General features: G+C 36.4%; 1 protein-coding gene and 1 pseudogene across 1 annotated transcript; both read left to right on the plus strand.

Moving 5' to 3' along the window:
* Positions 1-5,892: 5,892 nt before the first annotated feature.
* LOC140329687 (large ribosomal subunit protein uL6 pseudogene) lies at positions 5,893-14,858 on the plus strand (annotated as a pseudogene).
* On the plus strand, positions 8,710-58,689 carry OPN5 (opsin 5). The gene is made up of 7 exons (XM_072407441.1): positions 8,710-9,030; positions 25,343-25,495; positions 43,495-43,614; positions 50,742-50,912; positions 53,362-53,696; positions 55,678-55,904; positions 56,494-58,689. Exons 2-7 carry the CDS (start codon positions 25,366-25,368, stop codon positions 56,540-56,542), a joined length of 1,032 nt encoding a protein of 343 aa, XP_072263542.1. The 5' UTR covers positions 8,710-9,030; positions 25,343-25,365; the 3' UTR covers positions 56,543-58,689.
* Positions 58,690-72,089: the final 13,400 nt, after the last annotated feature.

The raw sequence follows: 72,089 nt of genomic DNA on the forward strand, positions 1-72,089 counted from the left end.
GAGTAGGATAGCAGAGAGATTAACAGCTTTCCACATGTAAAACTAGGTGGGATATTTTTTTTACTACAGTACTAACTACAGGTTTAATTTAGATTGTTGTTATGAGATGCTCATCTGGCCGACGACTCCGTGCTGTGTGCCATCGCAATATAAAACACTGTTTGTTCTGTCCAGAGATGTCATTTGCAGCTGCTAGTAGAACTAAGGTAGAAGCAGCCCCTGCTTCCCTTTAGCCATGCATCCTGATGGATTTATGGCATCCCCAGCATCCCTTGTTAGGCTGTGCACAGCTGAGGGGGATTTCCACAGGGCTGATCAGCTCCTGACTCAGCCCTGCACTGTTACTGACTGCTGGGACTTTAAAGCCTCTCTGCTCCCAATCACCAGTGCCTGTTATAGCATTTACCTGGGCTTATCTGTGCTGGAGAGACTCTGAGAATTTTTTCCTGACAATCTGCTTGAACTCAGCCTGGACCGACCTTGCCAGTGACCCCGACTCTGCTTGTGCCTTTTCCTTTGTACCTCATTTGGTGGCCTGATCTTCTGTGTTTGACTTCAGCTTGTTTCTGGATTCCCTGGTAATTCTGTACAGTGTATCTGTGGGCTCCTGGTCGGCTGCCAGCCTATCCCCAGACACCATCCCTTGCGCAGACACCATCCCTTGCAAGTCCTGGGGACAACCAAGTGCTGGGAGTCTCCCTAGGCTGAGCGGGGGCTGCTATAGGTGAAGACTGCAGCGTTAGATTGGGGGACAGATGTCTGGAGAATACTGGTACTGACCAGGGCCTTACAATTGTGCTTTAAATTTTGCCTTCTTAAAAAAATCTATTTTTCTCGTAATTTTTCTGAGTTTTCGGTCAGTATGGTAAGGCTACTTCAGGCACCATGAAAGTGTTCCTTAGATGTTCCGAATATTTGATTAAGTTTCAGAATAATTCATTATATTTAATGTTTTGCATGATTAATGAATACAAATTCAGCAGCAGCATCAGACTTCAGAGATCTCTACCACTGTGTTAACCCCAATTAATCATAGGAAGCAGCAGTTTATTGCTTGATAATTGAGATGTTGCTGACAGTCACAGGCAGACCCGTGTATAATAAGATTTATCACGGGGAAATTGAGGAACAGTGATGGCTATGTATACTAAGTACTGCTAACCTTTTAACTCTTTTTATTATTCAAACAGCCAAATTAAATGAAAGAAAATGGAAATGGTAGTAAGCATTGATCTTTTTACCAAAATTGGTGACATTTCTTTCCTTTTTTTTTCTTTACAAATAAAAAAAAATCCTGTTTGCAGATCACTAAAGAATAATATGAGAGGAAGTGCTCACTTGAGATTGGGAGCTCTGAGGAAGGAGGCATTGCCCTTGAAACGTGTCAGCATCCAGAGACACAAACACTGGTCATGATTCCTGATATTTGCCAGTTAATCTGTTTGATACCTTAAGGGATCTTATATAAATATACAGTATATATGTGTATGTATTTATTTGTGCATACATACATGTAATATAAATGTATATATAATAAAGTGGAACTTTAAAAAAAATTCACTTGCCTTCACTAGTGAGAAAAGCCTTCAATTCCTGCCCAAACCGTCCTGGAACAGCAGGTGTCTCTTCTCTTCTTCCATATTTATTGATTCATTCCTTCCTCCAGGTTCTTCTCATGTCACCTGATTTGCACAGGCATGAGTTTGGTGATGTGTCTTGATGCAAATGTTAAAAAAAGAGCCAATATGCACATGAATATGAATGAGATCTCCGCTTTTTTAAATTTTACATTATGAAAAAGCCCCTGGTGATACATTTCTAATCTAAGGATGTGCATTAGAAGCTGCACAAAGCCTCCTGGGATATGTGGGGCAAGTATGCTAGGATTCTGCGGGTTTCCCCTTCAGTCTTATCAATGCAGCGGTAAAGACAGAAAAGGAGGGGTAAATCAACCCCAATATAGCATAATTTTTACAGACATGTGAACTGAGGCATAAACGTAGTTCTGCAGCAGTAGAGCTACAAGGCAAAAACAGGCTAAAAATTATTCATTTACATACGCTACATTTACACTAAGTAAAATCAAAGGGTTTCGAGGACTCAAGAAGAATACAGCCATCAGCCAATCATTTTTCTCATCAAACAATACCGTATAATCTAATTATAACGAACCTGCCTACAAAACAGTACTTTCAGATTATGAGAAATTTTTCCCCCAACAGCTACTGCATTTTTTTTTTAAATCTTTATGAAGCAAATGGTCTGAAAGTCTGCACTCTTGCAGTATTTTCACCTTCCCAGAAGCTACAAAGACCTGCATGTGCTTTTCTATAACTTATCTGCCACCTACAGGTCAGATCTGGCATTGAAAGTCACACACATGGGTTTATTGATCCTTTTTTTCGATCAAGATTTACCAAAACTTTTAGCTTAAATTCACATTTGATTCAGTTGGAAACATGTATAAATCATTAAAGAAAATCCACACATCCACACAACTCAGTGATAAATGTCTAAATTTTAGAGTGAAAGCAATGTATGTGTTTGTTTATTACATCTTTCATCATAATCTATGGTTTAACTTATGCTTCTATAATGCATTGCTATGTATTGTGTATATCATTTTCTTTTGTGGAACATTGCCATCCATCTATTACACCTACGGTGCCCTGCAACAAACCTGATGCCTGCACTGTGCATACAGGACCTAAATTTAATAAAGCTTTTCAAGACTGGAGAAGATAGACTATCATGAGTAAACGTGGGTGATCCAACAAACCTGGAATGGATTTCCTAAAATCATATTCTATGAGTTGGAAAATGTTTTCAACCCTGGACCAGGTCTATTCCAGGTTTGCTGAATCACCTAAGTTTATCTTCTCCAGTCTTGGAGAGCTTTTTTGTCATTATTTATTCAAAATCAATGGATGAGCTGCTTTTATTGTAATACACCAGAACACACAAATCCATTGTGCTGTGAACGGCCCATCAGACATACTTGACATACTACATTTTACCCCGGGCATAACTCCTGGCTCTTCTTATCTTTGCAGAGCAGGTTACCTTTGCAATTGTTGTTCAGGGAAAGCCTTTGCGCTCAAAGAGGAGACAGATTAAATTGAAATTTACATTTTAATTTCTATTCTAGTGCCATTAAAAATGTGCAGGTTGGATGCACCCTCATCTATGCATTTACAAAATGTCAGACTTCAATACTATATACAATAATATAATTTAAGTTCTATCAATGTGCATTCCATCATGATATAGAGTACACAAATCTGTATGTTTCTGCATGATCAAATACACTTTTCTATAATGGTTTGTGTTAAGTATTAAAGTAAATGCAGGATTTCCCAATCCATTCCATTTTACTGCTGTAACAGTAGTCAGAATTTGCAGGGACATATGAAATCCCATCTAATCTCAAATCTGGAAAAAGCTCTTTTTTTTATAAAGCTCAGAGCTCTGGGGAAATTACAGAATTAACAGACCAGCAATAAAAGTATATCTAACCATAAAATCAAATATAAAAATGCTTTGTCTACAAGAGCTTACACTCTAAGGTGAGGTTCAGCAACAGAATGATCATGATCAACCAGGATATTGTGGCAATGTGAATTTTAAATCACACATCCACTATGTTAATCCTTTCTCATTAATACCCCCCCCCCCATATGCAAAGTGACACAGGAAAGCACTAATGTCACATAACTACCTTTTGCTGAACTGGTTCAAACAATCCTCCTTTTGGGTCTGTTCCAGACGTCATTTTAATTTGTTCATGCCCCTTTAAAATGTGCCACCACCACAACCCCACCACCTTTTTTTTTCTTTTGTCTTGTTTTTTGGTGTAGATCTCCATCTTCTTATGTTTGCCTACCTCTGCTCTAAGGAACCTGACTCTGAGAAGCAAAAAAAGCACAAACCCTTGTACCAATATGGGGGGTACACGCATAAAAACTATCAAAAGACACTCCTATTAGGGATGAGGGAGAATGCCTTGAACTTCCGATGGTTCTGAGAAATTTGGGAAACCATCAGAAGATCGAGGAAATTATAACAGGAGGCAGGGGCACTAGAGGTTAATTAACGTCTTGTGCCGGGGATCGCACACTGTTCTCAATTAATTCGGCTACGGGCGCATTCATTGAGAAGATCCTCAGCACTAGAGGTTAAATTGGGAGACTTGTCCCCATTTAACCTCTAGTGCCAGGGATCACACACTGAGCTGATCGATGAATGCAGCCCGCGCTGCATTCATTGATCAGCATAGCCCACATTTTTTCTTTTTTCTTTTTTTTTTTAATTGAATTTTTTTAATACATTTTTTACGAATTTTTTAAAATGCGAGCTTGATCGGCAAATTTACACTGGCCATTCTCACTTACAATTTCGGTAAGCGAGAATGTCCGAATTTTTAATTAATTTTAAAAACTCGCTCACTCATCCCTAATATTGTAGTAGGAACGTTCATAAAACTCTCAAACAATAAAAAAACATAATTCTAAGAGCTCCATGGCTTATTCACACCATCATGGAATGCAGTAAGGCATGTTATATACTTTGGTGTACTACAGTTCTATTCATTGTGAATGGTATTGTCAATGCACCACCAAAGCAAATCTACATTCTAGTGCAATGTAACACTTGATGATGCACTACCAATGTTTTGCAATTTAGTTTCATACCAAAAATGTAGATTGCATTCATTTAGATCTGTTTGGGTGCAGTTCGCCAGCCTTTTCAAAGCAAAGGATGCAACACACATTAATGTACAAGTGTGAAATGTACTGCACCTGGTTAGAATAGCCTCAACCTTTTTAACACAGGAAAATCATTAAAGTAACTTTCAGGGTTTCATGAAATCCACATTACTATATCCACAGAACACAGTACATTAGCCTGGTGGTCAGTGGGAAGAATGTCTCTTACATTGTTGTCCATTGGGAAGAATGTCACCTTTACGGATAGCCAAAAAAAAATCATTAGTGTATTTAAACTGACCTGAGAGGCACAAACTGCTCATTGCTCATGGAACCCCTGATACCATCTGGAGGAATCTAAGGTTCATGGAAATCTGGTTAAGAAACACTGGATTAGACTGATTTGAACAGACCCTCAGTAAAAAAAAATATGCTGTATACTGTACTAAAAATTATGCTATTGGGAACTAATTTAATTTTGTAGTCACTTTTACTGCAAGTAAAGCAACAGACAAAGAGACTAATTTATGGGAGCCATAAACTTTCCCAAGGACAGTTCATCATCCTCTGGATATGCTGTATATATATATTGCACTCTATTGTATTAAAAATGAATGTGCACTGTCTAATTATACACTTACATCCTGAATCATGACAAGGTGAACATACATTCATTCAAACAGAGGCAGAATACCAGTTTCAGAAGGCCCTTCATAAATGTCCTGATGTCACACAAGCAGGTGAGCAAGCTATTATAGGTAAATACAATAATATTTTAATTGGATTTTGGGGGGGCTATAAAGAAGTCATTATGATTATTTAAAAAATATCCTTATATTATAGTGTGTGTATGTTTGTTAAATATGCACTACCAGGTCAAAAAAGTTACACATCCAGTAGTTCATTTCAATCGCCATTAGATTGATTACAGCACACATTCACCATTATATCCTTTCTTTAAGCATATGCAGTGTTAGAACATTTATTTTCATCAAGAGGTGCATTCATTTTTTTTTTCAACAGCATCTTTCTAATAATGATGGGGGAGTCGGACCTCTGTGTTAAGTCTTCTCCAACACATCTCAAAGATTCTCAATAGGGTTAAGATTTGGATTTGTGGAGGCTAATCCATGTGTGAAAATGATGTGTCATGCTGCCTGAAGCTCTCTTTCACAATTAGAGCCTGATGAATCCTGGCATTGTCATCTTGGAATATGCCTATGGCATTCGGTAAGAAAAAAAACTATTGGTGGAAAAACCTGGTTATTCAATATATTCAGGGATTCAGCTGGCCTAATTTTTTTGGGCACAGAACATTACTGAACCAAGACTTTACCAAGCAAAGCAACCCCAGATCATAGCATTGCCCACACAGGTACCCCAGATTATAACACTGCCTCCACAGGCACCCCAGATTATAACACTTCCCCCACAGGCACCCCAGATCATAACACTGCCCCCACAGGCAACCCCGATCATAACACTGCCCCCACAGGCACCCAAGATTATAACACTTCCCCCACAGGCACCCCAGATCATAACACTGCCCCAAGAACACAGGAACTTTTTTTTGGCCAAGCAGTGTATAGCCAAATGCTTGAAGCTATGTATGCTGACTTTTTTTCCCATTGCAATGAAATGTTAAATATACCAATCATTAATATTCATTAGCCTACTTTTAATTTATAAACTTATCTATAATTGCACGTTGATTTTCCTAAAGCCACCACTGACTTATAAAAAACTTTTTGTCCCACATATTATTGTTTTCATTTATAATTTAGATTCCATTGTGAGTCATCATCTAACATTAAGGGTTTGTTCAGACTGGTGGTTTTTGAAAAGTGGTTTTGAACAGTTTGCAAAAAATGACTAACAATCTTCCAAATAATTATCTTTTACTTAGCAGGCATTAGGAGATGGTAGCGTCTTTTTGGGCACTATATACAACACAGCTTTGTAGGTCAGTGTTAGACATGTGAGCTGAAGAAGTAATTGGCAATTAACAAAGAGAGCTGGTATAGTAGGAATGGGAAGAGAAGCAGATAAGTAAATCAGTGGAAGAAATCACTGAATGAAGGAAGTACCACGTTTAATGCTGAACTGAGGGTTTATATAAAAGTCACAAATTAAGTCAGCTATGTAATCATTAATGCATTATTAAAGGCATTTTATAAGTACTTGAAATTTGACTTGGTCTCAGCCTTTTGTAGCTGCTGGAAACAAGGTTGGTGTGTCAAAGCCTTAAAATTTCTCAAGCTTAAAATTCTACTTTAAATTGGAATTATAATTCAGCAAAAAAATGCAATAAGCCAGGTTCATTTTTGCAGAAGGGACAAAAGATGTCCTTTCCACAATAAAACATACTTCCCTGTCTGATTGGTATCTTCTTTGACATAAAAGGGCATCATTTTCCAAGACTGTCAGGATCAGTTGTACAGCCAATCAAGATAGATGAAGATCTAAATCTGAAGAGAAGAAGTACCAGCAACAATGGAACCCAGACAGGTGAGTGTATTCAAAAATTGTAGTCAGGCAGGTAAGGTTATTTTATTGCAGAACAGACATTGTATTATTTAATGGGTTTAGTTTAACTTTAAAAGAGGACAAAATTGGCATCAATTAATTTTTAACTGACCATATAGGAAAGAGCTTGTACACCCTTTGTTTTATTGTGCCTCAAATGTATTTACCTGATTAAACCTGAACATTCAGTTTTAAACAAATAAGAAGACACAAGGTAATGTACATATGTGTGGCTATTTTTTTTTTGCAAAATGGGCATGCACATAGCAAAAAGGATTGTACACCATAATATACATCGATAAGATTTAAAAACCTAAGCTGATTACTTTAACATACATATTTGAATAAAAATTGAATGTATTTTTGCATATAGTTGCATAAGTGTCTAAATCTGTTTTATATCCGCTTTTTATAGTCCACTTCACAGCAACACTCAGACTAGAAGAGCAGGAGAAAACATGAAGAGCCTATCAGGCTTTATTGTTGTGCAGAAATAGGGATTATTTATTAGATTTGTGAACAGAATTAGATACAGACAATCTTGTGTATAAAAGATCCATAAAAAACAAAGATAGTTTGCTAAATATTATACACACAACACTCAAAACTTATATAAAAAACAGGTATAGAAAATGTGATATGTGTTATTTCTGTACAATTACGGTGTTATTCTGTACATATGAAGAGCTTCTTATGTTAACCAAAAAGATGTTCTAAATTTCAACATTTTTAGGCAATATTCCTCTAAATATAGTTTCCAAAGTAAAGATTCATCTTAAATGGAAAAAAGAATAATGGCTGGGAACAACTAGGCTAAGCATTACCAGTAAATTCACCAATCAATATTCAGTTTTCATTATTTTAACTGCATGAACATGAATTACTTTGTTTTCATCAAGGTGCAACTTCAATGTTGCAGTAATTTATTAGGATGCATCTTAGTGATATTTGCATCCGTTACATGTCAATAAGCTTCGACTTTCCTGTTGCTACTCTTGTCTGATGCTCATTGTCCAAGTTTGCTGCAGGATCTGACATTTTGTAACACATCAAATAATTGCACTAAATTTTTAACTACACCAAATCAGGTGCCCTATGGCCTCTGGGGAACTCTTTTAGTTGTCTCATGTTGCTTAGAAATACTGCTTTGACAGCTGATACCTTTTTTCTTTTTTTTAATTGGTGATTATCCTATTCAGAAGTCCTTATCATGTGTTTCCACTATTTAGTCCCTTCTTTGTATTCTTACTATAAAACATCAATTCATCCCAGCATCCTGGTTTTCTAATTCTTCTGTATTTTCTTATTCTTCGCCTGGTTATGGAGCATCACCAGAATATTCTGTACATAGTGACGTGTATAGCAGTCAGCTTTGCTCCAGTCTGGGTGGCTGATGTGTGATTAGTGTGTATGTGTGTGTGTGTGTGTTTGTGTCCCTCCCAGCCTCACATCTGTGCAATGATTGGCCTGCACAGTGCTGAATACCCAGCGAACAATTACAAGTCTTCTTCCCTTAGGAGTCATTCTTCAGCACAGCTCTGGAGTGCTCACATCTATCTGGACTGAATACTATAAAAAGAGGCAGTGCTGCCTGTGTGAACATAGAGGGAATACAGAACTATTCCAGCTGTACAGAACTGCCTGATCACATCTACAACTTGGAACATCAGATAGCATAGTTGTGCTCTTCTCTACATGGAGGGAGGACAATTGAAAATCTTCTTGTGCTCTGATTAGCAGACCGGGAGCCACCAAGTGGAAGACCTCCGGGACCATGTAAAAGTTGTGCACCTTACAGGTAGAGTTCTTTAATTTTCTATTAAGCGTTAGTCACTAAAAACAATATTTTAGGTTTAGAACTGATGCTGAAAGGTTAGATTACCCCCAGCTTTTTTTATGGAGACTCCAGCGGTGAGATCTCTGCTTCTGTCCTCTGTACCCCATTTCAGAGTCCTTTTGAAATTCATTTCAGGTTATGGTGATGCAGCTGAAGAAAAGAGACTCCATTGACTTTTTAAAAGAAAAAGAGACAGGTCTTGATACTCATGCTGTCAATGTTGGTTGGTTGGATGGAGTGGTGGATACTGTGCACCTTTTTAATGGATAACGGACTTTGTTGTACTGACAGCCCGAGCAAAAAGTGCAGGTTGCAGCCAAAAAGGTTAACAAAAGTTTTTTTACACAAAAAAACAGGTTACAAGAAGCAAAAACAGTTATCGCCGTCATGGACATGTGGTTGAGACTTGTGTATAGACAGAATAATGATCCCTCAGGGTAGGGAGGCAGTTCTTGGCAGGAGGTAGACAGGGATCTTTGGTGTGGACATCTTACCTTTGATATCCTCAAGAGATAAAAAGCCTGGGGAGGTTCATTCCATGCACGTCAAGAGATTTAGGCTCAGAAAAAATTTGACCTTTAACATTCACCAGTATTCCAAAGTGTTCAAATTCCCAGATGCATCTTTTTTTGTGACATTGCTAAGTTTTAATATTTGTCGCTGGAAATTGCCCTACTATATAAACATATGTCCCAAAAAACTTTTTATGCAAATTGTAACAATTTCCATGTATTAATATTATTATTATTATTATTCCTTCTAATAATAATAATAAAAATAGACAGTATTTATATAGCGCCAACATATTACGCAGCGCTGTAATTATTTTTTACTTAAACATGTAAAGTGGTCAGCTTGATTAAATAATCTTATCAGTATGCAAATATGAGTGATGGGGACCCATAGCAAAACAACCCAAAACCCCCTTGAATTTTTCAAATTATATCAAATAATATTTTACTTTGTCTAATATTAATAATAATAATTGTCTAAATCAGCCTTTCTTTAACTTTTGAACACAGAGGAACACTTGAAAACAATTTGAGGTCTTTAGGAAACCCCTAATATAATTATTATATAAACAGTTCAGAGAACATTAACATGGTAGTCAGTGGGAAGAATTCTTCTTACCGATAACCAAAAAGAACATTAGTTTCAGATAAAATGAAGCAATGGTCTAAATGCTATAGCTTTATATGAAGTTTATGGTATTGCAGCCTTGTAACAGTCACATGGTGTGTCATGCCAATATTTGTAAATGATGTACATCGGGTATAGGTAATTATTATTGGCTCATCATTGGGTCTGATTCCTGTATTGTAGTGCCACACAATTGTCGCTAGCAAAAGCCAGAGTAGGTGCACAGAGACACAAAGAGCTCTCACACCTGGCTGATCTACACAGTAACAAAAATGTGGAACAGCAAGCATAAATAAAAAAGTCATATGGATTTAAGGTGCTTATTTGCTTTGCCCAAGCAGGACAAAGCAAAAAGAGCACTTTAAAGACCACAAAAAACTCATAATTCAATACTAAAATAAATTTACCATCTATGGTACCTTCTAAAGCTATGAGATGCACATACATATGGGTCGGCATATGTGACAATGTTGTCATACATGCAAATTGTCACACAGAGCGATTGGCTTAATCCTTCATATTTGGAAGTATCAGGTATATCCATTGGCAAACAGAATTGAACAGTACAATAAGAATAAAGGAAGGGTAATTACAACTATGAATATGCACTCGCTAAAAACATCCTGTACTGAAAAACGACAACTACATTTCAGAAGTACTGTATGTTATCATTGGATATACACTGTCATTATGCATTGTTCTCCAAGATGATATTTCTTTTGGCAAGCTTAATAAAACTGTCCTAATTATTTTTAAAAGCAGCCATTCATATTGTATATGTCATAGATTTGCTATGCACTGCTGCTGTACACTACACAATGCAATATTTGTAAAGAAAGCCAATGATTTGAGCGTCATTACCTATCACCATATACTATAGTAAAGGCACCACAACCAACCCCCAAGACGGCATGAATACATTCCTAGCTCGCTGAAAAATCTATAGTACCTAATATTCAGCTGAATATGGAAAGTCTGAGAATTGAAAAGCAGCAGGTGGATATATTGATTTATAGGGTTGTTTAGTTGCTTATAAGATCTATAACCAGAGTGGCCATATTTACCAATGTTTACCAGTCCCAGATTCAGGTGAGTTGTTCTATTACTGAATTTCTTCGTACTTCGCTGTAAAATCTACATTTATCTTAGGTTTGTTTAACATTTTATTTAATGAGCACTATTTATACACCGAATACAATGTGCAGTGTATTTGCAGGCTGTAAGTTGGGTTACACCATTATAGTGATACCGTATCTTGTTAACAATTTCAACAAAGCACCAGCTGACTCTTCATTCATGTGCTGCAAGGAAAAATTGGTTTTGTGTGATCACTTTTGCCTAATCAGCTAAAACATATGTTATAGACTGGTCCTCACTAATTATCCATCCCTGCCTTTGTTTCATGAACAGAGCTGTCTTGTGTAATTGTTTAGGGGAAGCGCTCTTGTATAAGGTTGTGTAACATGGATACAGCATCCAGCAGCAGAGAATTTCTGTCCACTTTAATCTCTGGAGATGATTTGGAGCTGAATATCAATGTGCTTATTACATATGTCATGACAAGAGTGTGTTCTGCTCTTGTCTTGTCTCCTAACATCTCCCAATTTCCCCAGAGATGTATGTTGATTGATTGATTGATGAAGTATTTAAAGTAATCTGACAGCAGAACATAAAGAACAAACTAGCATAAAGGGGTTATAAAAGGCACTGCACAGTGTTAGAATATACTTCTGCTTTATTCTTCTCTGGCCACCCCTGGAGACCCAAATCCAGAGAATGTACTTTTTCACCATTGCCAAATTTATTTTAAGACCTGGAGGCGCCCCTGGTAACTATAAAGGAAATGTTGTGCAGCTTTTATTATAACAATAAAAAGTAGCTGTTTGTCGCCAATTGTATCACTTATTTCCCCGTTTCCTTTTATTTTTTGCTGTATTCCATTTCTTGGATCTATTTCTTTTTTTTGCTGTAGCCTAACTCAAAGTACTCCCAGGCCAGGAAAACCAGAACGCCCCAAAAAATGTGCAATAGTTTTAGCTTGTCTGGTATATAAAAGTTTTTCTGTACAGTTCAATCTTTTTTCATATTCTGATTTCACAGCCCCATGGTATGAACCTAGTCTGCCACATTTCATATTGAAATGTCATAATATAGTTTAATCTCAATAATATATCCAAATGGTAAAGATATAGTAGATGTTGTGATTTCACCAATAGTTGTGTTTAGTGTTATAATAGTGGATATTGTAATGTTACATATGAAGTTTAGGGTTATGGTCAAAATTATAATAATAGAGAATGTATGGGGATGTCAGATATGGAACAGGCAGCAAGTTGGGTGAGATTATATCTCCTGATTTGCTAAAACAGAAAATACTGAAGCCAAACAGATAAATATGTTAGTGAGATAGCTAGGAGTTTTAGAAGGACAACCCAACAATCATATGCATTGAACTGAACATTAACACTATGTAGAGTAATACATAATTTGTGGTTATGGTGCAATGCTGTAGCGTTTGTTTTGAATGGCGCCCCAGGAAACTTTGCTAGTACACACCAATGCACATGCACGAAAACCATCAATCAGTACATTGTGATGCACTAGAAGCTCATTCTAAATCAATAGACTACTTTCATGCAATGCATGTTAATGTGTAACATACCACACCGCTGCATTTCAGGATCTATAAAGCATAGAATATGATGTTCTGCAGTGGTTCATTGGTGAATAATCTTCCAGATGCATACAGATGCAACACTTCCCATAAAAATAACAACATTAAGCCAATTCCTTGCAATGGATGTTGTCCGCTTGCTCTGTGCACTCCTTTGGCTGGTACCTGAAAGAGAATGGCTTTGGACTTTCAGCTCCAGGCCAGAAACTTTGCAACAGATTCACAAAAAAGGACTTGCTTAACAAACTGTACATAGTGGGCATGATGCCAAACTTGATGCAAAAAATATTTAGGGTTCCAAAAAGCTTTATGAAAAAAGGCACAACTGTCATGCTCTGCTACATACCTATTATTAATAAAATTTTTAATACATAGATCATCAATATTAGTGCATTATTTTTGTTCATTTCCAGACGCAATAACAATTAGCAGAAAATGGATACCACAAACACAAATCTTGTGTGTATGCATAAATCTAACAGTCCATTAGCAGCCACATTCTATGCTGTTTTCTGGAATTAGTTACAAAATAACCACATCCCCCTGGCTGGCTGCCATTGATCATCACCATCCTCCATATTGTACAATATAATTATAGCTAATTAGTATGTATTTAGTAATTACAACCATAATCTATTTTTAGGCGTTTGATGGATACTGGAGTTTTGTATGTTTTGTAAATACTCTGTTTTATTGTTGTTTTTTTAAATTGCTCTATTATATCCACCGACCCCCCAGCCCCCTCCAACCTGACCATAAAGTTTTTTATCCAAAATACTTTCTTTAACACATATTTTTTGGTCAAAAAGCCACTCCTTTTCAGTGAGCATTCTGGACTACCATGCTTCTGATTAGCCTGTGCTTGTTGGAACATGCAAAATATCAAAATCAGATTGTAGTTTCTTCAGGGTGGGTTAGGCTCCATGGAACCTGCCAGGTGATGTAGTCAGATGATACAGGGATGAAATTTTGGTCTGAAATGACAAAAAGGCAAACATCAAGGAAAACATCACACAGTGCACACAATGAACCACTCCACAGCTTTCTAGACCCTATAGGACTAGAATGTTGTGGGTATCCGATCATCATAGCTATATGGAAGATGTCTGTGAAAATGTTAGCCAAAAAAGCCTTTTTGGAGTTGGGTAATGATGTTGGATGTAAAAACCTGGCTAGCAAATATTGTTATAGTCCTTTTCAACAGTGTCCAATATAGTTGAGGTCAGTGCTTTGTGTGGTCCATTTAAGTAACTCTACCTCAATCAAACTATGCCTTTTCGAAGTTGTCTTTGCATTTAGTCATCCTGCAAAGAAAGGGGCTTCACCAAATTGTGAAGGTTAGAAGAACAGAGCCCGGTGATGACAAACAGGCCAACTAATTTTCCCGTCAGCAGCGAGAATTAAGACCATTCACAGTAACCAGACTGTTGACATCCCTGACAAGTTTGAGGTTACCTTGAAGGGCCGCACAGTAACTGAACGGTCCCAGAGGAACTCTGAAGAAGAACTTTAACCATATAAATGTGGAGTTGTCTCTACTGGGCAGACAGAAGAAGAGGCTCCGTGTGGACAAATGGTGGGGTAACAGAAAGTGTTACACACAGTGTGTACAATCTGCAGCCATCTGCAAAATATGATCAATTGGGTCACACTGGGTTTTCGTTACAAGATGAGATCAGTGTATTTTCACTTGGCCATTAACGTACTTATTCAGGAGAGTGGATCATTGGTGGAGATCAGAAACTTCTTGGTTAAAAAATACATCCACAGGGTACGCATGGGACTGTGTGTGGTCTGTGCCTTGTCCCAGGCTTCGAAAGATGAGTTGATCTTTGAAGGAAATGACATTAAGCTTGTTTCAAACTCTGCGGCATTGATCTAGCAAGCCACCAAATTCAAGAACTAGGATATCAGAAAGTTCTTGGATGGTATTTACGTGTCAGAGAGAGGAACAGTCCAGCAGTTTGAAGAGTAGAAAATTACTGTTCAAGTAATCTGGTTTCTGAGCTACATCCAAAAAAGTCTATTTATTAAAAAAAAAAAAGAAAAATAACAGAGCCTATCATTGGAAACACCTGAATTCAACAATTTAGTGAAGTGTCCACATACTTTACTTGTATGAAGGTGTGAAAGTCAGCCTTTTGCCCATATAGTGTACATGATGCAAATAAAATTTCTATTGCGTGTTCTGGAGAATGCAGCAAACAAAGGTTAGTGGTTAAATTCCAAACTGCCCATGGGGTGGCCAGATAGTTCTGATCTGTGCCACTTTTGATTTGTAATGGAAAAATTCCAACCTTGGATCAGCACTCAGAATTTGAGCAATCAAAGTCCTTAATCCAACATTACTTTACTTTGTCATTGTCAGGTAAAGTAAACTGCCATATGAACCAGCAATCTGGCCACTGGGTAATATTTTATATCGGACAGTTTATATTATCAAGCAGCTGGATTGGCTAAATCCTACTATAGCTGTCAGCCAAAAAAAAATCACTTTTGAAGTTAGACAGCTGTCACCACCCACCAGCTAAGTTGGCCGAGCCTTGCATTGCTTATCATCAATACCTTACTTAAAAAATGCTTTTTTGACTGTCATAGTCCAGCAGCTGGATTGGTTTAGCCCAGCTATATCTGTCATTGAAAAACTCTGGTGGGGAAAGGCTTTAATAATAAATATAAAAATCGGTAATGATAAACAAAAACATTTATTTGTGTCTTTTATATCTGCCTGGAATTAAACTTTAAACAACTAGGCTGTCTTTAGGCAAAGTTAAAAAAAACGCCATGGTGTTCTGGTTCACATGACCTAAACCCAGCCAAGTATAATATATGATCCAAAGAATTTTTTTCCCAGCAGTGCTTCAGAACATGGCTACTGTAATGGCCGTACATACCTCCAAACTACTTCTGATGTGCAGAGACTGTCCCTCTTTCATCCTCAGTTGTCCCTCTTTTTGGGTAGATATATATACTTGTAAATATATATATCTATATATAATAAATATAAAAATGTATTACTTAACTAATAAAGGAGTTAGGTTGCACTAAACCTATATTCTACGTGTTATTTTAAGATGTTAAAATAAAGAAGCATAGTTGTAAAAAGGCGCTTGTTGGTTTACTGTTTTTTTGTTTTTAATTTATATTATTTTTTGTAGTTTACAAAATGAGGGCATGGAAGGGACATCTCAGTTCCCTACATTAAATTATTTGTCTCTTTTTCCTATGTTTAAAAGTTAGGAGGTATGGTGAAATGACATAAGGTAAAAGCTCTGCTGAAGCTCATAATTATGTTGGGTAGGTAACTTTAAGCTCATTATAGATTACACACCTTCCTAATGGTTCTATTAAGGTAGACTTTAATTGTAGGATTAGGTTTACTTTAAGAAATATTCTCCATGTTTGCTGGAATGTTGAGCTAAACACCATCCCCTGTTTATCCATTATAAAGACACATACTTTTTGTTTCAAACATTGTAGGAAATGTTGCATGACTTGTGTAACGTTGGAAGTCATCTGCATGATGTGATGGAGTTCAGAAAGGGTCTAGGCTTTTAAGAATCCCTTTTTCATTGTATTGTATGAACGAAAGGCATATTCTTACATACTTACATTAACTATGCTGTAGGACAAAGCATGTTCTTTCCTTTAACATATGGGAGCCCTGAATCTGTATGGTAGGATTAGTCTATTATGTTTGGTTACTAAAGATGATTGACCTATTCTTATAGAGTTACTTTTGTGGTGCAAAGTATGTTTCTTCTTTAATGCAGAATTTCAACAAAAATGCCATTTTATTTAATCATGTGCCTTGTTTCTTTGGGAACCAGTCCAACACATTTCTACTGTTATTTTCTATCAGTTCCATCAATCTGTTGGGTGATGGTAGGTATTGTTTTGCTAGGTAGAAATAGCAGAAGGTATTATATATAAAAAGCTGCACCAGTCAATTATTACATAGCCATCTTCCTCTCTAAATAGGATACTGTTATCGTGAACAATATTATAACCCATGGTAACATGCTAACGTGCTTTGGTGTTTTTTTAATATTTATTTATTTTGAGTAGCATCCCACATGCCTTCTCAGTGCACTGGTGTCTGTTGCATTTGTTTGTCATGTTATTGCATGTTTTGTGTTAATTATTGCGTCAAATGGATGGACGCAATTAATGTATAATAATAAAAATGCAAATATTACCGTGGAATACAATGCATGTCAATGTGAATGCGTTTAACGCACTGTGTCAGGCAATGCCGAACAAGCCATTAAAGTAAAATGAATATGAAGTTTTCCCAATTACACAGTCCCCGCGGAAATTCAGGAGAAGGGGATTGAGGCAATTACACTCCTCCCTAGGGAATGCAAACATCAATTGTTCACACCTTGTGTGTTTGTGTGGGGGAATAGAGAAAGTTGAAAGTAAATTCCAACCTTACAACAACTCCATTGCCCCATAAATTATTTGGTACATCCAAGTATAGGGGAGCAAATGATCTCCTCCGGTGTTTGGGTCTGAGATGCCAATCGTCAGGCCCCAAGTATTGCAATGTGGGTAACCTAACTCTCTGTAAGCTCCAAAACTATACCACAAGTCACTAAAGTTGACCCAGCTTTGACTGACAATAGTTTTGCAGTTGTTACTTGTAGAGACTACTCATTTATTGGTTAACTGCACTCTGCTCACCTCTGAAGAACAGTGGTAGTAGGAAATATGAATAGATGGGTCCTTGCACAAGGGCAAAGCTTAGACGCTACAATAGGGTAAAATGGAGCTATGGTAAACATTCCACAGTGGTGGGACTCTTTTCATGTAGAACTGGAACAAGGGGATTAAATGTTAGAAAGAGTTAGAAAAGTGATAACAGTAAAAAACAATCAGATTTCAAATGTGATGCTATCAAATTCTATTATTTTGTTTGGATTACTGTGTTTTACCTTATTGAAAAACACAATTTTAAAACTAAAAATACAGTTACACTTCCATGATAGCTGTTAATGGCCACAACTGCATAGTTAAAATGTCAAATTATTTGTGGTACACTATATATATATATATATATATATATATATATATATATATATATATATATTTGTGTATATATATATATATATATATATATATATATATATATAAAACTTGTCTATAGCAATATTTGGATGATTCAGTTTTTTCCCCAGAAGGAAAAATATTGCTCTAAGCATTCAACATTCACAGCGTGACCTTCTCCAAAAGGAGGCCACTTTTGGTAATGACGTCTGTTGTGGATATAAATCTGTGTTTTTCTACTATAGTATGTGGTCTGCAGATAACAAGTTCTTAGCCATTCGGAAGCTGAAAGGGAGAGATGCTGATTTGTTTCATGCTGCTTCTTTTATGTAACGCTCTTCTGAAGCAGTTAGATGTGGATTGAAGTACTAAAAAAGTTATTTTTTCTTTCACAAATGTCTGTACCGTACTGTTAAAAATTGAGATTTCTGCATACTTCACAGACATTGAAGTGTAACTTCCTGTTTAGTAAGGATGTAATGAGAAATACAGTATACACTCAATATAAATAAGTTTATATTCAAATATAAAGGAGCCTCTCCTCCTCCTATGTAACTGTATCTGTCTGTCCTTTGCAACCCCTATTTAATGTACAGAGCTGCGTCATATATTGGCGTTATATAAATACTGTTTATTATTATTATTATTATTATTATTATTAATAATAATAATAATAATAACAATAATATTAATATTAATAATAATAACAATAATATAAAACAATTTCAATGTAAACGAAGGTACCTACTTTTACCTAAAAAAAAAGGAAAACTACAATGACTTTAATATAAACCTAGGGCACAAATTTGACCATCAATGCTTACATTCTAAACAGTATTCAACCGCAATGCCATTAAATTTAATGTCAATAAGTACGCCCATGGTGCGCTATTTTTAAACCATTTATTTGGAAGAAGAAAAATAATAATAATACATAGGCGCAGTCTATTTCTTTTTTTACTTTTAACAAGTATTTTTTACTTGTGAGTTGGTTAATATTGGTCTCTTTATCCTAAATGATGTTTTTTGTGTCATTATTGGCCACTAGTGGATGGTGTTTTGTTCTCATGTACAATATTAGCAAACCCTAATAAAGTGTCTGATAACAAAAGTTTTTTGTTTGTTTTTTTTTTATAAACATTACATAGGAAAATGTCATCTAGTGGTGTGACCCCAGTATAAACCCAGATTTTTTTTTTGTAATGAAGCGTTCAGAAAAAAAAAAAACTTGGTTTGTATTTGAGTATATACAGTAGGCAACCAGTAATGTAAATTTGTATTTGTGCCATGGTTTATGTGAAATATGAGTGATTAAAGAATTGGTTTTAAAATCCAGTTGATAACCCCTTGAGGGTTTAGGCCTTATCCTGGTAAAACAATTATTCCTTATGCGAAACAATGTACATTGTACATTGTACATGTACACGTACCAAAATTACATAAAAGATTTGTGTGCCTATTTCAGATGATTACAAAGCAAACAATGTGATGAGAAATCTAATAGAAATGTGGATTTCCTAATACAATTTGCCTAGTATAATGACTATATCCACAGCTCTCAGTATAATAATGTGGTGTTCAGTGGGAAAAATGCATTTTACATTGCTGGCAAATGGGAATAATTACAGATAGCCAAATTGGTGTCAGTTAAACTGAACTGAGAGACAGAAACTGCTCATTGCTCAAGGGATCCCTAGCAACCTCTGGAGGAACCCTGGTTGAGAAAACTGGTATAGAGCATTAGTTTGACCTAATTTAGAATAAAGTGGGTTATTTACTAAATTAGTACAGCATTTTCACTTTAAGTTAATTTTTACTTTTGACAAAGTGAATTTTTACTTAGCCTAATGAATAAAGTGAAGCAAAAGTATAATTCACTTTTCAAGAATTACAAAAATATAATGCAAGGAAACATTTCAAAACATGTTTCACAAAACTGGATGACTAAGGTCAGCATTGCTTCATTTACATACTAAGGTAAGAAAAAAGAGGGATAAAATATATCACATAATAACTAAAATATACTAATATAACTAAAATAAAACACACAATAACTAAACATTTTGGCAGCATGGGGGAGATTTTTTTTTTTTTTTTTGCTAAATGAGACTTGCATGTTTCCTTTGCTAAAATTTAAAAATAGGATTATAATATAGTACTAAAAAAAATAGCAAATGTTTAAAATGTCTTTAAAAAAACCAACCACCTCTCTGAAGGTGCAGACATGATGACCACTTGACATTTTATTGCTGTAACTCTTTCTTTTTGTTAAATTGATTTTTTTTTTGCCTTGTCCCAATTCTAATTTCTGATTGCATTAACCACAATTAGAACCCCCCTAATGATGTTTTAATAAATTCTGTAAATTACTTTCCCTTTTCTTTTTCCTTGGCTTGTCACCATTGTAATACAGATCATATATAAAACAATGTAGATTGTGCATTGAATGGCTGTAGTCAAACAGAAGAATTGATTTAAATCAATTATAATTATGATCATCCTACTGCGGGTAAAATACCATCCCGAGAAAGTTGCATAATGTATGCCTGTAATAATAAAGTAGAACTCTTTTCATATATGAGCCCCTGTGCATCAAAGAGTTATAATGGTGCAGGTTTAGTATCCTTCCCTCTACTGTACACAAGGAAATGGAAGAGATTCTCCCTAATTTCACCGCTTGCTGTGTTTGTATCTTTCATATTATTTATTGACATTTTGTTTCCATCAACCTGTTGCTTTATGGTTTACTCAGTCTGTTATTGCAGGCAGTTTATTCACACAATCTAAAATCACTTTCACATCTCTTACATCTTAGACACTGGTGTGTCTGTTAAGTGGTTTCAGAAACCACCTGCTATGTGACTTTACATTAAATTTTGATAACAGCATGTTTACTTCTACAATAAAAAAGGATACTGACAAATATTAAAAAGGTATCAGCGGGGTGTAACTAGAACTAGATAGATATTCAAAAACCTGTGCTGAGTCAACAAGGGAAAGATTGCTTTGTTTAAAATTTTAGCCTGGGGATGAACTGAATACTGTAAATATTAAAAGAGTTTCTTGCAGTGTTTTATCAAAGTGTCAGATTCACACAACAAAAATCTAGTATATAAAGCAGCATTTCTCAACCAGCATTCCACCAGGGGTTGTTAGGGATTTATTGGGCAATGAGCAGTTTGTGACTCTTAGGTCAGGTTAACTGACACCAATGATATTGCTATCTGTAATGATGACATTATTCTCAATGTCCAGCAATGTAGTGGCATTTATCCCACTGATCACTACACTAATGTATTGTGAGCTGTGGACTCCTTTCCTTTCCCCACTGCATTTGCATTACCTTTCAAATACCCCCCAACCCATTTTGCACTGGCCGGAGCTGAAGTTATGCAAGTAAGGGAAGATTCATGAAAATACCATGTTAAAAAAGTTAATACTTGCATACATTTCTCAGATGGGCTCAAGGCAGTGCTGCAGTGACAGATCGTAAAGCAAACTGTGTAAAGTACATACAATGAAAAGTTGTGTTGTGCTGTCAACACAAAGTTGTGCTATCAGCTATCTGCTGCGTGCATTTCATCACTTTAATTTTGCACATGGGTTCACTTTAAAGTGTATTTTAAATAATTGCTTTTCAAAAAGTGCCTGATCTGAAATACACACAAATAAAAGTTCTGTTCTTTATCTAAACATTTCTCTGTTGTAGCACCCCACCTCAATCCATGTCTGCTGAGAATCTTAGGCTTCTAACCTAACATAAAGATTGACTACATTGACCCTTAATGATTTATTAAAGACTTATTTAAAATCTAAAAGGCAGATTTTTGACTATAAATAAAAAATAACCATTTTGTTAATAAACTATAACAACAGATAACTCCAAGAACTAACACATGTCAGTCAAACAATCTGAAGGCACAAAAAACAGCCTGTCCTACCTATCCCTCAGTTCAGGTGGCCATTAAGCTAACCCATTCCACAGAAAGCATAATTAGAATTGTTTTGTTTGCAGGCATGGTATATACCAGTAATAAAGCAGTGACTACATATAAGGAGGGTGGAAGGGTGAGGAGGGTAGAGATTTTTCTTAATTGTGAAGTCCAAAGAAGTAAAACCCTCACACCAATGTTTTAAATTGACCACCCTTGACCCTACCCAAATGTGTAATGTGGAAACATAATGTAGTAATATAATTTTATTCTCTAAACATGACTAAAATACATGACCATGGTTCCACCAGCCAATGGTTCCAACACAATGGCTCTAGGGGCTATTCATTCTGATTGTAATCTGGAGAGGGGTGATCCTTACTTAACATACTTGTTAGTGTAACAAATATTAAATTGTACCAGGGTATTATATATATATGGATATAAAACATGCATATAGTTTCATATAGCAATCATATGGATATTTACATGTATATATAGATTGATGATAATAGCATGTAATAGCATGTTGATGATAATAAATAGTAAATAGGGAATAATGTACTTTTATTAATCTCTTGAATGTTATGTAATCCCAAATGCCAAAATTCAAACAAAGACAACATAAGAAAGCCTAATTGTCATAAATATTACCATGATATGTGTTACAAATCAGTGCATCAGAAATGGTATGATTTTCAAATTTTCACAGCAGCCAGGTTACTTGTATTAATAGAATTAAAATTCAATACTAGTTTAGTCCATATGTTCCTAAAAAAGTTTTTTTTTCAATTTTCTACATATACCTATTGCTTGCTTGCTTGACATGCTTGCTTTTGTGTTTGAGAAGTGATGACATCCAAAAGCCATGCTGAAATACGTAGGCGAGAAGAGAATTAGGAAATACCAACAAAAGAACCAATAAAATATCTTTGTTCTTCTGTCCTTGAAAAAAAAATATTGAACTTCGAATTCTTTGAACAATTAAATTAACAGCCCAAAGGCAGACTTTGTAAGGTAATTGGAATTCTAGATTGGCTATTCCCAAATAGACCATGTTAACACACCAAATGAATTGAAACATCAGAAAATACATTGCTTGAATGCTGAAAGATAGAGAATGCATTGTTGAAGTAACTTGTTATGAATTGTAGCATCCTTCAAAAGACATGTCATCGTATTTATTAAGATGGTGCAGAGTGATGATGGCACTGTAACATCCAAGAGGGAATCTCATACATATATATATATGTGTGTGTGTGTGTTTTATCTGAATTTTATTTTAGAAAGGCACCATTAGGCTTAACTAATTCGACACTAACAAGTCTTATTCCTCCCCCATTGTCCAATGATTTGCTTTCTTGGGAGCAGTCAGGAGCAGTTTCCATAATGCAGAGACTGGTCACTAAAGGTACATGCATATATATTGGAAATCTTAATAGTGAACATGTGGTTTGAACAACAATCCACCCAATGACTTATTACAATCAGCATTAACACTAAATAGCATAAGGTATATATGGCCCCAAGGTTTGCCACAGTACTCACAAAGATACAACACAACAGTGTGTGTTTACATACAGTGTGTTTCTAAAAGAGTTTACCCAAAACCTCTATTTTATCTAATCATTAGAAACAGCTTTCTGTGCCAAATCTTTTTGTTATTCATCTTAGTTCAAAGAAATTCAAGTTTATGTTTCTATGAAGGCTAGGAAGGCTTTCCTCAAGATTCCGGAGGGAAATAGTGGGCATTTGTGCCAACTGGGTGTGTTCAACTTGAACCTAAACACAGAAACCCAAGATGAATTAAAAACAACCAGGTTACTCCATCTTATTATCCTGATGGCCCAGATCTTCTACACCTCCTCCTTGATCCTGAAGCTTTTTCATCCCCATCTGTTTCTAAGCCTGAGAGATTTTCCTTAAAGGCCATGGAATATAGTAAATACCAAGCATGATTGTGTTCTAATCTTCTCTGTAAATTTACTTATCTCTGATGGTGTTTCCTGGGGCATCCAAGGCATCCATGTAACAGCACTGTGCCAAGTCCTAAAATGATAAAGTTTTGGGAATCAATCTTCTATTTCTGGTATATTACTACCATTGGAGAAACAATTATTGTGTTTATGGTTGGCAGACATATAAATTAGAAATGAAAGGAATGGCTTTTTAAAGCAACACTCATTCTTTAAAAATAATTGTATTTCAACAGCAAGTCACTACACGTCTATACAGAGCTCATCAAGTAATTCCAGCAACATAGATTTTGATCTATACAGAGCTCAACTATGTTGTGAAAAAGTACATTTGTGAAGCATATAATAATATCTCAATGAATGATGTGAAACATGGATTGTCTTTGTTCCTGATGCATTTCGCCCTTTGGCTTCTTCTGGGGACTAAGAGACTTTGGACTAAGTTTAGAAATACAGTAGAGAGAAATATTTATATTTTGGTATAGAGATAATGAACTATATATAAATATGACAGTATAAAATATATAAATGTGATAATAATATAAATGATCATATACAAATGTGATTGTGTGTTCAAAACTAAGGGTAATAGACTGGGATATGTATATTCTGTAATAATAGTTGTTAGTATGTTCATTGAGTTAAAAAGAAAGAAATTAGATTTACTTGGCAGTGTATAATTGCTGGTTTGGATGAAAATGAAGTTGGTTGTTGGTTAGGGTAGTTATTTTAGGAAGCTTGGAAAAGCTGGTAAGTATTTACAATTAGAGTAGCCTATGAGGATGAGATGAGTTATGAGCATATATGAGGATAAATCCGAGGCTAAATTAATTATTGAAACATAGAAAGATACCCTTATTTAGAAGGTGCCTTGTATGAAAGTCAGAGAAGTTTCTGCCTTTGGAATACAAATGGTAACTTTAGTTGGTAAGTTCTGAGTCAAAGAGTGGCTTATTAATTAATGAAGTTTAAGCATGACAGGGGAAAGTTAATTAATGGATATTCGAATATTCATTATGTCCTAAAGTAGGATTTGTAAACATAAAAAAGAAAAACATTTTTTTAGTTTAAATTGATTGCTCACAAGGGAGGGGGAATTGGATACAATATTACTTACATTGTAATAGTACAGCAGCAAGAGTAGACGAATGTTCCAAAACTAATACAAAAACAAAAGGTAGTATTGGTGATCTTATGCTCCATGTCTGGAAATGCAGGTGAAAAAAGAAAAATGTTATTTCGTAATAAAGGACATTAACATACCAGTAATATACTAGTAACATAAACATCTCCCGACCAGTAATATGGTTGGCAGACGTTTGCTTTAAGGGTTCCAACAATAAACGAAACCTGTTAGTTTGCTTAGTACTTTTCTCTTTTAACACTAGATCCTCCTGTAATAAAAAGGCAAAGTAATACTTTTTCTAAATTTATATCATAAACTTGCCAGCAGTACATATTTTTTTAGATACAGTATTTACTAACTTTGTTTTTCTCTTCAGGCATAAATGACATCTGAAACAAGATGGCAACAAATAAAAGCTTCTCTGGATATGATGGCATTATTCCAATGTTTGAAAGAGAAGGAGATCTATTTGAATCAAAACTTTCAAAAGAAGCTGATATCTGTGCTGGAATATACCTGTTATTTATTGGTAAGTTAGCACGTAAATAATATGATTAGATGGCATGAATAAAAAAAATGGATGGCATTGCTCTTGCAAACATTTGTGAAGTTATTTTAAAATAAGAAATAATCATATCATTAAAACAAAATTGGTTAAACAAGAAAAAAAAAACATTTTTTAAAATTAAATACATTACTAAACAGCTTGTAAGTCGTTTTCATTTTTAATGAACATGGGCAGGTACAAGTGGACCAGTTGCTTTTAAGATAAAGGGAGCTGGAGTATTGAACTTTGGACATTGCAATTTTTATTTATTCGTACATAGCACAGGTTAAAGCATTTTGCTGAGAATAGTTTGTACTAATCCTTTTTGCTTAGTACATCCATTAGGCCTTGAACATCAGAGCATGCTTGATGGGTAATATATAGTGGAGAGGGGTCTTCAGTCTTAAATCCCAAATTTAGGATTCTCAACTATCCTCTTTGTGGATTTAAGCACAAGAACAAAAATAAAATGTTGGATTTCCATCAGTTGTGGATTGATGGGTTTCCAGTTCTTAGACGTGCACGCCATATTCATTTTCTTAGTTAGAAATGTAAACTTGCAAACATTGCGCTGCCTTTCCTCCTTTCTCCAGCTAGCTGCATTACGGGCCACTATCAAAAATGTTTAGGACCCAATATTGGTAAATTTCCTTTCCTCAACCATGTCTAAAAGTTCCACCACTGCAAAAGTAAAGTCCTTGTGATCAAGGCCCAGTACAGAAGTACCCCTTTAGTGATGGAAATTTAGTCTTTTAATATACATTTTTTGTTGATAACACAAAGACAAGACAGAAAATATTGGTTTCCATCAAATGCAAGGAGCTGCCTGAAAATTCACTTTTGATTTCACTTTTCAACAAACCATAATGAAGCTTTCAATTTATTGTCCACATCTAACTTCACAATCAACCAAGTTCTGGTGGTTGTCTGAACTTGTATATAGTATATAGTGGGTTTTCTAGTCATTACTTGTGATTGTTTCGCTCTTCCCGTGAGATGAAACGTGGTTAAATGGTAGTAAAAATTGCTAAGTGTAAAGCCGATTAAAGCCCTGGAAGATGTTAGAAGTAAAAATAATTGCTCTCCACATGCGTGACAATTTTACTGACGATTTTGAATACTCTCAGCTGCTGGTAAATGACTGAAGATATGTATACAACTAACTAACCAGTTTCCATGAGATTCTTTTCTGCAGTTTGAAGTGGTTACAATTGCCTATTAACTGTCTTTAGTTTTAGATTGCGTGTCAAAAATTCTGGAAATTGTAAACACTTTCAAACAACTTTGTATTGCTAATGTCATTAAAAAATGAAGACAAATGTAAGTAGTGTTATGAAATGAAATAGATTTATTACATTTGGTCTGATTTAATAATGCTTTCCAAGGCTGGAGAAGATACACTTTTATCAGGGTAACTGGGTAACCTAGCAAAACAATGTCATTTGCTACTTGTTAGCCAATGTTTTTTATCCGGGATCAGATCCATTTCAGGTCTGCTGGATCACTTAGGTTCACTGATGAAAGTGTATCTTCTCTAGCCTTGGAGAGCTTTAATGAATCAGGGCCATTGAAAGAATAGTTGCGGTCAAAAAGAAATCAATCAAACAGTTGAACACTTGAAGCAATTTGATGAAAAGCAATTTTCCAGCTGAGTTGGATCAGGGTTTCTTAAACTCAGCTATCCAGTAGTTGATAGACAAAAAGGAATTTATGTATGGAAAATGAAATACATGGTAGCATAGGTAGTCGCACTGAAAAAGACACAAGTCCATCAATTTCAACCCCAAGATAAATAAATAGCATACAAGAAAATCTTTGTGTTCTGAAGCTTATATTCACAGTTTATTCAGGAAGGCAAAAAAGCCTGAAAAAGAATGGTCCAAACTACTCAAAAACAGATTAAGATTTTCAGTTATGGGATTTCTAAAAGTATAGCCAATTTAGGAGTAAGATGTCACAATAGACAATCATTAAATCTGAACTTAAGGCAGATATCAACAGCAGATTTAAGGAGTTCTGTATTAATTAAACATATATTTTTAGGCTTCTTTCAGACTTGCTCACCATGTTCCCTACTGATCCCATTTACATAATAGGAGCAGTTGGGCATTTTGTGCACAAGTTTGCATGGGAATGTATTTAGGTTGTGGAACTGTTGTGGCTGGAGAAAGAACCAAACTGCCAACACAAAGGCAATGGGCCTGATTTATTAAAACTCTCCAAGGCTAGCGAGGATACACTTTAATCAGTGAAGATGGGTGATCCAGCATACTTAGAATGGATCTGGTCAAGGATTCAAAACATTTGCTAGCAAACAGCTAATGACTTTGAAGAAATCCATTCCAGGTTTGCTGGATCACCCAGCTTCACTGACGAATGTGTATATTCTCTAGCCTTGGAGAGCTTTAGTAAATCAGGCCCAATGCCTGCAAGATCATTGACTTGGTGGTACAGTTTGCAGTTCATGCGCGCATAGCTAAAGTTTGCTATGCTCCCAGGAGTAGTTGCATGGTTTTAGATGACAAGTCTGAACGAGCCCTTAAACGCAATCTTTAAACAGTGATGCACTTTACTGGTCATAGTCACAGAATAGCAGCTTTCAATGCACCCAAAAGCAGCTAAAAACTCAGTTTAAATCACAAGTCTGAAATAACCCTTAAACGCGAGGAAATCAGGAGAGAAAGAATCAACATTAGGAGCCAGTCATTATTTATTAATATTATTATTAATATTAATATTATTATTATTAACAATTGATATAGTGTAGCGCTGTCATCTACACATCTGCACTGTAGTACTTTTAATGTTCATTGGTAGGTATGGCAAAAGACCCGTAAGTGTTATTTACCTGCAGATGTGAAAAACAGGTCTTCCATGCTGCCAGACAGCCACGTTCGATGTGGCAGAGCTGGATTTAAGGATTAGATGGACAGCAGTACAAATCTTTTAGCAGGTAAAACAACATCTATGTATTAAGCTGTTTGTCTGGAGTTTAGCTTCCTGAAGCTTACAGCTACTAAAAAGTGAAATGTAAGTTTGTGTGGACAGACCTATTAGTAGATCTCTAGGCCTGCGTTTGGGTTCTTCATGCTCTAGCAGAGACAATGATTTTCAGCCATAATTGCCTCTATTAGAGGCACTCAGATTTCAACTTCGATTTCAGGCTTAATCTCAGCAGGATATCACTATTTTTGGCAGTCCGTGGTCAACAGAGAATAATATCATGATGAAAATTGGAAAGTACATTTCTTCTTGTGTGATAAGATATGAACGGACAGATTATTTTTTTTTTAATGATTAAAGATTTCAGCATGAATGATGTTTAAATGAGAAGGAAAGTAACAGGTGTTATAGCCGGCCAAGAGAAACATTGGGAAGATTTCAGGCTGCGCTTTTTTAGATATCCAATGTAATAGACATTTTACAAACAACATTTTATATTAACATGTAATAAAAGCACAAACCATCTCTGTCCCTATATCATCAACCCACAGGCAGAATCCCTGCATGATTAAGGTAGCAGCGATGTACCAACATCTCGCTGGTTCAACATTGTCAGAGCATTCAAATCCCGTCCTTGATGATTTGTTATCAGTGATAAGATTTTTTTTTAAGCCATGTCTTTACTTAAAATCTATGTTCAACCAGAATAGTTTTTAGTTTTGTATTGAGTATTGAAGTTTATTGTATTATTTTTTTTATTGTATTCATTTTTTCTGTGTTCACCCCACAACAGGAAACTAGAGGAAATCTCTCCAAAACATATTATTTATCCTGTCACCCTTTTTCTCATCTATTGATCTGATGACAAATCAAAATGTTTGACCAGACGCAATAGCAATAGCCTTTACTATTGGGTAGGAGGTATCTGGGTGTTTCCTAGTAATTTCTAGCATCCCCTCTATATAGAACAGATCAGCAGTGTATGCACAGTGATCATTAGTTGTACTGTTACTGAAAATGATAACTAATATTTGTTTCCAGGGTCTACAATTGTGTACAGAGCTTCAGGGCTTGAACTAAAATAATCTAGAGTGTGGTACAGATGCCAGAGAGGTGTGAAGGAGATATGTAGGTATCTCTTATTCTGGCAGCTTACTCATTGGACATCCAACAATCCTTGGTGGGTTGCACAATTTTACTGCATAGCTTATACAGGACCAACTGAAAAGGAGCAAGGTACAAAGTCACTTAAGCCAACATCATCAAGAAACAGCTAAGCCTTATTGGGCTATAATAGATAGGTCCCTCTATAGATGGGAAAATATACCTGACCTACATAATTTTTTTTCAACACAGGTAAGATTCAGGTCAACTATAAAGTAACCTATGTATAAAAAAAATGATTTTTCTGGATAAATAGTTTCAGAGATGAGGAAAAGTAGGGCTTTACAGGGCATTTAATTGACCATGTTTTATTATACATAAAGGTACTAGCAATATTTACAATACATACAGATACTACATATAGTATATAAACAATGGTTACAAGGCCCCCTTTTTTCCATTTAACATTTGGTGATTTCAATACTAGTAACTTAAGAGTGCAGGCTATTGGGATATTAGTCTATTCATAGTGGAAAGATGATGTATTGCTCCTATGTTATGGTATAGTGCAAGTGACAAGGTCTTTTAAATGGAGACATTAGTTGCCTGTTAGACCCTTAATGTCACCCCTATACTCTGCTGAAGCCAAAAAAACACAAACTGTGCTCCATCAAGATGAACCCCTCTTCTAAATTACCTGCTGTTTGTCAACTCTGAACCTGAAAAAATTCTCAGAGCTGAGCACTTCTAGGTCATATTATTATTTTTATTAATAAACAGTATTTATATAGCACCAACATATTATGTAGCACTGTCCATTAAATAGGTTAAGATCTAGAAAAGATCAGCAAACTAGCAAGCACATTTCTGTGTACAAAAAAAATTTTCTGTGTGGTTGAAAGTGTAAATGGCTTTAACAGGCTCCTGAGTATTAAGGGAACTTCTTCCAACTATTTTATATATGTTCTTGTGCCAAAAATGCCTTATTAGCTTCACAGATTTACTTTTTACTCCCAGAAAAAAAAGTAAAATAATCAAATGTACAAAAAAAAATAAAATAACGCTAAATGAAGTAAACTAAATTAGCTTTTTTCCCTTGGTTGTAATGTTCATTAAAATGCAAATTCAAAGTGTTTTTTTTTTGGATTTGATATAGCCAAGGAACTCTACAAAACAAGGCTTTCCAACAAAAAGTTATACAATTGTGAGTTTGAGTAAAATTGTTATATTTAATCTTTTTAGTGGCCATGAAGCTTAGCCAAGATTTTAAAAGAGTTACCACCATGACATGCAGTTCCCATTCCGAGTACTTGCCTCCCTTGAGTCTTTTATGGACTGGATGTTGCTGACAATCAACCAACATGCGTGGGAAGAAGAAATTGCAGGCATGGTAAACAAATTAATAGTCACAGCCAAGCCCCTGTGACACTTCCTGTCAATCTGTTGGGAAAAATGTAATATTAGTTCTTTTCAGTTAACCCACCTTTCCCTTGAAAAGCCATTGAGCTCTGTGCATGTGCACTTAAACTTTGCACTAAAACAAAAAAGTTCATTTTTTGTATATATTTACCTGGCTACCATACTGCAGGAGGTGGAATCATCACCTTGTTCATAGGATTCCAGAGAATTCTGTAGTCCAAATCTTCTGCTCGGTGGGATCTCATCATCTGGGTTTTTTTTTTTTGTAGCCCACTAATAATAAATTCACCTTACTATTTTAGTGCAAAGACCCTTACCAATAGCACCATTTAAAAATGGATTAGTTTAGCCACAAAATGTCTAATTTTGCTGCATCCAATAACTTGCTAAATGTCTTTTTTCCTTTTAGAGCTTGAGTATAAAGGCATTTGTTTGCATCAAAACTTTTTTCTCATATAAATCAAGAAAAATGAAAATTAACCTGAATCAATTTGAAAAACATTCCATTCAAATCATAAAGAAAAAGATACATAATTGCACAGCAACATATATAATAACCCATGACCCATAAAACATACAAATCTAAAACATGGGTAAATTGCTTGTTTTACTAGGTGGTAATAGAAGCAGAGTAAAGCTTATTGTACTCCTCACTCTTGCAGCTGCTAGTGTCTTCTAAAGGAATCCTTCCTACTCATCTTGTTTTATCAGCTGCATGTGCAGTATGGATGCATACATGATCAGTGCTAATTAATTGCAATATTATTCTCCGTACAGAGCATTCTTTTCCTGAATGGCAGGTAAGGGATGGTAGGGCAGAGTGTAAAAGTGTTATATAATGCTCTGCAGACTGGAGCATTATGGAATTAGGCAGTTTACTGATCAAAGTGAAAGGTCACACTGTAATGGATAATTCACCTAGTTTAGGGAATGAGATCATAGTTCACTTTGCAAAAAAAAAACCTGATCAAGTGCAGGATATTTTAAAATACAGGATTTTTTCTTGCCCATGATGATTAAAGTCAATGTAGCTTCATCTCCATTTACTAAGTTAGGTGAAATTTCTCTTGCAACTAGGTAATGTGCCATATAAGCAGCACATATTGCTTTAGTAAATCAACTCCATTGGCTTTAGAAAAAAAGCACATGCCTATGTCCCTACCTTAGCAGAGCATTGCACACTATTACCTTGACCCCTGGATAGAAGACTTTTGACAATGCAGAGCATTGCACACAGTTATCCTGTACCGTGCAGGCTTGTAGACTTTCATTGAAGGAGATGATGTCAGTGGAGGGGCAGCTAGGCTTCTGGCATGGCTGCATGGGGTCAGTCTGCTGAAATAAAAGGTAAAATAAGTTTTTTTGTGTGTAGTAGTGGAGTGGTATTACATAAAATAAAAAATAGTGGGATATTGCCAACCCCTAATCATCATAGAACAAAAACAAATATATATGTGGGTTTTTTTAGGCAAATGTAAATACCGTATTCAGTGATACTTCTCATAGTATACATTTACACAATAATTCATATGACACAATAGCAATATTGAAATGGACCTTTACAACAGAGATCCAGTCACAACAGGGATCCAGCCACAAAAAAGCCAGTCAATGGAAACGGGCGGGTCTCCAGCATCCTCCCAGGAGAAAGTGAGAGCTGCAGCCGCAGCTCCCCAGTAACAAACACAGCTGTCTGCTACTGGAGAGCTGTGGCTGCAGCTCACACTCTTTCCTCTGTGATCCAGAACAACTCTATTCCTGGGACCAGATATCTACTTACCTGTAATATTCTCCTGTCTTATGACACTGGTAACCTACTTGGAAAGATCCTCCATTTGGGCTCATACTGCATGCAATATTTGTGACTGCCTTGCTAGCACACAACTACCCCTGAAGAAGCCCTCGTCAGGCAAAACGCACCGGATCTTCTGGCTGCACATAAACTCCTCTGCGGCCCTGTAACACGCTTTAACTGTTTATGTAAAAGTAGGTAACTGATGTCTAGTACCAACCTTATTGGTTGATCACTGGATCTCTGTTGTAAAGGTCCATATCAATATTTCTATAGTGTACTATGATTTATTGTGTAAATGTATTCTATGTGAAGTATCACTGAATACAGTATTCACATTTGCCTAAAAAAAACACGTCTATTTGTTGTTTATTTCTATAAAATAGAAGGTAAGTTATATTTCGGTTCCACCATCTGCTAGACAAAATGAGCTATTTACCCTTGAAGTAGGCAGAGGGTCCCATTGTTAGCAATAAAAATCTTTTGGCCCCAAGTTTAGTTTTAAAACCAATTATTCTCGATACAAATAGAGTTGAACGACAGAATAGTTAGGGACAGGTCTGAAGAACGGCAGAGGTGAATCTTCCATAATGATTAAGTATGGTATGAATAGTTATCTGTTATGGCAAAGGATGTTGCAGTATAGTTATGCTTCAATACAAACCTGGCATTACATTTTTTTCAAGCTAAATGTTACATGTTCTAGAACAGTAACACAACATAGCACAACATAGCAGCCTACAGCCAGTATGGGCAACGCAAAGCCAGCACGAGCCAAAACTTTTTCCCCTGCCTAGGGCATTTGGGTAACGCTGATAATCCCAAACAAATGAAAAAGGAGCCAACAAAAGCCACAAAGAAGCCAGTGAATGGAACCAGGCAGCTCTCCAGCATCCCCCCAAACTATAAATGCCGGTTTTACGCAGAAGTCCTGATTTTAAATAGATATATTTGTTTTGCCTGAATTCCAGCAGGTTGAATTAACTGGCCAGGGGCCAGACAAATGGAATGGGGTGATGTTCAGTGCAAACTGAAGAAATGGCCCAAGGAGACTGCAGTCAGTACATGAAGGTTCAGTGGTAGAAGATTCTAGTCTAGACTAATCACTTAGCAAACAGAATTATCACTCTGCGAAGGATAATTCATCAAACTTGATGAATGAGGTTAAGCTGTGCTAACTCTGGGTATCAAGCAACAGTCAGGTTTTTTTTTTTTTAATTTTTCCTTTGAACATGGCTGGATATTACTTTCGAGTAAATTTTTATAAAGCAGTATACCTTACAGAGTAAATATTTACTTTGTAAAGTGAGCAGCCTACACTTGTTTAGTAAATCTATCACATTGTAGGTTGATGTGACTTTCGGGGAATGGCGATAATGTAATCAATTAAGTAATCGTAATAAAAGGAAGCCAAGGTCTCTGACACATCTGATGGCTACAAGACCTTTTTTTCATTTCAACCATATCCATGTCTGTTTACTCTAAACTCAGGGAGTCAGACTGTTTTTACCTCTTCCTTCCTGCAAGATATACAAATCTCCCATAATTCTTCTCCTTCACCTGAGAACTGACCCTCTTACCTGCAGAAGTGCCAAATGATGTGTATTTTTCATGACCGGTCCATATATGTTTATATGTTTAAAATGTTGAAAATATCAATGTTGCTGGCGTGGTTAGCTTGCAAACCTTACAATGTTTACATTCACACTCTGCATAGTACTTTATTAATACACATTAATGTAATTCTCAGTATTTATTTTTCTATTTTTGGAGGTTGCACAATATCACTTCTCTCGTCCTGTATGCTGGGTGATTTTCTCTGTATTTATCTTTATATTGTATGTATGGACTCTGCACAGTACCACTCTTGTTCTGTATGCTACATGTAATTCCTAATGTCTGCCTATGTGTATGCAAACTGCATAGTAGATTCTTTTATATTATCTTGTCCTGCATTCTAGGCATAATATTCAAAACCCTTTTTATATTGTTCTCTGTACAACTTCTATATGTATAGATATTGCATGAATATCTTCTGTTGTTCTATATGTGTGTAAATCAGAGTATCGGTTGGTTATTCTGAACCTGGGAATCCAACTCTGTAATACTGCTATGATTTTGCATGCTGGGTAATTGGCAGTATGTTATTAGGTCTGTATGGGCACCACTTTTTTTGTGAGCATTTTTGGCTTCAGTTCTTTATTAAGTGCTCACCATTTTTTGTCTTCCCAATATGTCTCCTTCAGTATGTTATGAGTTTATTCCCCTTTTTATTATTATTATTATTATAATTAATAAACAGGATTTATATAGCGCCAACATATTACGCAGCGCTGTACATTAAATAGGGACTGCAAATGACAGACTAATACAGACAGTGATACAGGAGGAGAGGACCCTGCCGCGAAGAGCTTACAATCTAGTAGGTGGGGGAATTTCACACACAATAGGATGGGAGATGTTTTTAAGTCACATCTCCTTTAACAATGTAGCCACAGTAATTCCCTCTATATATCACTCTAAATCTGTGTATGTGCGCTTATTTTTTCGTGTATATAGGGAGAATAGAGCAAGTCATCAGGTCTAGCCGTGCGGAAAAGTAGTGACCGTCTTGTGATTTGCCTTACAGGCAGAAAATCCGAACAAAAGGCAGCACACAGGCTCCCTTTGTCCTAACTTTTTTTTGCAATAACGTTTCCTATTTTCCTAATTAATGTTTGATTTACATTCTGACTTAGCCTGAGAAGTATAACATCTATTGAGTGCACTTTTTTGTATTTAAAAGATTTTATTGAAATTTTTCAGAAGTAATATACAGCAGTTGTGTTGTACATGTATAAAGATATAACAGAACAAATATTCCGCACATTTATAAATTAACACTTCTTACATACGGTAACAACAAATACAGAGAAAATGTTCTCTTCAGTCGAATATGAATTAAAATAACAAAGCCTCAATAAAACTGGAATGGCATGTAAACCGTTATATATGAGGGCAATAAACCACAATACCAAATTTGGCATAAAAAACACATAACAAGAAAGGAATGGTGTTACAACTATTTAAACAAAAAGGAGACATTAATTATAGCAATGTCAAGTGTGCAGAAATTTCCTCAATAAAAAGTCAAAATAGTCAAACTATAAATAATGTGTAGAAAATAAAAGTGAATACCTCACATGGGTACCACATGAGGGAGGGGGTGGGGGAGGGAAACAAGAACAAGGAAGGGTGGAGGACTGGAAAGTAGTTAAAGGTTCTCATTGAAAAATTAGTGATAAGTGTAGGCTATCCATGGATCCCAAGCTTTATAGTTTTTATCCTTGTTGTTTTGTAATGTGTGCACTTTTTTAACAAACCAACAAACATAAAAAAAAATGAATTAGCTATAAAATCTAATACTTATTTACCTAGTTATTTTTAAGAAAAAAAAATTACTGTGAATACAAAGTACATTTTTTCCATATAACCCATTTTTTATTAATATTAATATTATGAATATGACTTGAACATATTGTTTCTGGTATAAATCATGGCAAATGTATTCTACATTTTGCGCATTTTTAATGTAACTGTAGCAGGTACCCCCGTAGAGCTGCTAATGTGGGTTCTCGTGGGCCTCTTAAAATCTAGGACTTTCATTTATGTATCATTGCAGGATCCCAAAAAGTACCGCCTCATGATCTGTAGGACTGGGTAACTTTCTTTCTCTTCCGAGCATCATTTGATTCTGTAGGGTTTACAAATCCCGATGCCCCAAAAGATTCCTCACCTTAAAATGTTTAAGCATTTATTAATATCAGAGTGCCTCTTGGGGTGGTCTGATTTCAAGCCTTTCAAAGACTGTTTTCCAATTTTTGTGGCCAAACCCCAACACCACAATTTTGGATATTCGAAAAATGCATGTTCCCAAGCCTAGTGGGGTACAGGGTCTCAAAGCCCTAGCTAGGCTAAGTCTCAACCACACAGGTCTCCCTGTTACTCTCACATGACTAGATTCCCTTGTCTTAGATGGTGCCTGGATATTTTTCTATTCTAGTGAGCAATACCCTCAGGGATTGGATGAGGCAAACAATCTTCCCTAATTTAGAATTTTCTCTTTCCATCTCTGTCTGCTGCAAGATAATTCTAACAAATAAGAAAAATCAATCACAAGAAAAGGAGTCTCAATCTGAAGAAACAGAACATGATCAAACCCTTGGCTGGCTGACTACAGCAATTGGTAAGTTAAAAAATGTAGGTGTAAAAAAAAAAACCTAGGAGTGGAAGGACTTAATTAGGACTGATACAGGGTATTCTTGTACTCTATTCTTGTACCTGTGCCTTAAGTAACGTCTCAACTTAAATAAACTTAGTTGAAAAATTGTAAAATTTTTTTAATACCTGCACTGATATATTTAGCACTTTTGTAAGCTTTTAGCACACATTACTGCCGGGCATTTGCACCGATTGGGAATAGTGGAGGTGTAGGATAAAGCTGAGCTTAAACTAAACTCGAAAACCCCCAAAACCCAAAAAATACACTTACCTTCAATCCTGCAGGGCAGTCTGATCCATTCTGAGGGCTCTTCCATCGGGTCCCATGTCGTCCCGGCGTTCGTCTTTGGGCCGGCCCTCCGGGCGTCGCCATCTTCGCCTTTTCTTTCAGGTTCTTCTTCTTATGTCACCTAACCCAGGCATGAGATCAGGTGACATAGATGGGAAAAAAACTTGCCCACCTCATTTCCTATTTGTGAAATCGGCAATTTTTTTCCCTTATCAGGAAAAGGCTCTGAGCATCTCGGGCATGCGCAGAAGGAGCACCCAAGAGCCCCCCGGAATGCGTGACGTAGGTATCCCAGGAGGCTTTGCGCTCCCATTCATTCTCGATCACCTAGAAGTGTTGCACTTAAAAAAAAAAAAAAAAAAACCTTTTACTTTACAATAAAGGGTTGTCTACTGTTTTATGTAAAGTGAAAATTCTGAGTTTAGGTACGCTTTAAGGTAAAAAAAATGCAAAACTGCTGCATTATTCAGAACAATTGGACTGAAATTGAAAGTCCACCTTACAGTGCATCACAATATGCTCTTAAGGTGCCTGGGTATAACTTTAAGAATAAATAATACCACATAACGCAATGTTATCACACACATTTCCACAGCACATATACACTGTAGCTGTAGGAGGTAACAGTCTGGTCCAGTTTGCTATCCAGTTCCAAAACTTCTTTCTTACTTCTTACATCTGGGTAAATTGATCTTCTCTCATCTTTTGGAATAAGCAGTTAATCAATATGCTCCATGTACAGCAGAGAAAATGGATTTATGAATGCATGCTTTGTTATTTGAGCAATGCTTGTATTTTACTGTCCCAGATTATGTCCCAGGTTAAGTGTACACAGGTGCAATAATTGTCGTTGGAAAGGATCTTTCAGGATCCTTTCCAACAACTAACAACTGCACGATGCATGACTGAGTGTTGTACATACACCAATGTTCTGTTCAATGGAGAGGGAAAATGACGGAGCAGCAACCCACTGCGCTCTCCCCCCTCACTTCCATTAAGATTGTTCGTCGTTCATCGTCCATGGATCTGCCAGGACAGTTGTTTGGATGATGGACAACGAGCGCTGTACACATGCCAGATTCTCGTCCGACATTGGCCCTGAGCCGATTATCAGACAAGAACTATTGCACAAGTGTACATAGCCTAACACATCTAAACTAAACTAATCTAATCTATTGTAAATAAATTCAATCTAACCCAATTAAGAAAACAGCAGGTTGTTTAGGGTAACACAGTAGTGGGGAAAAGGGTATGAGCTAACTAAGTATGCTACTTCTTAGAGCTTATTCCCACTATGGGCCTGATTTGTTAAAGCTCTCTAAAACTGGAAAAGAAAGACTCTCATGGGAGAGAACCTGGGTGAGCCAGCAACCTGGGAATGAATTTTTTAAAACTATTTGCTTTTAGTTGGACTAGAACCATTCCAGATTTGCTGGATCACCCAGATTCTCCAAATCTTCTCCAGTCTTCTCCCAGAGCATTGGGATTTATCTTTCTTCTAGCTGACAAAATCATCCACTGAATGGTGCATTTATCAGTGAACACCTTATCAAAGCCTCCAGGGCACGTAAGCTTTTGGAAGCCACTTGGGTTTGGCGGTCATAAATATACTGGTAGATGAGAGAGGTGTGTCTGGGAGCTCTGCTGTCAATGATCTGGGCATGTTTTATGGCTCTGATGGATGATTTAGAGATAGGTCATGGGTTAAGGTGGTTGAAAAATAATAAAATCCAATCAATAGTAGCTTTTTTGACTCACTACATTACATTGTACGTTACAACAGAAATACTAGATAACATTCTTTATCATAAAAACAGCAAAACTGTAAAAAAAAAAAAGTTCATGTTTTTTAACAACAGATTTATTGAGCAGGCATCTGCAATGGCCTACAGCAATGTGAGGTTTTGTGAGGATAGAGATAACTGTTATATCTTCCCTTTACTTAGTGGAAGAGAATCGTGTTTTGTTTGGAGTTTTGTAGATGCTATTCCATTTAAGAGCGTTAAGGGCTAAACTGCACAATGTACTTCAAAGGGGTTCTATTTTGAATTCTTTAGATATGTTTACAAATGTGATGAATTTGTGGGTAATATTGGTATTAATGTCTGTAAATGATTGGATTTTTTGCTGTTTGTGGTTTTTAATTGTAGATGTGCATAGAAGTATAATAGGTATACAGGCTGTGTCTTCCAAATATGTAGTTTTTCAATAAGGCAGCAGGCACATGTTCAATTTTTGTCGCTGGAAACAATCTTTTGTGATTGTTGCAAGTGACAAAAGAGTAACACATGAACAAACAAGAGCTTTACACACAGCACTATTCTGTTCTATAGAGAGGGAAGTGGGGAGAACAATCCAGAGGCACCCTGCTGTGCTCTTCTCCACTGACTTGTAACGTGATCCCTCACTGTCAGTTGTTTATAGATTCATCAAGATGGATCCATGAATGACATCGGGCGACTGCTGTATACATGTCAGATCCTCGCTGAACCCTTCGTATCGGGCGAAACCAATCTGATGTGTGTACATAGCCAAGAGTTTTGGCATTAGAATGCTTCCTTTACGTGCTGTTGACACCTGATGAAGTGACAATGCCATAGTTCCCAACTGCCCTTCATTTGGAAGACCTGTTCCTTTCTGGGATGCATTTTCACTCTGTCTCTCACCTCTCTTGTCCCTTTTTTGTTTGCTGTAGACCTCTATGAAATTTACTGTTTGAATACCAAAACATGCAACTTTCAACTTTCACCATGAAAAATCTTTCATCAAGTCTTGTAACATTGTTTTTCAATTTGTGTATCTATTCATTCATTCAACCCTGCGTTAACATTATACATCACATTAACAAGTTGCATAGGCGAGCCAATGTATTGTAGCTCTCTAGTGCTAGTGTGTTGCATGGTACTGTTGGGCTGCCATTCAAAATGATGGACATTGCAAAACACTGGTACAATGATATACATGTTACAGTCTTTCATTGTATGGCAAACTATGGCCCACAGGCAATATACGGCCAGTTGGGCTTTTCAATCTTGCCCGTCAAATATTGGTAGAAATATGTCCACTGGAAAAAAGGGTCACCAACAAGACTGTTACTGCTGGAATTAAATGTAATTTGAATGTAAGATTTTTTTTTTACTTTTAGGTAATGGCTTTTACACATACTTTATATCAGTTCATACGAACCCTCTCCATCCATCTGATACTGGCCTGGCCCGTCTGTCTAATTTTAAATCTCATTGCAGCCCCTGAGCCACAAAGTTTGCCCACCCCTGAGGCAACTCACAGTAACATTTACATTTTATGATGTGTTACTACAACATATGCATGTATTCCCTATGAAGAGTTTCATTTAATAGACATCTGTCACTAGTAGTGGTAAGAGATGCCCAGTAGGGCTGAAATTCAGATTTATCTGCAAATGAATTTGCTGTAAAATTCAAGGATTTTAATTTGTTGTGCATTTATAAAGCACTACCTACAGTACGCATTCTAGTCACTCAAGGAGATGTACTCATAAAAGCCCAGAGGGCGCATAAAACTTTAAAAGCCAATGGAAAAGCGGGAAATAAACATACTGTTGGAGGTTGTAGGTGTGCTGCTGGGAACTCTGTTGTCGTTGATCCGAGCATGCTTTACTACCCTGAGGTCAGTGGTAAACCAGGAGTAGCAAATGAAAAAATGCTATTGCTTTGGGAACTGGCACTTTATTGTTACACCCATGTATGCAAGAGCTACCAAAAAGCATTATCATTAAACAGCAAATCTGTTAAAAAGAAATTTTCCTATTTTCCAACAAGGGAAGCTTTATTAAGCTAGCATCTTCATTTGCCTACAGCAATGTAAGGTTTTGTAAGCATAAAGATAGCATTTATATCTTTCAAAATTCCAGAGGACTTCTAGCGGAAGGATAGTTGTGTTATGTTTACAGTTTTCTATTTTGAAGGAGTTCTTTATATTTGTTTATTAGTGTGTTCCATAAAATTAGGATAATCTTATTAATGTTGATCTTTAGGCATAAGGGCACCCTGCCCTTCCACCTCCCTCTTCAGGGTGTCCACATCACTTCACTGTCTTTAGTGATGTCAAGGAATAGGCAGGTGCCAGACAGTATAGGCATTATTGTGCAGTAAATAAGTGGTCAAGGAACCAGGGTGGTGGATTTATCTTGACAAACTTGAAGCTGATTCTGAATCTGATTGGATTGTAGCTATTCCATCCTTGGAACTTGGAACTCCATATGAGCAATCCAAGCTCCACCTAAAATTTTGTCTTTTCTGCACATATACCATCATTTTCAATCTAGTGGACAAGCAATGACAGCTGTTAATGGCACTGGCTAGCAAAGCTGAGCTGTATATCTATCATTAACAAATATAGCATTGGTTCAGCCAACCAACCCAGCCTGGTAGATGTTAACAACTTTCCTAGCTGGTTTGGCTGAACAATGACAGGATGTTCATGGGATTTCTTGTTTTGACATATCAGTTTTATATACCCCTGTACTCCTACCCCTTACCCTAAGGAATGAGTGAAGGGTTTATAAAACTGATATGTCCGAAAAGGAATAATGCTTCTAGATGAACGCATTAATAAATGTTTCCAGATACCATTAAGCTCCTCATCTGCAGACCCCCATAATACAGGAGTTATATTGTGGAGTCGAAGTCCTCTTCCTGTGAATGGCCCTTGACTGAAGACAGAGGCCCTATTTTGCTACAAGAAAGTATTTTTATGCTCCTTAGTTCTTATCCAGGAAGGACCCAAGCCTATAAAAAGGTTCTGCATACTTAAGGGGAGAGAAAATGCAGGCTGTCATTGATAGGTAACGTTTAATATTTTTGGGGTTGAAAATAGTTTTTGGGTTTAAACACTACATCACTACAAACAATACACTACACTGCTGCAGAGAAAGACCAGCTAGATGGTATAGCTGAAGAAATCTCAGGATTGTATGGTGAGAAATACAATTTAGATAAGACCTAAAAATCCTCCATATATGTATTTTATCTGTCATTTAATTTTAAGTTATTAAAACACAAAAATGAGTTGTTTATACTTCTCCTAACAATCAGTATAATGGGTTTCCCTTTCTTTGTCCTGTTTCCAGCTATGGTGCCTGCAGCCTCCTGAGTGCATCCTACTTACATACATCTGGTTCAGGGGGACAGATTCCTCATTGAATATACAGCAAAGATTGATGCAAATACAGTACTAGGCAATGCTGCTGGAAGCAGGATTTATGCTCAGAAAAGATAACCCATCACACTGACTTTATTCATAGGCTTCAGGGACAAGTACAAACATGTTCTGCATGGTATAGGACATTGTACTAATTCATTGTTCTTCTCTAGATGCATCTTAGACCCTCAATAGAAAATACTATAGTGGGTTCACAGATAGACCTGCTATCCTGCCCAGTGCTACTGAATGTACTTACCTAATCCCCCTCCCTCTGTATCCCAACAGATCCCCCTCCCTCTGTATCCCATCCTAATTACATAGTAAGACTGAACTCCAGGCAAATATGAAAGATACACAATATTGCAGCTTTGTAATAGCAAATTCATTATTACATTCATTTTTAAATGCAAGCAGGTATATGAATATGACCTGGTATAATAGTAAAGAAGACAAAAAAGCAGAAGAAGCAGAAGTAGACTGTCCTGCATGCAAGAAGCATGCAAGCAGATATTAGGTATACAAAATTCGAACTTTCTGCTCCACTGAAAATTTGGCAAAGGATTTTTACATTTCACTAGGTACTAAGTTTCCCTTGCAATGCCGCCAAATTAGAAATTAGAATTAAAACCTGAATAGTAAAATTAATCATTTTGTAGTAAAATTGGCTATTCATATTTTATACATTTTACTTAAGGCTTCAAACCTGAACATTTATTAATAATGTGATTTTAGATATTAATTAGTCCCTGTAATCTCCCCCTCTGCATTCATCCATCCACTACTCATCTTTATGTTCCAGCAAGCACCACTTATCTGAATCTCTTGTAATGTCTGGTTGTTTAGATGTTTCTGACTGTAGGCATTGCCTACCAGTGGCTCATATTCTGGCATTATCCGTAGCATGCTAAATTATTAAAAACAAAAACACATTCTAGTTTGCTGGGTATTATATTTATATTATTTTTAATACAACGTTCTTTCTCATTTCAGGTGTTCTCTCCACACTAGGAAATGGCTATGTATTATTGATGGCATGTAGAAGGAAAAAGAAGCTCAGACCAGCTGAGATAATGACCATGAATTTAGCATTTTGTGACTTGGGAATATCAGGTAAATGGAAGAGCCATTAAAACACAAGAAGATTATTTACATTTGAATTCCATGTGCAGGTTTTAAAGATTGCAATGAAAAAGACATTACTGTAATCCAATTGTAATCCTCCAACCTTGTAATTTGTACTCCCACTATCAAATTCCAGTCCACAGCAGATAGTTAGGTCCATAAATATTTGGACGGAGACAACTTTTTTCTAATTTTGGTTCTGTATTTTACCACAATCAATTTTAAATGAAACAACTCTGCAGTGACTCAACGGCTATTTCATGGGCTGGTGTGGGCAATTCCTTTGTTATGTCATTATCAATTAAGCAGATAAAAGGCCTGGAGTTGATTTGAGTGGGGGAAAGGGGGGGGGGGGGGTGCTTGTATTTGGAAGATTTTGCTGTGAACAGACAACATGCAGTCAGAGGAGCTCTCCATGCAGGTGAAACAAGCCATCCTTAAGCTGCAAAAACAGAAAAAAACCATCTGAGAAATTGCTACAATATTAGGAGTGGCAACAGTTTTGTAAATCATGAGAAAGAAACAAATCACTGGTGAATCAGCAACGTCAAAAGACCTGGACGTCCACGGAAGACAACAGTGGTGGATGATCGCAGAATCATTTCCATGGTGAAGAGAAACCCCTTCACAACGCCAACCAAGTGAACAACACTCTCCAGGAGGTAGGCGTATCGATATCCAAGTCTACCATAAAGAGAAGACTGCATGAAAGTGAATACAGAGGGTGCACTGCAAGGTGCAAGCCACCCATATGCCGCAAGAATAGAAAGCCTAGATTGGACTTTGCTAAAAAAACATCCATAAAAGCTAGCACAGTTCTGGGAAAACATTATTTGGACAGTTAAAACCAAGATCCACCTTTACCAGAATGATGGCAAGAATAAAGTATGGAGAAGGCGTAGAACAGCTCATGATGCAAAGCATAGCACATAATCTGTAAAACATGGCGGAGGCAGTGTGATGGATTGGGCGTGCATGGCTGCCATGGCACTGGGACACTAGTGTTTATCCATAATGTGACACAGGATAGAAGCAGCCGAATGAATTCTGAGGTGTTCAGAGATATACTGTCTGCTCAAATCCAGCAAAATGCAGTCCCATTGATTGGGAGGCGTTTCATAATACAGATGGACAATGACCCAAAACATACAGCCAATGCAACCCAGGAGTTTATTAAAGCAAAGAAGTGGAATATTCTTGAATGGCCAAGTCAGTCGCCTGATCTGAACCCAATTGAGCATTTCACTTGTTGAAGACTAAACTTCGGACAGAAAGGCCCCCAAACAAATAGCAACTGAAAGCCGCTTCAGTAAAGGCCTGGCAGATCAGGCAGATGAAGGGAGGAAACCCAGCATCTGGTGATGTCCATGAGTTCAAGACTACAGGCTGTCATTGCCAGCAAAGAGTTTTCAACCAAGTAATAGAAATGAATGTTTTATTTTCAGCTTTTTAATTGGTCCAATTACTTTTGAGCCCCTGAAATGAAGTGACTGTGTTAAAAAAGGCTTTAGTTCCCCACATTTTTATGCTTTTTGTTCAACCCACTAAGTTAAAGCTGAAAGTCTGAAGTTTTTTTTTTAATTAATTGTGGCAATGTACAGAACCAAAATTAGAAAAAAGTTGTCTTTGTCCCAATATTAATGGATGATTAAACCTTTGGTGATTTTATCTTTAATAAAGACCTCCAACCCCTGACTTCAGGCAACCTGGGCTTTTGCTTATCATTGGTTCCGATCTGCCGTCAGGCCACCATAGCCTTTATTCCTATCAAAAGTGCCATCCATTGAGCAACTGCTGGAGGCTTCCACAAGTATAGCTACCCCAAAAAAAAAAATAATAAAGTTCTTGTGCACATGGAAAGAATGAAGAGGACCCATCTGGGTTGATGACACTGGTAAAATCACAGATGAGAAGTGATTTTTCATATAAGCCATATTCTTCAATCCAGCATGCGATGACATTGAAATTTCACTCAAGCTTAAGACAAGTTTTCAAATCAGGAAATTAGGATTTCTTGCACATCAACAAGCAACTTTTTGTGCTTGCAGTGTTTTTAAATGATTCCAACACAGAAAAATGTATTGCATTGCAGGAATGTAATTGTTTTTTGTTTTTTTTTACTACACATGACACACATATGAACATGAAAGTTTAACTAACGGAACCATTAGATTGTGCATTTGTGTTTCATACTCAGCTTTATATGTTTGGATTTATGACAGGTTTACTTTAAGGTGACTGAACTATAGAATCTTTGTACATAAGTACATCATGTTTTCACATTTTTAATACAGATTTATTCAGAAGTAAATGTGTACATTTTAGTCTGTTAATAATACAATTGCCTCTAGTGGTATACAAATGGGACAATAAACTTAATGACTTTGCCTCCTTAAAATCCACTTGTATCTATCATTGCATAATTCATTACAATTACATAAATGCACAGAGCTTGCTATATTTGTAATGCTGCAGGTCTTAAATAGTCATTAAAATTAAAGATAATACTCAGACAAAGATAGCTGATAAAATCACTGGTGTGTATACCACACAGGTCCATGTATTGATTCAGGTTTGCCTTTTGATGGCTAAACAATTCTTTACCCAAGGGCCAGGTAAGTAAGTGAGGATTCCTATCAATAGGCCATTATTCTGAAATCTTACAGATTTATCATGGTAGAATAAAACTGCTTTGTTCCCATGAGCATTGATACTAGATCTATTCACCTTCTCAACCAGTCTTATTATTTTTGTCAGAACTATCCAAGAACAATTACAATGATTGGTATACAGGAAAAGAAATATTGATATGTCTCCAGTGATTACAGTGTGATAAAAACGTATCTATGTAGTATAAAATATACATGGTCAATAGTAGAAAAATGAGAAATACGAAGAAAGTAGAGCAGCAGTCAGAACATAGAAGTTTAGTGGGGTTTCATGGGATTAAGTGTTTTTTTTTTTTGCTCTCATTATATTTTGCAGACGGTGATTGCATTGTGAATGAGATTACATTGTGCCCATAAACTAAAACAATAGATCTGAATTATTAAATCAATATCCTTATTGTGAAGACACAGAAAAAATAAATATCATATATATAATAAAAATAGAGAAATAATAATAATATACAGCAAAAGATATATATGTGCAGAAATGTTACTCAGAACTGTCCATGAATAAAGATAAATATCCAAACATTCCCACATCATACACAGTGTGATTACTTAACTCTACAATAACTATTTGTACATTTTTCTTTCTGTGATTCAACTGTGCTACCCCCCTTTCTTTATTCATCTCAAAATTCACCTGTAGAGATTATTTGACACCCAGATTCCATGGGATTAACTTTAGAGGGATTTTGCTCCTTTCAATTCACCTAATATTTGTTTTGGATCAGAAAGATGCTTTTTGTATTCTTCCCTTTTTAGTCATCCAGATTCTAGAGAACCTTTTATGGATAGAGAAGGGGCTGTACATACTCGTTGCCAAATTTCCTATGCAGGAAAGTTCTAATCCCTTTAAAGGAACTGGATTTTACTAGTAGGGGGTACTCCCCACATTCTTAAAACATTTTGTTTTTTTGCCTTTGTTCAATGACATTAAAAATGCAAACACATTACTATAAACACCTTCACAGGAATTTGCAAACGCCAGCAAAAACCAAGTACAGGTAGTCCCCCGTTTCATACGCGATAGGGACTGTAGGTTTGTTCTTAAGTTGAATTTGTATGTAAGTCGGAACAGGTACATTATTATAATAAATACAATTAGTACAGATGTTTGTCTCAACATATTATTAGGCAGCATGGTGTCAGTTACTGTATAAAATCCTCACTGTTAGTAAATCACAAACAAACTAAAAAAAAATTTTTTGGAGCCTAGACATTCATTAACTTCTAGAGCAAGCTGTGCTTTGATATGCAAAAAGAAACAACTGCAGAGTTTGTCTTGGTCATTAAGGAGTTACAAGAGGTTGCAGAAAGGGCTCATTCCTTAAGATCACCCACAATCTCAGCTGTGTTTAGAAATAGCTTTCTTCTGCAAGTCATGCAAACCTTTCCCTGATCCAGCCCTGTTCGGAGTCATCTGTATGTTGGATGTCATTAACTTGGGGACTGTATTTTTGCCCGAAACTGCTCTTCTGCACAGCTGTAGAAAGTAGGCACCAAATAATAGAATATCATATTTCTGAGAGTGAAGGCTGACAAGATTCCCTCAATATGAAGAACAGACCCACTAACAAAATACCAAGTTATCTGATGCTGTAAATGCAAATACATCATGAAATTCACTCAAAAAGCAAAATTTGCTTTTAGATTACCCACATTTTTCAGGGAATCTGATCTAATAGGAAAAGTCAAACATGTGAATCCCACTGGGCAAACTGTGTGAAGCAGATAAGCCCAGTGAATGTGGAGGCCAAAAAATGTTTAAATAGACCTCTATGTGCACCTCCACAGTGATGATTGGCTGAGAACTCACTTGGGAGCCCTTAGAAAGACCTGTAGTGATATGTATAGGGATTTTGTAACATGCTGAGTAATATGTCTTCAAATAATAAACCAGTTTGTCACATACAATCTTTTCAAGAGATCGGACTGCAAACACTATCGATCAACATTCATTTGTTACTCCCAAACAAATCACCAGGAAAAGATTTGGGTCACTTATAAAGTAAGCTCTGCCATAAAAGAAGAGTATATATAATTATCTTTCCAATGCTGCTTGTCATTAAACTGCAGTTATCAGATGCTTCTTAGAAGCAGGTTGATGTTAGTTCTTCTCATGCCCTGCAAAGATTTTCTTGGGCGGAGAGGGAACGGGCAGCCAATAAGGCAAGCTATAAGGAGCCAATCAGGCAAGTTGGGATTTTTTGGACTTTTGGTTCAGACCCTGCCAAGTTCTGACAACAAGGACAGCAGACGGGTAACAAAGTGTATTTTTGTGAACTATTTGTTAGTTAATCTCAAAGCTATTTGTGGCTAATTGACTTTATAGTTGATGATGCTTGCATTGATCTAGGGCCAAAGCCATGAAGGCCAAATTAATCACAGTAATAATCATTCGGGTTTTCTAAGGGGGGCATCAAAACTGTAAGGGGGGGGGGCATTATTTCCACTGGCCACCAATACAGGAAGTTTTTTTCACACACACCCAATAATTTCGAGGGTTCCTCGGGGGTTAAAAGATTGAGAAAGAATTTAGAGGCCATTATAATCCTTCCCTGCTTTATCCCAAAATGACAATGAATACTTCACATTTTACTTTTAATTACCAGATTTGGATGTATAAAAACCAAACATAGTCTATGACAGATATTAAGAATCCCCCTCTTATAAATTATCTATGTGCAGCTAATGTCATTTCTGCTAAGTATCCAGAAGATAACATTAACTTACAACACTACCATCTTGTGGGTAATACAAATAACATGCTGTCTTACACTTGCAACAATTTGCTAGTTTACTTATTTGCCTGTTATGGACATTTCAATTGGCTGATGAATTATACTGAAAAATATAGTTTTAGGTTCAACCAGATTTGAATTACACATTGAAAGTGAATATATTAGGATAGACAAATTGGAACTGCTTCTTTTTTAAGACTGTCAAAAATAGTTCCTCGATGAAAAAGTAACACAGTAAGTACACAGCCAGTGAAGGGTCCCAATTTATCTCCTGTAGGTTGCCAGTTGAGGTGGTCAGATAGTTCCAAAGGAGTAAATTCCAAGCTTTTCTGACCTTGGATGAGAACTTGGAATTCTCTAGCCAGTCATAATTTGTGACTGTTAACCAAGCAAAAACATTATATTAGTTCCAGTTATGCACAGAAAAGCATATATCAGCAAAATTATTGGTTACCAGAAAAATTGATTTACTCTGGCCCTATGTTATTGTTCTACTTATGTCCACCTCCTTCCATGCTGTGCACCCATCAGCTGCAATCTCTGATGTTCATGTTGATCTGCAGGTAGGTACATGCGGGCACGAACATGTGCAAGACTTTATGCATACAGGTTGCCATGTGCACTTGTCTTTGCAGCATTACACACAAATGCTAAACATGCAAACCAAAGGCAAGGCAGGGCATAGGATTAGGAGGGCTATTTACACATTCTCAACCCTGGCAGATAATGCTTGATCCTTAGCAAGTTTACCCACCATTCTCTCCAGCATTCATTCTGCTTGACGTTCTGGATTTTGATCTGGATTCTGTTCCCAAATCTGCCGCCTACCACGACCTTTGGCCTATTCCAGATCATGACTCTTACTAGCTGCAACCTCAATCTGTTTGTGTTAGCCCAGTCAGCTGTTCCTACACCCAAGTCATCTGATGATGCTTGGTGAAGAGAGCCTGGAGACTGAAACCCGGTGACATCTTTGCAGCAAAGTAGTCCGATGGCCAGTAGGGTTGCCAGCTTATCACCCCTTGCAGGATGCTCTAATGAAAACTTTGTGTCACTTAGACCCAAATTCTTCCTTACCTGCCAGGAAGCAAATCCCTAACATCCTCCTGCTGTCCAAGGTCCCTATATTTGCTAAGGATTATAGGATGCCCATTGCACTTGACTTTGTTTTGTCTATTATGCCTGTAATAAAATCTCAACATTAACCATCTTTCACTGATAAAGTCCATATTTGTATATAATTCTTTAATAAGATTTTCTCTAGATGAAGTTTTAATTATATACCACAGAGGTTCTGACTTATTGTTTTGCAATACACCCATTAGCTGGCTTTAGTCTGTAACTGATTGTAGGCTCTTCGGGGCAGGGTCCTCTCTTCCTGTGTCACTGTCTGTATTAGTCTGTCATTTGCAATCCCTATTTAATTTACAGCGCTGTGAAATATGTTGGCACTAAATAAATCCTGTTTATTATTATTATTAATAATAATAATAATAATAATAATAACTGATTATTTTCAGCAATTATTCAGGAGGAATGCTACTTGCCTTGTCTGATTTATATGTATCCCTTACAGAATGCACCTGAAAATGCATATATAGAATATAAATATGTAACAGCACAATTGTGCACATGAATACCTGATAACATACAGATGTATATCATGTTATCTGATCACTAATTATCTGTCATGTAATTGCAGTGACGGGAAAACCATTCGCTATCATATCCTGTTTCAGCCATCGGTGGGTGTTTGGCTGGAGCGTGTGTCAGTGGTACGGATGGATTGGCTTCTTCTTCGGCTGTGGAAGTCTCATAACTATGACAGTGGTCAGCCTTGACAGATACTTGAAAATCTGCCATCTGAGATATGGTGAGTTCAAGATGACTGGAAGTGCAATTAATTAGAGGCTATTTCTGTAAAAGTAAAGTGCACTGGATTTGTTTTCGGTATTGTTTGAAGATTTATAATAATATAATATTGATATTGTATTTAATTTCATATAGTTGTGTAAAATCGTTATTTTTTTTTTAAATAACTGGTGCACCTAAACTTAATTTGAAGAGCTTGTTGTGTTTTCTAATAGGACTGCCTATGGTGCATGCATGTTTTTGTGCTCCTCTTTTAAACCTATGTATAAACATCCAATTTCTGTAGCTGGAAACAATCTTTTCTGATCATTTCTAGCAACAGAAAAATGAACAGTACAGTTCTATGGAGAGGGGAGGGTAGAAGGCGAACAGGCTGCAGCCATCTCCATAGGAAATGGATAATCTATAGGACATGCAATGGTTATCCCCACTCCGTCATTTAACTCACCTGCCATGGTTGATGCCTAACACCAAGGGAGTGCTGAACACATGTTTTTTTTTGCCCAGAAGGATTAAAGTCTTTTGTGCCAGGAAACAAATATGTAGCACATCTACATTGATTAACTCAATTAGCTTTTTTATAATCTGATCTCTCCTGATATTTATGTATATTTAAAACATAGTGCTATGCTCGAGCTTTAATACCGTCTGCCTTCAAATAGTCAATATGGAATAGGTACTACTTCTATTTTAATGAAAAATAAATACAAATATTTTTAGGAATTACTATAATAAATGAATAAAAAAAATAGAAAAGTTATTGATTTATAAAAAAATAACTGAATCAGAGGGCCTGGTTTTTTAAAAGTCTCTCTAAGACTGGAGAAGATAGACTATCATAGGTGAACCAAAGTGATCCAGCAAACCTAGAATGCATCTGGTCCAAGATTTAAAACATTTGCCAGATAATATCAAATTCTTTTAAGGAATCCATTTCAAGTTTGCTGAATCACCCACATTTTCCTATAGTCTATCTTCTCCAGTCTTGAAGTGCTTTAAACAATCAGGCCCATGGAAAGAATGAAGCAGTAACTAATAAAATTAAATAAAAGTAGGTGTATAAATAGTTACTAGACAAAGAATATTCTAGTGCAATGATGAACACAAATGCAATGAGTGAAACATTCTTAAAGCTACAGGAGCCTGGACTGTAGGGAGGAGAGAAACTTTTTAAGGAATCACAAGCAGAACACATAAACAATTTTGGTTTAGATAAAATATAGTCCCAGTTACTGGCAGATGGATGCATTATTGTAGTTGAATTCAGTAATCTAAAATTGATTTTGGTAATGCTTCAAAATGGTAAGCCTCTAACGATTTTTAGTCTGGAGCAGCCATTTTTAACCAGGTTCATCAAAGTGTTCCTAGGGGTTCCCTCAGCTTTGTCAGATTAACTTTCTAATGGTGCCTGCATAGCTGCTGATCCAGTGGCACTTAGTAGAGTTTTGTGGGACTGGTCCCACTGGACAGCTTTGAGAGGTAAACCCAATTCTAACTCCAACATAACATTACACCCCCAGACTACATTAAGGCTATACTACTAGCAGTAATGGCTTATCTAGGCTAGGGGTGTGAGTAAAAAACTGGATTTTTCTACGTTTACTGGAGTTTAGCTTTAAAGTTTCACTTTTTGTGTAGATTGATGTGCAAAACAATTTTTCCACTTTCTTTAGGTCTTCCTATATAGTTACATGAACAGATCCTGTGGTATAGTTGGAGAAAACTGTACCTAGCCAATCCATAGTCAAATCTGAGCTGCATGAAGATCATCAAACCCTGCCTTGAATATCCAGATTTAAAATGCTATTATAAATGTATATTCCTCATCGATAGATTCTCAATTTACACTGCGCAGAAGCTCAGACTGTTTAATTACTAAAAAGGGTCAGAATAGTAGACTACAGTTCAGGGTGGCAAAGATGTATAAAAAGCCAAAGGATACTTACTAGTGTGATATATTTGTTTAGAGTGAATTTAAAGCAAATCTGTGTTTTGCCCTATCTGGAAAGCAATGAGTTTGTGTTAGGTCCCCTCCTGCTCAGTAGCAGTATTGTCTTTCCCTCACATTTCCAGTGCTGGGAGCTGAGGGAAATACATGGAGCTTCTAAGTATAGGGAGGGATGTAACTCACTCCACGGACCTTGCAACAGGTGGTGCATCACGCATGGAGACCATGACTTCACTTACATGGGACTTACCCTTTTGCTACTAACAGCTAAACAAAGAAGGTAAATACATGCTAATGTGGAGGTCTGCAGTTAAGTAAAAAACATATTCAACATTTAAAAAAAAAACAAGTTCAGTTGAATTTAAATTACTACTACTTCATATACAATAACCTTGAGATTACTACTACTACTACATAATAAAATAAGTGAGATTGCCTATTAACTCAAAATTTCTTTTAATTTCTTTTATCTTTTCTAAATCTGCACTTTCTTTTTTTTTAGGTACTTGGCTGAAAAGACGTCATGCCTTCATTAGCCTGATTCTAATCTGGTTCTATGCATCCTTCTGGGCTACTCTGCCATTAGTAGGAGTGGGAAACTACGCCCCGGAGCCCTTTGGAACATCCTGTACATTGGACTGGTGGCTGGCACAGGCTTCCCTTAGAGGGAAAGTCTTTGTACTCAGCATAATGTTCTTTTGCCTTATTATTCCTGTCATTGTCATTGTTTTCTCCTATACAAAGATCATCGCCAAAGTCAAGTCTTCTGCTCAGGAAGTGGCAAACCTTGATACCAGCAATCAGAAGAACCACACGTTGGAGATCAAGCTAACCAAGGTGAACTAATGTCCTGGTCCATTCTAATACAAAGAATGAGCTTAGCACTCATGTGTATATTGGCAATTATTGCTTTGTGACAGTGTTGGTAGATGTACAATGGCAGCCTATAGTTTTTCAGATGTGTATGATAATTTCTTCAATGTTAAAAGTCTGAGTGTAACTGAAAGGCATCTTTAGTGGGCCTACTGGCTGTGATACCAAATATAGCCCTCTAAGTTAATTAAACTATAGCCTAATGTCCAGTTGAAAACAAAGATACATATAATAACTTCAGTTTTTATTGTCTCAGTCTCACTTACCTGTTACCACAGTTCTATCTGGGATTATGTGACTTCAAAATCCAGTAGGCACCAAAGTTTGACCAGCTTGCCCATTGCACTCTTTTCCTCAGTACAAGTCTGAATCATAACACTATAATACACTATATTGTGTAACAGGTAAAAACCAGCCAAAACCTTTAATAAAAAAGGATTATTGTACAAAAACAAAATAGTACAAATATTAGCATAATAAAATTCAGTTATAAGCATGATGTGATTAAAAGCAGTTAGACCAGAATCAGTTAAAAAATGTAAATGCTCCAATAACAGAAAAAGAAGCCAGAGTTTGAAGGGACCCACAGCACCAGGCCCTGATGGGTATTGTTTAGAGTTTTTTTACATGCATAGGAACTTGTTTCCTATTGACCAATAATGTGTAACACTTAAAGATTCTTAAAGGATAGAATTCCTGACAGCAGTTTTGAAATCAGAAAAGACCCTGATGAGGTGTCCTCCTATCCAATCATCCCAGTACAAAATTTTGATTTTAAGATTTCCATGGTTGTTCTTGCACTGCAACTAAGATATATAATTAGAGGTCTGATTAATGTTTTCAAAACAGGCTTTATGCCAAACTGATCCTCACTTAAGTATAAATTATATAATTTAGGAAATATAATAAAACAGTTGGCGGTAATTTGATTTTTGGAATGTAATAAGGATTTTAGAAAAGTTTTAAGTTCAAAACTGAAAGCTTTCTCTTCTTTCCTGATGCCAAGAAAACCTTTTATAGTATTCATTCGGAGTATATTATGAACACCCTGGGTTAAGGACTGTCCATGATGCTCTTTTATTTGTAGTAACTGTTCCATTTTCCGAACAAGCTTTAGTGGATCTACCCTCTTCGTCTAGGTCTAAGCAGCACTGATACACAAAGGTTTAGCAGAATGCTACTGAGCAAAGTTAGCCTCAAAAAGGAATGTTATACAAAATTTGGTGAGCTTTTATTAGAACTCCAACACAAGATTATTAATGTCTGGGTCTCTAAAATGGTGACATTAGGAGGTGTCAGGCAGGGTGTTCTTTTTCACTCTTAATTTTAATCTTGATGTTGAATTTATTGCCTAAATGCAAATAAATAATATCCAGGTATTGGGATGGACAACACAGCTTGGATTGTTTCATTTTATGTGTTTGGGCCAATGTTAACCATAATTTAGTTATGGTTAACATTGGCCCATTTTTTACATTTAGTTAGCCACTCAAAACCACTTCTATGGTAAAAGTCTGGTATTGCTCGAAGCATCATTGAGAATTGCTAACAAAAGAGTTTTGTTTTTTTTCTACATGCGAAAAATTCTCTATGCCCAGCAAAAATCAATTGTTATCAGGATCACATATTTTAGAAGTCTGGTTTTTAAAGCACCATTACGGTGCCAGTTTTTAGTTTGGAACACTCATGTCAGTTATCAATTAAAGAGAATCCAAAATTTGTACCAGGTTTAGCGTATAAACTTTTGTATAATTAAGCTAGAATGGGCTTTACCTCCTGGAAGAAGAGTGGGCAGCAGAATAAATAGTAGTTGGTAAATATGAAATAATGTACCAAAGTGGCAAATGAAATAAATGGTGATTTATATATCATACACTGCAATATAATAGTGGTTTTACATATATCACATAATGTACAAATGTGTTTTCCCTTTTCTGACCACCAGGTGGCAATGTTGATCTGCGCAGGATTCCTCATTGCATGGATTCCCTATGCTGTTGTATCAGTCTGGTCAGCTTTTGGAAGACCAGATTCTGTCCCAATTGAAATTTCTGTGATACCAACTATGCTGGCAAAATCAGCGGCAATGTACAATCCCATCATTTACCAAGTTATCGACTACAAATGTCCATGTTTCAGAACAGCCAAGACTCTGCAGAAATCAAATTCCAGGTATAGTGTGACAAATAAATTCAAAATTATTTTTAGGACATATCTTTACGAATTGTGAATTGTTCTATATTAAAAGGAGGACTTAAGCAGCTTCTGTGTAAATGACTTGCAAATATTATTAAAAGAATGTAAAAAAAAACTGTATTTATAATATTCGCTTATTAACCCTCAGGCAAAGGAATACATAGAATATATATAAAAGAGACAGAGAGAAAGAGAGAGAGGGAGATTTCAGCTTAAACGTGTAACCATACAAAAAAAATAAATTCTGTATATATTGATGGAAATATACATTGGCTCATGCACTAATTAAACAGATAAAACAGAACATTTTATATTAAACAGTCCAAAGTAACGGAAAATAAAGGTAATTGCTAGTGGTTGCATTTACTCCAAATATCTGCAAAAACCTGCAAACTAATATTTCAAAAGAAGAACATTGCAATGGCATGCTTAGCTTGTGTCTCAGCATACGTTTCCTTGTAGTGCATATTAAGGAGCAATGAGACCACATGTTCTAGTAAACACGAAGGAGGAGAAGTGGTTTTATTTTTTATTTATTCAATTTTTGTACTGTTTTTATTTGCAGGGTCTACACTATACACCAATCTAAAAGATCAATCCCATCAATGGAGTAAAGAGAAGAGGAACAATTAAATTAATGGACTGTAATTATTATAATATTCCAGAGATTTTAAGAAGACCCTTGTATTTTACAGAAATTTTTATTTTCCTATGTGTGTATATTTGATCTATATATGGACAAATATTTGTAAAGAAGAATCATTTATTGTAAAGTTGTGCCATCACTTCAAAGTTGAACTTTTTATGTTGTAGAAATGTAATTATATTGGGGATTATTTAAAAAAATGTTAAGCATCACTTCTTTTTCTTGGGAGCATGTGTCATTTACAGAGAATTCCCAGACCAACATTATTCCAGAACAATTAGTGTTTGGAGTTTGCATCTGGATTGTGAGGAGTTTCCTTTATGCAGTATGCAAAGTAAAATATGATTTGGAGCTTTAGCAGAGCTCCCCACTATTCCGCTATGGAATTATAAAAAAAAACTCTAGAAGCTACCCAAACCCCAAAATTGAAAAAAAGGCAAACCTATTAGACCATCATTCTTCTGTTTTAAAGTTAAAGCAGAAATGAAGGTCAACAAGAGTCTATCATCATGTAAAAAATGACTGGCAACTCTAGGTTAGGCTTGCTGGTCTCCAAACTTAGTGGAAGCTTGAAACAGATAAGATGATTGTTGGGATGGGTAACACAAGGTGCCACCCCAGGCTATTGAAATGCTTGCTACAGGTGAAGGCTCTGGGACTTGTCCACTTTTCTTGTTCACTCTATCCAACACTAAGGAAGCCAACTTTTGGTGGATCTAATGTTATTTTTATCTAGCTGTCAAACTCAAAAGTCCTCTATCAGTAAACCCCCAGGTGGGACCAAACGCAATGGAAGATGAGAGACATGGGTTTGGTGATGAAGCGTGTTATGTGTATGTTTGCCATCTGAATTAAGCCTATTGAGAGGAAAACTCTCTATCCAGCAGTAGTGTGGCTTCTTTAGCATTACAAAGAACATATATGTGATAGCTGCATTCCAAGATGCAATTCAAAGGATCAGTTTATTTAAAAACCTAACACACGCGCAACTTAGGGGGTCAAAAGTCCATTGCAATACATCTCTTATTTGCGGTAACGCATTTCACCCATCTCATTGGCTTAAAAATAGTAGTATTATTAGATGCAGAATGAGCTTTTATTAGTGGACAGAAATAGTTGCAAACCTGGGCTGGCTATCTAATGCCTACTGGAACTCCAACAGGCTCTTTGGAAATGTCACGGATTTGTATTGTAAGGATATGTACCAAGCCAAGGGATCACTCATAGGTAACATCTTGGCTAAACCCCTTAGGCTTGGCACATACTTTCACATATACTTCAAGTGAATACATTCATCCAGCATTTTACTTTTTTGGAATAGTTTAGGTCTGCAAAAAATATGGTCCTGAAAGATTTACTTTAAATTGGTTGCAGTATTCTGTGGGCTTATCCAATGTTCTAATTCTAGCTACAAAATGTATTGCTATTCCCTTGTTTGCAGCATATTGATTTTGCTGTGTAGCAGATATCAGGTTGTCAGCAGAATACAACCATTCCGGGGTTCAGTACCCAGAGCTTTATGTACCAGGGTGGCACGTCAGCTGAAGTATAGCAACATGGTAATGGAAGGAGCATCACTGCACGGCATTAATAATTATGCTTTTTATTTTTATGTCTTCTGATTCCTTGTTTGTGACTACATTCAGCAAATGCCATTTAGGAATAAGGGGTGTTAAGAGTCACAAGCTTACTACAGCTTGTAAAACATCAATGGTCGGTAAATTTAAAAGTGGCTGTGAATATAAACCACATTCTAACATAAATTCAGGAAAGTAAAAGTAAAGCTTGTACAAAAGGGGATCTTTATTTAGGTGTTCTCAGGGAAGCATATCTAAAGCATGGCTAAATACAGACCTAATAAAGCCCATTATGTCAAGCTAATGTCGCTTGATTTTTCCTTGCACATATGTTCCCTTCATCTGCTGTTAATTTTTTCTTTGTATGTATTTCTTCATATACTCATTGTTAGTCATCATCATCAATTTTTTTCTGTATCTGTGATATCACTGAAGGATGGGACATATGGATTTGTAAATAGTGAACACGGTTGGGTTCTGGTTGCTACAAGTTTAGAAAAGTCTCTTGACTGAGAAACGATAGAGCAGGAGCATTCAGTACCTACTACCCCCCCCCCCCCCCCCCCCCCCCATCAACCCCTTACTCCCCCCGCCCGCCCTTAAAGGATCAAAACATAAAGTTGGTTAAATGGCCCATAGTGGATAAATAAATAGCTTTTTAATAACTAAATAAATAACAATAAACAAATAACAATAAATAACATTAACCATTTAAACCATATTCAACCATATATATATAACCATACAATAACATACATCAACAATCACATCAACAACATCAATAACAACAATTTCCCTTTAAACTTTTCCATCCCTTAACAACATATCAGGTTACTGGTCCTTGAGGGCCTTCTCCCATGCACTAACCCCCTCAATTTGGGATCTGCATCATCAGGATATGTATGTTCCCAGCACTAAACCCCCAGCTTGGGATCGATATCCCCCAATAAAACCCTGTCCTCACCCCATAACAATTCAACCACAATTATTATTACCACGAACCGGAGTACTCAATACCAAAGATGGATTTCCCACCATCACTGATACCACTCCCAAAACCAACTTCCCCCCAAGAACCTCATCACTATAACTCCCCCTACACCAACTGGGCAGGAGGGTGGGAAATGTTTTGCACACTGCCCCTCCAACGATTAACCCACCCTCACTTACTTAATAAAATAATAATAAAAATAATAAATACTTATAACCTTTACTACACCCTTAACCTTACGTCACCTCCAACCCTTCCTTGGCCTTTACTTCATCCCCGAATAAAACCTTAACCCTTTCACCTCCTGCTATCTGCCCACCCCAGTCATGCAGGCTTTCCTCTATGTCCCATACGCTCCACGTCTGTATTTATCCCCTCTGCAGCAGGCAGCATTCCTATTGGCTGGTGGTTTTTATAGGTAGTACCACCAACTGTGACTGTGAACACCTAGAGGTGAATTTTAAATCAGTGAAACAGACATTCATGTTTTTTTAAGTAAAATGGTATTTTCATACATTTTATTAATCCAAAGAGGGTATTTTACTCCCCAAAATGCCAATTGTTCATATTATATCTGTTTTTTCAAAAAATGTAAAATTAGTCCTTTTTAACCCCCCTAGCAGTATTCCCGAGTGTGACTCGGGGTGGATTTTACTGGCAGAAAGGTAATCCCGAGTCACACTCGGGGTAGGAGCGCTCCGCGATCCAGCGGCGTCCTGAGTGATCCCCGGCTTCTGCATCACTTCTTTCAAATGATGCATGAATCGTTGGTACGTTCGGGGGGTGTGGCCGGGTGGGAAATTTAAAAGCAGATTACAGTGTAATCTGCTTTTAAATGCTTGAATACTGTGATTTACAATAAATAATAAATGTACAAGTACGTCTTTTAGTGCATAAATCATCATTGTCCAGTGCCCTGATTTACATTTTGGAAAATTTCAGTGTTTTTGATTTGATAACATTTTTAAATTACATTGATTGTTGTTATAATATTTCATTATTTTTTATAATTATTATTTATATTTATTTATGATATTATAATTTATGATTTGTGTTTCAAACTTTATCATACCCGGGATTTATTTCTAACAATATTACCCCCCTGGCGGTAATCCCGGGTGTGACTCGGGGTCGCTAAAGAGATTAAAAAAAAACACTTACTTTGTTCTGTTGTTGAATTCAATACAAAATTTCTGTATTGAGTCCAATACAAGGAAATCTTGATATAATATATATATAATTATATTATATATGCTACTGTACAGTTATATTACATGTATCACTTTTTTTTTCATTTTTCTTTTAACAGATTTTTGGGTTTATTAAATGTTGGACATTTATCAGTAAGTTATGCCTAAGATTTATAGGCCTACAATGTAAAATAAATTTCCATGCAAAAAAGTGTAACGCTTTTTGCGTGGAAATACGGACAGAATTGGACATCTAGGGGGCTAAACAGCAAATTTTCATGCAAAAAATTGTAACGCTTTTTGCATAGAAATACTGACATAATTAGAATGCTAGGGGGGTTAAAGTCCCACAAAAATCATAGGAATATACATACAGTCTGTATGTCAAGAAGTACTATCATCCTCTGTTTCCTTTTATTTCCTGTTACAGTAGTTGTGTTGACTGTGTAGCCAAAAGGCACCACAGTTAGCCCCAGTGCACTTAGCGATCAGCATTCAGTAACAGATGTGGTCTGACACCCGTCCTATTCTTTGGGCCTGACTAAGCTCTCCAAGACTGGAGAAGATTTAGTATCTTGGGTCAACTTAGGTGATTCAACAAACCTGGAATGGATTTCAAAAAATATTTTCCTAATATTTCACAAATGTTTTCTTTCCTTGACCAAATCAATTCCAGGTTTGCTGAATCACACGTGATAGTCCCATAGATAAAGATCTTATCTGGTCTTGTAGAGCTTTATTAAATCTAACCCTTTCTGTGAGGACTTTTGAGGTGTGGCTAGTGGATGTTTCTTTGTGATCCCAGCATGGAAAACTAGAATGTAAGAGAAAGATGCAACATTTTTGTTGGGAGAAAAGGGTGTTAGTAAGTATTTGCATTCCCAAATCATTAACAGTCCACAGATAGATAAAACTGTGTTAGACTTCAGATGAGGTTATTTATCTCATAAAGCTTTGCAAACTCGTTTGGCATAGTTTGTATAGAAGGAACAATGTATGTCTTCTCTGTTTTAGCAGGGACCTGTGTTAGAATAGATCTAGAAAAGAACCTGGATCCAGCATAGCAAAAGTAGACTTTATTAGGCTAAAATGGACATCGATGTTTATGTATTGGTCCCACAGTCAGATCTTTAAAAAAGTGAAGGACAAAGGCAAAATTTGTATGGCCTGCAACCATTTTTCAAATTTCATTACAGCAGGCTTGAACCTTCTATGGCCTGCAATTTTGTTTTCTCTAACAGAACTTTAGAAGGTACACAAAGCCCTGTCAATCCCTCCTCTGTTGATTACCTCAATGTACTTGCGTCTCGAGTCTGCATTTATGTAAAAAAGATATTTATTTCTGATGTTATGTGATGTGTCTTTTTTTTTTTTTTCATATTAGCAAATACAGAAACATAAAATAATATAAGAAAACAAACCCCACGGCTCCATCCTCCCTCTCCCTTCATGGATCCATAGAAAATAAATATAAATTAACCTACCTATATCACCCTTTATGAAGAAACAGAGAACACTCCAAATATTTTCCTGCTGCTTTTTAAATGTATTGTTTGTTTGTGTCTTCCCAGCCATACAGTCATTGAATTCTAAAACAATATATTGAAACAGCTATCTCTTGTTCCCCACCCTAATAAATATATATTGCTAAACAACATGAAAACTTATTGTAAAATCTTTTAAACCTAAAATTGTAAAGTTCAACTCCACCTGTGGGAATCTCATCAAACAGAGTTCTTCAATTCTGCTGCCGGTAGCCATTACTAAGATTCATATGATTTATATATGATGTTGCTTTAGCTTTATTGACAACAAAGGCAGAACATGGATGACAGGGGAAGGCCTTGGACTAGGAAAATGAAGTCTGTAGGGCTGGATGATGCTGGAAATCCATCAGCCTGAAAACAAGATGTGATATTAGGTCACAATAAATTACAGAGTGAAAGGAACATCAGTATGAAAAGAATAGCTGTTTTCAGCTTTAACCAGTTACCTGGTATCAACATCAAGGCTACCAAGATGGACCATCAAGTCTAAACTACAACTCTTTTGAAAGGGTGGTGATTTATTGTTGTATATTAAGGATTATGAAAGCTAACATCAACAAAAAAGCAACAGCAAAATGATGAAACCCATAGCTCCCTTTGTATTCTACTGATTGCAAAAAACCGATGAAGTCTTCTTGGTTGCAGTGGGTTAGCCCATTTCATACACCACCATTGGAATTGCTATCAAAGCTGATATAAACCCAAAAAACAGCATCTTACTATTTCATAGATATTTTCAAGTTTCTGTAGTTAGGAAGATTCCAAGTTTCAGGCGTACATTGCTTGAAGGTTCATAGGAACTATCGACAATATACAAATATCTGTATAAAACCTAATATGCACTGTATGATGCTGACCTACATACCAAAACAGTACCAACTATTTATTATATTGCTTTTTATTTGTATCTGTTTGTTATTTATATTTCACAACCTTTGGTGGCATTTGAGCCATGATGGTGAATACAATTAAAATTTATCAATAAAAAAAAATAAAATGCTATGAAGTCATCAGAAATTGTGGTGCATGTGCATTTCTTGGCTGTACTTACAAAATTTTGGAGAAGATTATGCAGACTATCATGGATGAAAATTGGTGATCCAGCAAACGTAGACGCAGTTTAGTCCAGGACTGATAACATTTGCCAACTAATACCAAATAATTTAAAAAATCCATTTCAGATTTGCTGGATCAGAGTTCTCCTGTGCTAGTCTGTCTGCCTAAGTCTTGGAGAGCTCTAATTAAATAGGCCATATATATTGCTGGAATGTTACAGTCTGCTCATTGGGAGCACAGTGTTGTCAGCCCAAGCAGTAAATTAGGGGCTCACATAATTCTGCAATTAAATAAATTTACCTGCCTGTTCGCAACCTTTTCTTCAATGTACACTAAGCTATGCATACACAGCACAGTGCATCCCAGGCACAGGCATCCCAGCATACCCCCGGGTGCAGTGAAAGAATGAACTCCTGTGCGCATGTTACACCATTGCAGCTTGGCCAGTCAACACGATCTGGAACCCGGGAGAAGATAGTGGCCCCAGTGATGACGTGAGGACTATGTAATAAATAATTTCATTCAGGCAGGTAACTGTATTTTATTGCAGAAGAGACATTGCCAGTTCCTCATGCCATAAAAAATCTGCCTTTTTGCAGTTTTGTACTAGTTAAATTTAGTTCCACTATAAATGAACCAATGTACTTGCTTCCTTTTTTATAAGATCAAAAGACTCAGGTTGCTTAAATTTTCAGGGCAGCTCTTTGATCTAGAAAGACTTCCAGAACACAACCAGTATGGATGGAAGCCCAGGGGAAGGAGAAACACGCTAGGAGGTTATCCCAAATATTTAACACCTTAGCAGCTTACAGCACCCTGCTACACTCTTCATTGCTTGAGTGGGCTGATAAACAATTAAAATTCATTGATTACCTTATATTATTAGGATAGATACAACCTTGTAAGAACTAAAACAAGACAGTACTGCAGACGGCACGACAATTACTACATATGGGAACTCCAAGCTCTGCTTTACCGAATACAAAATAAATGTATTCCATATTTACATGGTTGCTATTTACTTGATAACAAAGAGTGTTCAAATTCAGAAAAAAAAATGTCCACAAAATAATTGTAACATTTCCCGTGTGTGCTACGAATCAATGTGATACAAAACAAAGACAGTGGGGACAGCATCATGAATTACACATCAGGAAGTTCTGGGAGGAATACAGTACAAAGTTCATACATTTACACAGCAGCATTGCTATAACACATTTGGCATCAAAGAACAATGTGTTTTTCTCAGCAGGTCTTCAGATCAGAACTTTAGATTATCAATTTCAAATATTTATAATTGTCCGGCAAAGGTGTAATTGGAAGTAAATGTGTCTAAAATTAATCGTAACAAAAAATTGGTTAACCCATATTTAAAAAAACAAACACCTTGTCAGAATAATTTTTCTGTCAACAATTGAAATGTTTATTCAATTTTTCACTCAATTCAATGTAATTGAAATCACATAGCATAAGGCTGACGTAACTTGAAGACTATGGCTGCAAAATAGATATGGCTCATACAGAGCGTAAACATCCATATTGGTATTCCTATTTTAGGAAAAAATGGCCAAACTATAAGCTTGTTTTCTTAAAGCATCCAAGCACTTCTTATGGTAACCATATTAAATATTGGCCCTCTAGTGAACCAGGAACATAAATATATTTATTTTAGGTCGAAGGGAGCTTCAAAGCTTCTTTTGGAGAAAAATGTGTACCTAAAGTCTTCTAAGAGTTTGATAGACTCTTGCATGGAATAAGAACCATCAACGAGAATCTGAATGTGCGGTAGTGGTGGGGCTGGCGATAAGGTTAAGGGTTCACAATTTTGAACTAAGCATGTGGATTATTCTTTATCCTCCAACTGGGATAAAGGAGAATAATCCCAAAGCCACTGCTCGAGGTCAACAACATTCTGCTGGCCTTGTGAAAATCTATAGAACTCTTTTCTTTTTTCAATTTCCTCCGGCCTGGCAGTTTGACCTATTTCTTATTTCCATCCACTTAGTCGATTAAAACAACCCATGCAAGCAAAACAATAATTACTTACCTTCTCCACTGTTCCCCCCGAAAATTCCTTGCTTTAAGATCTTACAAGTCAATGTAAGAGACTGATGGGCAGTTTTGCAGAAGACCAACACAAAGATATTTCTGTTAAAGTGGGCAATACCAGTTACAAAAGGGTATGCTCATTTTTTTTTATCTGGTTACCAATTACTAAAGGGTGAGCTCACTTTTTTTAAAACTTGTGTCACCTTTTTCTGAAGCATGGTCTAATGAAGATCTTATGTTTTCTTGTTCAATCATGTGGAAAAATTCAACAAGTTTCATGGGATGTATATAGTTTTTCAAATGTTGCCCCCTTTCCTGGGCACTGTTACTGGGAAAACAGCGTTTGTACCAGACAGGAAGCAACCTCAATGCTGAGAAAGCTACCTGTAGAAAGTAGCTATGAGTCAAGCAATCCTGCACCTGCTGAGTTCACATCACATGACATTAGTGCATCATAAGCTTTAATAGGCAAGAACAGAGTATTTTGAAAATGTAATGCATATATTGCCCTGATACCTTTTGGGAATGGTATTAGGTAGAACTTAGGCAGTGAGCTCAGGCATTATTCTTTATTATAAATATTAATATTATTATTTTAATATTGTTATTATTAAACAGCAATTATATACCTGTTTTATAGCCACTGCCACTGCATTCATTGATCAGCTCAATGTGTGAACCCCAGCACTGGAGGTTAAATGGGGACAAGTCTCCCCATTCAAAACCTCTATTGCTCTCTGATTGGTTGAAGAAAGCTTTCCTCAGCCAATCAGAGAGCACTAGAGGTTTTAAATAGATAGACTTGTCCCTATTTAAGCTCTAGTGCCAGGGATCACACACAGGATTCCCAGGGCTGCATAAACGAATCCCTGAGATTCCACTGTGATCCTGGGGCATTGGAGGTTAATAAACCTCTAGTGCCGGGGATCATAATGATTTTCTCTATCTTCCGATGGTTACGTGAAATCGGTTCATCAAAATTTTGTGGACCCATCAGAAGGCAGAGGCATTCTAGCTCATTCCTACTGCTCACCAAGCTAATGTAGAGGTCCCCCATGTCAAAATGGTTGAGAAACACTGACTCAGTTAGATCATGGGTGTTCAACTCAAGTTCTTTCTCAGGTTCCAGTTCTCAGCAAGTAAGGTATGACAAAGAGTCATTGAATAGCTCTGCCTATATCTTGGCCAGTATGTGGCCCTCCAGGATTGGAGTTGGACTGCCATGAGCAGAATAACTATATGTTCAAAGCAATCAATAAATCAGGACACACAGGGTTTAGTAAAAGTAGCAGTATAATTTATTAGGTACATGTAATCCTTTCATCTACTGTACAATGGTACCATTTGTTCTTCCCTTACTGCATAACACAGCACACAAATTCATTGTACACGTAAACTGTGATCTGTTTATTTAATACAGCAGTTTTAGTTGAGTAACCAATTTAGAAGTCTGAGTCATTGATCAATAATCACAATGCTGCCTTTCAAAGGCACACTGAGGCATCCAAAAGAGTCTAATACATTATTTTATTACCATCATTTATCACACAGACAGTATGAGGGTTTTATTAAAAATGTGTATGTGTTTTTCACTGCTTATCAAAAGAACACTATGAAGTTGGCTTAAAGGGATTTCACCCAACCCTCCACTCCCCACCTTTATATTCCAGGGTCCTACTATTGGGGTTTCAACTGTTACTTACCCTTACCTTAAAATGCATTTCAAGGCTGTATGAGTTTTAGTGTAAAACTGATTTTATTAAACCCACCATATCCTATTGCAATGTGGAGAACCACTTTGATAGAGATTCTAATTGGTTACTTTGTGTTACTGCAACACATTATTTGTTGTTGCATTGTAATATATGTAATATAAGCCCAAATGCTGAGCCAATATATAGGTGAGATATTAAAAAGGTCACGTGTGTACAAGGAGGGGTGACAGCAAAAAAGTCACTGCTGAATGGAGAGGGTAACGCAACAAGGCAGGGAGGATGAACAGAAGGACAGGATGGCTTAAAAAACTGGATATAGGTGTCTAAAAGGATTCTTACTCAGCCTTTTACCCCTGAAGAACCCTGCATATGACTCTATTGAGTGGTGTTTGCCCATTTAGACATCATCAAATGGGAGGGTGGTGGTTAATCATCCATATTTTGAGGAACCTACAACCTCTGGAGGAATTCTGGTTGAGAATGGCTGGTCCAAATGTATGGCTGTAGACACAATGGACATGGTATCTGTGTAAAGTTACCAAATATGCCAAAGTGGAAATTTGCAAGTTTACTTGCTAGGCTATATAAATGACATGTTCATGATAAAAAGGTATAAATATATGTTTTCTTTATTTATGAAGATGACTTGATGTTGGGGAAGTTTTTAGTTTTTTTTTCACGATCCTTTCCAAAGACTAATGACTGCACGATGCATGAACGAGTGCTGTACATACAGCACTGTTCTGCTCCACGGAGAGGGGATGGGGAATACCGACCGAGCAGCACCCCACTGCGCACTTTCCCCCTTCCCTTGTATTAGGATCGTTCCTCGTCTATCGTCCATGGATCTGCCAGGATGGTCGTTCTGACGATAAACGACAGGTGCTCTACACATGCCAGATTCTTGTCTGTTATCAGCCCTGAGCAGATTATCGGACGAGAACCATTGGATGTGTAGCTTTAGACACAGTAATATTCAGCCAGTGGAAACTCTCCCCGCTTTGTTCATTAACAACATGGCTCAATTGCTGTTATTGTAATAACTGCTCTGGGGGCACTCTCATTTTCTAATGTGATTGGGCATAATGGGCATAAATGTTCTTCTTTGTGTAACTTCTTGATCAATAGAAAAGAATTGGGTGCTGTACACGTTTGGTAAAGGTACAGAAAATTCCAGGACCTAAGATGGCAGTGGGGGAGCAAGTTTTTCTTTTTATATTTCTTTTAATTTATCAATTTTTGCTACTGTAAATCTGAACTGTTGTTTGCAATGTTTTGTTTTGAATGTATGTAAGGATGATTCTTGTTTTTATTGCAAAGTCTGCTAATGATAATCTTTAATAGGAAGAATATTGAGACCACTATTGATGATCTCTTCCTTAAAATGATAGTTCCTTTGCTGTTTCTTTAAGTAATCTGCCATATGTATGCGGATCATGGAAGTCACATTGAAGAGAGCTTCTGATCCTCATACTTGTATCAGATACCAAGGTTTCTATTGATAAAACAAGGAATCTGACATTCCTTCAAACATTCCCTCATGGGAATCTTCCAGGTCCATGTGTTTCAATGACAGTAAATGATTCCCACAAGGGAATGTTTGTGGAGATTCCCAGTTTTATCAATAGAGCCCCAAGAGAACTAGCTATTTATACTCCAGGCAACAAACAGCTAAACATGCAAACAAGTCTAAATATAACCACATTTTCAGTCCTACCTGCCAAGGATTTGTAATTTTGTACAGTCAGTCTTATTATTTACAGACACTGTCACATTATGACTTACTAGTTTAGATTTTTTGCTTCTGGTTCACTTCCCAGCACATTAGACAGAAATCACAATGCAAAATAACTGTCCAATAAACAGAATGTTGATATAAAGCTGACATGGGAAGCTGCATTGTAACATCAGAAAATATGTATATTTCTGGTCTGGCTGTGCAAAGTACGGTATGTTTAAAGATATACTGACATCAATTTGTGATGTCAGTTGCCTTACAGAATAAATTGCAAATTTACAGTATATGCATTAACTCATCTTTTAAACTGTTTGGTTGAAGTTTTATATTAAGGTGTACACAATATGATAATACATAACATTATTTTGTTGCATCGCCCCTCTGTCAACCATACATATTGTTTTGTTTGGTGTATTTTCAGTTACTCATAATACTTTTAAATTGCATTGACTATAAAGGAAAGATTTGGAGATTCTTATGGTATCTGTCCTAGTATTCTCCATAGAGAACATCCTGGCAGTGATTTCTAAGCCTCTCCAAGCATGATCTACATTGTTCTGAGAAATGTCTGACATCCTCGGCTCCACAGGGTTTGAGGTCATTCACATACACAGAAGACTCCAAACATGATCTGTGAAATTTTTCCAAACATCCAAGTGGTTTCAGTGACAAGATAAATGCTCAATTAGAAGAAGGGCTTTCTTATTTCAAATGCAGACTCACTAAACCAAAATCACTGAAATATTCTACTTGTTTGCAATAACAAGAATGGAAATCTGGATGTAGATGGATCAGAATAATATAGGAAGGTTGTGATCAATATTATTATTGTGTATTATGTATTATCATTGTTAAATATAATTTATTAAAACCCATCAATGTCAAGGGGAAGTTGTGAATGTAGGCCAGTTATTAAAAGACATTGAATTTTAGGATAAAAATAAATAAAAATTCATTGTAAAAGTATTAATCCATTAGCCTCAGCTTTATGTAAGGAAATTGTATATTATATCCTTTCACTAAGTCAAGCAAGATCTAATTAAAGCAGGCACTGGATGCATCTTTACATACATGGGTGCTTTGTAAATCATGACCAACCCCTATGATCATCCCTATGATGTAATCAATTTTTTTTGGATACAATTGGTTGTAAATATATTGAGTGTGTTAGAAAAAATTGAATAAAAGTACACACCTTGTGTACTTTGCAATTGGATTTCTAATTATTCCTATCCAAGGGAACAGATTGGAATGGCAGAATCTCATTCACGTGTGTGCAGCTTTGGAACTTCCAACCAATTGAGTACCACTAGGAATATTGTTAAGCACACATTTGCAAGTGGATCGGCCCATTTTGATCGTCTAAATTAAAAGTTAGAAGGTGGTATTGGACATCATTTCTTTTTAAATATTAAGTTGTTGGATGGACTGGATTTTGGCATATTTTAGGAAATACAAAGCAGATCTTGGTTTTATACTATGCTGTCAGGAAATTTGTTAGAATTTCTCAGGTCTTTATTGATTGAGGCATAGGTTCCAGTGAAAAAGGCATGTAAGTGGTAATATGGATTCAAAAATAGGTGTTTGAGCATACAAAAGTATCATTTTTAATTGCAGAGGTTGTACAACATGTTGGCCAGCCTCCAAAGTTTGTCTAGTTTTGAAACATCCTACCAAATGATTACCAATAGGAATATTGTTTGGCACAAAATTGCCAAAATGAATCAGCTTGCATGTTCTAGGCCAAAGGATTAGTTTGAAGGAGGTACTGGTCAACATAGATCAAGCACATAAAATCATAATTGTTGATCACAGGGGGTGTTCAACATGTTCACCAGCCTCTAAAGTGCAGTCTTGGAACTTCTTTCAAATTGATTACCAATAGGAATATTATTCAGCACACACTATGCCAGTGGATAAGCTTGTGTGTCCTAGGACAAAGCAATGGTTTGAGGGTAATGCTGGTCAGCGTTACATATTAAATATTGTTGGATGGCCATGATATTGGCATAGTTTAAGATAGTCATAACACATCTTGGCATTAGGTTATGCTATCAGTGTTTTTATAAAGAATGAGAAAGTTTTTCAAGGAAATAGACTGAATCAGGCATAGCTTATGGTAAAGCAGATGTGCTAGTGGTAATATGGGTGCATTGTTAATCGCAGAGGTTGTCCATGTTGGCCAGTCTCTAAAGCTAATGACACTTTTAAACTGTGCCTAGCATTGGGGTGGAAGGTCAGCTTGCCAGGTTCCAACAATAATAGCCCATGTCTATTGGAGGGTCAAACTATGTCCCACTTAATCCAAACTGGAAACATTTTTCATTTTCATTTTCCCATTACCCATTTCTCAGTAAAATAACTGCCATAATAACTGTGATCAAAATTTTAACAGACATTATATGTAAAATATGATATCACATAAATGATTGTGTACAAAAGTAAAAGATATATCTTCGTCCAAACTGGTTTATGCATCGGGCTTTTCTTTGGTTTCGTTACAGATTTGATCCCTAAAGATTGAAAGATTTTGCTAAAACTGTTCTTCAAGGAAGCACGAAACCTTAAATCCATGTGAAAAACAAGTATTCGATGCCTTATACATGGTATCAATTTAGATAATCTCACATTAAAATGTCCACAGCATCACAGATAAAAGTTTTTTTTATATAATTCTGTCTTCTATTGCATAATAACATAGATCCTTTGTTTCCAAAGATAGTGTCATGCTCTGATAAAGTTAGCATAGTACAAAACTAGAAAAGTCTCCTGCTATTTAACCCCCTGAGAGCACTGACAATCTCGTTAGTGCAGTTCATGTTACATGCATATTTACTGTGAGGGGTTAACATTTACGGTCATTTTGTATACAAAAATAGAAAATGTAAATACATATTACTGATCAGCAAGGGTACAATGCGTGTCAATGGGTCAACCTATTCCAAATGGTTAGAAGATGTCTGCAACAACAAGCAAAACTGACCAATCACAGGCATTAGCCAAATGTAGCAAATGCTGTGGCTTGGCATGTAGATTCCATAAGCTGCCAATGTGGAGTCTAGTTACACATAGATACATAGATGTCAGTTGATTTATCAGTTGTTGCAAAAATGTTTGGAATATCATGCATGACCCACTAAGCCATCAAAAGTATGCTATTGCTCATTTTGTCCATTTCATTTTTGCTGGCGATATCTAATAAATACAAAACCAAACATTTCCTTCACATTGATATAAACATTAGCTTCAATGTTTTGATGAGGACCTATTTAACATTGTTCAAAGCCCAAAAGAACTCTTTTTTTTCTCAATAGTTGTAAACCATGATATCCTATGATTTTTTCCATCATTGAAATAAAATTTCTACATTCCTACCTATGTGCTTAATGCCTAGATTATAAGTGGACGCATAGACACTTAAACTGATGAGAAATAAAAGGGAACGGACTTGCAGGGCCAGTTAATGTACATTGCACTGTCCAAACTGATGTCTATTAGACTGTGCAAGCTTTGACAATGGGCACTGCTGTTGTAACAAAATGTACAGGTGAAACTATGAAAATGGAGGCCATTAGTCTGTTCCATTTTTTTTTTATCTGTGACTTCAATTGGGCTTTGTGTGAAAAAATAATGGCAATGTGTGTGAGAACCA

Source organism: Pyxicephalus adspersus, chromosome 4, assembly GCF_032062135.1.
Source record: "Pyxicephalus adspersus chromosome 4, UCB_Pads_2.0, whole genome shotgun sequence".
NCBI lineage: Eukaryota > Metazoa > Chordata > Amphibia > Anura > Pyxicephalidae > Pyxicephalus > Pyxicephalus adspersus.

What these genes read in the sequence shown, in the direction of transcription:
- OPN5 (XM_072407441.1), top strand. Translation starts at nt 25,366, where the DNA reads ATGGCAACAAATAAAAGCTTCTCTGGATATGATGGCATTATTCCAATG. An exon ending in AATATACCTGTTATTTATTG is followed by an intron (nt 25,496 to 43,494) that starts GTAAGTTAGCAC and finishes TTCTCATTTCAG; the next exon opens with GTGTTCTCTCCACACTAGGA. An exon ending in TTGTGACTTGGGAATATCAG is followed by an intron (nt 43,615 to 50,741) that starts GTAAATGGAAGA and finishes ATGTAATTGCAG; the next exon opens with TGACGGGAAAACCATTCGCT.